Raw genomic sequence first — 72,089 nt, forward strand, 5'->3', positions numbered from 1 at the left:
TTCAGCAGGTTTTAACATTCCAACATTTATTTTTCATTTACACTCACACTATTTCATTTTAAATATAATTCTTTTGGGGGGAGTGAAAAAATGTAGACTGTATGTTATTATTTCTAAGTGCCTGTCTTCACTTAAATCCAATGTAAAATAGCTAACATTTTTAAAGTCACTCTTGTTTATAGAATGCTTTCACAAATGTTAATTTGACTCATTTTTATGTAACAAAAATTTAAAATATTCAAGGAATTGATGAAGACCTGAGTTTAGAATTGCCTGGTTAAAGAAAGAGGTGATAAAGAGGTGTAAGGAGTTCACTGTTCCTTCTTGGATGTTTGAACTGATAGGAGTGTTACACAAATTGAAATCAAAAGAGTTATAATTTTGACAAAAACTGAACTGAAAAATATGTCTTAGTATCGAGACACAAGGGGAGATCTTAACACTTCACTACTGGTCAGTGTCCAGATGTTTCCCAGAATCACTGGCATAGCCTAAACTCAGCTGTCCCTGTCAGTGTAGGCCAGGGCCCCATCTTGGAAGAGAGAGTACTAGTACATGAATCCACAGAACAGGCCACTCCAAAGAGTGAGGACATAGAAAATCTTCAATGCTGTACGCTATAGACTGAATGTTTTTGTCCCCCAAAAGTCATGTGTTGAAACCTAATCCCCAGTGTGATGCTATTAGATGGTGGGGTCTTGGGAAGTGGTTAGGTCAAGAGGGCAGAGGCCTCGGCAGTGGCATTAGTGCCCTTATAAACAGACCTCTGAGAACTCCTCACCCCTTCTGCCATGTGAGATCATAGGGAAAAGGTGGCAGTCCATAAACTAGCAGGCAGGCCCCACTAGACTCTGAATCTTCCAGTGCAGTGCCTTGATATTGGACTTCCCAGGTTCCTAAACTGTGGGAAATAAATTTCTGTTGTTTATAAGCCACACAGTCTGTTATACCAGCCTAAATGGACTAAGACAGAAATATAAGAACCATTTTTCCCCACAGCTCATCAATTAGCTAATTGCCCTCTGGTGGGAAGGTATTAGAGGATATACAGAGGAAAAGAGCTGAAGGGTCTTGTAGTGCTTTCCCTACAGTGGAGTAGTAGTGTCCTATCTTCTAAGGAGACATGATGAGTGTATTCACACTTTTCAGTGTTTATGTCTATAGAGTCTCAAAGCAAATGACCTGAGCTTCCATGAAGCTGCAAAAGGAAGACAAGATTTCTCTTCTACTTGAAGACTGAATATTTTAAATGTGTTATTGTGACAATTAAGTAATCTTTATATCAAGCAATTAGCACATAAAATGTTTCCTAGGAAATGACAATTATCTTTGAAGAGGCAGTGTGACCTTGGGGGCAAAACATTCTTTACAGTAGACAGAGATAGATTATTAATTCTGGATCTTCTATTTACTATTTGACCATGAAAAAAATTACAGGATTTTTTTTTTCATTTGTAAAACTGGGAAATAGTCTGCAGAGTCCATGTAAAAATGTATTTTGAAAACATACAGAATATATATGTAAATAATTCAAGCTGCAACATGACATATTCTCATTAAATGATAACAATTATTTTAAGCTTTAATTTTACCTATTATAGATCCAGCTTTCCCCCCAACTCTCCCTAAAAATAACTTTAAAAGTAAATTGTCACCTTATACAATACCTCAGTGCAGCTCACTTTAGATTTCTATATTTCACAGATCTTTCAGATTAAATAACAATTATTTTTTGTGATTGTGTTCAAATTTGGAATTCTGCTTGTAGAGTCAGATATCATTTGTTTGTTCATTTAGCATATTTTTAAAATATATTTTAGGTCAATTACTATACAAGAAGCATGATTCTAAGCTTTGAGGTACGTTAGGGAAATAAACATTAAAAGATCACAGCCCTGGTAGAATTCAGATGATAGTAAGATTGATTTCATTGTTAGGTGTCATAAATATTAAAAATAGAAATATGCAAAAGATCTAATTCCATTCTTTATACAAAAAAATCAAGATCACTCTGGGGTAATTTTACATGAATGGTTGACTTTCTTTTTCTCAAATACGTACCAAAGAGGAGATATCACGCTCTCTCTCTCTCTCTCTCTCTCTCTCTTTTTCTTTCTCACACATACACACACACACACACACACACACACACACACACACAAACACACACACACTTGAAGAGTAAAGAAAGAGAAAACATGACACTATGACTCTCCTTATTTGCTTTTGGTAGAGGTAGGTAGCTTTTGAAACAAAACCAAAACATAAAAAGAGGGAGTTTTCATGTGTCTGGCTAAGACTCAAGTTAAGAAATCTACACTAATAAAAGAGAAAAATGCTAATTGACCATACCTCCACTATGCACACAGCCAATCAGGAGTGATATGCAAATTAAGCCAACAAAGATGGGGGGTAAATTTGCATATGCAGGAGGGGCAGGCTGCACCTGATGCCACCTGCGGGGTCCAGGCTGCCATCGGGGTCTGGCAGGCTGGGCTGGCCGCACCTGAAGCCACCCGCTGGGTCCAGCCCGCCATCGGTAACCGGGCAGGCCAGGCAGACAGCGCCTGACGCTGCCCGTGGGGTCCAGGCAGCCATTGGGGTCGGGCAGGCATGGTGGACGGGAGACTGACACCATCTGTGGGGTCCAGGCTGCCATCTGGGTTGGGAAAGCCTGGCTGGCAGTACCTGATGCCACCCGCGGGGTCCAGGCCACCATCGCAGACTGGGCAGTTCTGGCGGGCAGCTCTTGATGCTGCCCATGGGGTCCAGGCAGCCATTGGTAACCGGGAAGGACTGGCAGGCTGCGCCAGATGCTGCCATAGGATCCAGGCAGCCATCAGTAACCGAGCAGGTCTGGGGGCAATGCCTGACGCAGCCCGCAGGGTCCAGGCAGCCATCAGTAACTGGGCAGGCCAGGCGGACAGCGCCTGACACTACCTATGGGGTCCAGGCCACCATCGGGGACCAGGCAGGCCAGGAGGACAGTGCCTGATGCTGCCCTCTGGGTCCAGGCAGCCATCGGGGATCTGGGTAGGCTGGGGTGGCCAGAGTCTCTGGGATCACTGTCTGCTCCTGGGCCACCTGTGGACACAGGTGGAGCAGGCTGTGGTTGAACATTTTAATGAAAATTGGATGCCTGTTCCCCAGGCCACCGCGCCCTGTCCCTGGCGAGGAGAGGGCAGTGGGCAGTTAGCAGGCACCAGGGCTTGGAAGAGACTGGGAGCAACCTGCAGGCGAGCCACCAGGAAGAGGTGCTAAACCATGATGACACAGAGGACTGGCTGATAGAGGTGCGCAAAGGTGCAGATGAGGTGGCTCTTGCTGGTGCTGAGCTTGAAAAGCGCATCGACAGCCTGATGGACTAAATCACCTTTCTGAAGAAGGTGCATGAAGAGGAGATCACCGAGCTGCAGGCGCAGATCAAGTATGCTCAGATCTCCGTGGAGATGGACATGTTCTCCAAGTCCGACCTCTCTGCCGCGCTCAAGGACATCGGCTCCCAGTAGGAGAAGCTGGCTGTCAAGAACATACAGAATGCAGAAGAATGGTACAAGAGCTGCTCACCATGCTGACCAAGAGAACTGCCAAGAACACATACGGGGTGCACGCTGCCAAGGATGAGGTGTCTGAAAGCCGCTGCCTGCTCAAGGCCAAGACCCTGGAGATCAAAGCAAGCTGGGGCATGAACGAAGCTCTGGGTAAGCAGCTGCCAGAGCTGGAGGATAAGAAGAACTCCAATGTTAGTGCTATGCAGGACACAATCAACAAATCAAAAATTGAGTTGAGAACTACAGAGAGTGAAATGGCATGATATTTAAAAGAATACCAGGACCTCCTCAATGTGGCTTTGGACATTGACATTGCAGCTTACAGGAAACTCTTGGAAGGTGAGGAGACCCAGCTCAGTTTCACCAGCATGGAAAGCATAGCCAGTGGCTACTCCCAGAGTTCCTAGATCTTTGGTTGATCTGCCTAAGGTGGTTTACAGACTAGCTCCTACTTGATGTCCGCTCGCTCCTTCCCTTCTTAATATACCAGCCACATCCAGGAGGAGCAGATCGAGGTGGAGGAGACCATTAGGAAGCTAAGGATGAACCCCCCGCCCCCGAAGGAGAAGCTGAAGAGGAGGAAAAGGAGAAGGAAAAGGCTGAGGAAGAGGAAGGAGAGGAAGAGGAAGAAGGTGCCAAGGAAGAATTTGAGGACACAAAGGAGGAAGAAGGAGGTGAAGGTGAAGAAGATGCCCAAGAAGCTGAGGATGAGAGAAAGATGAAGGTGCTGGGGAGGAGCAAGCAACCAAGAAAAGATTGAGCCCCCCTTTCCTTAATTATTTCAGGAATAATCTTCCTGAAACCAGGTCAACCCCGTCACCAACCAAGCAGTTGAGTTTCCGATATATATAACATTCTAAGGTGACTCAGGTTGAACATTAAATGTTGTGCTATGACTTTTCTCCTCATGCAGAGTATCTGTTTGCTTGCAGAGTGGCTTCCTGGATTGCTGCCAGCCTGTGCATGGTCCACGCTTATGAGTTCAGGATCTATGACAATGTGAATAATTCAGGTGTTACAATAAAAACACATGAATTCACTGATGTTAATGTTAAACTTCATGGAAAAATAGTCCTTTGAATCTTTGGTGGTTAGAAATTAAAGACCTCAAATCATGTGCAATAAACAGTAAATAAAGTTACACTGAATGACAAAAAAAATAAAATACACTAGGGGCCAGGAAATGTTCAAAGAACTGGGGAACCATTCCCAAATCAGGAAGGGAAGTCACAGGGTGTACATTATTGCTACGAATACAGTATTTCCTACTAATTACAACAAATAAAATGTAATGTATTATATGCCTTCCTATCGCATGAAGTATGTATTCTCATAGAGTAATACTGGTATATATGTTATAGTTATGGCAGTATGTCATATCCTATCTATATTAATAAAAGGGTAATATGCTAATTAGACCATAAGACCTTCCAGAAGTCCTTCTGGACAAAGCCATGGTGGCGGGGCCGAGGCAGAGGCGGTTAGTGGTGATCAGGTCAGGAGGGGAAGGCAGTTGGGGGTGATCAGGCCAGGCGGGGAGGGCAGTTAGGGGTGATCAGGCTGGCGGGGGGGGGGGCAGTTGGGGGCGAGCAGGCTGGCAGAGGGGACCAGTTGGGGGTGAGCAGGCCAGCAGGGGGGTGTAGTTGGGGCAATCAGGCCAGAAGGCAGAGTGGTTAGGGATGATCAAGCAGGCAGGCAGGTGAGCGGTTAGGAGCCAGCAGTCCCAGATTGTGAGGGGGTTGTCCGACTGCCAGTTTAGGCCCGATCCCACAGGGGTCTCATATTGGAGAGGATGCAGGCTGGGCTGAGAGACACCACCCTCCCACCCCACCCCTGTGCATGAATTTCGTGCACCGGGCCACTAGTGTATGTATAACCAGACTCCACACACATAGTGGAGTGAAAGATCTCCCTCACCAAGAGAAGTAAATTTACAGAAATGAAATGAGATCAAGGAAATAGATTGAACAACAAATGCCTGTTGGAAATGCAAATGTTTGTCAGCAGATGGTATCTAAAGTTCCAGAACATAGGGCTAACACAGGGAGGCACATCACTAGGCAGAGAAAAGCCAACATGGTAGTAAAGCAAGTATGAGGCTACAGACATCACAGCATTTTAAGATAGCAGCATATAGTCTCCATTCTCTTAGCTATGTACAATGCACAGGCATCTGTTTATATACTGTATCTTGTGTTTTTATCATTTTATCAAGTTTAGTAGAGGCCAGATGCACGAAATCTGTGCAAGGGGCTCGGCCCCTACTGCCACGGAAGCCTCTGCCGCCTCTGCCTCGGCCCCTACCGCCACAGCTTCGTCCCGAAGGTCATCCAGAAGGATGTCCGGAAGGACATCCAGTCTAATTAGCATATTATGCTCTTATTATTATAGATAATAATAAGGTCAAGAGCTTCTTGATAGTTTTGGCTCTGTAATATGAGATTCTGTCTTTAGGAAATGCATTAAAATTTATAAATTTCTTTTTATACAGATCTTGTACTTTTTTTGCTAAATGCATTCTTGATAACTATATAAATTTTATCAAGACACGTTTGTTTTGTCATTTTTGTTTTAGTTGGTTATTGTTGGTGTAACTGGCTAAGAATATTCAGGGAGTTTTAATGAAAAGTAAACTATACTATTTTTATTCTCATTTATTTTTACATTAAAATGATGGCATTTTCTTTTCACCTCTTAACAAGCTGCAAACCTTATTTCTGTCTTCAAGAAAAAGAAAAACTGTAAGTTTTTATTCATTAATGATTTAAGATGATTGTTTTAATAAGCCATCAAGGTGTGTAAAAAATATACTTTAGCAGAAGATAAAAATAGAGAATGGGTATTTAGTGAGTGAGGCAGTGGAAAAAAAAATCTGAGAGAAAATCTGACTACTGAGGAGAAGAAAAAGAAGTGAACTACATTAATAGCAGTATTTCCCAACTGGGGGAACCTTGCTGTTAATACAGAAGTTGCCCAAGAAAGAGGGCCAGTTGCCAGGTAAGTAAATACAAAAGGACTCTTTCTAGGAAAGTGGTCCATATGACCATTAGCCCTGAGAGCCAAAACTTCATTCACTAATGCATTGATACTCACTTGACTGATAATTTCTAACTACCTGTTTCAAGAACCTTTGCCAGGTGACTTCCTATCAATGTCCAATGGTGACTCCCCTCCAATTTCATCCATTAACTTGCTTACTTCCTGTCTATCAGATAGGAGTTGCATCTCTATCACACTTACATTGTTTGGTCTTTCTCTTTTTTTTTCTTTTTTTTAAAATATAACCCACGTGGACTCTACCTTTCTTATGCCAAGAACAGCCAAAAGCTTCAGGAAGAGATAGAATCCTATGTACCAAGTAGGATAGATTGTGGAGATAAGATGAACAAAGCAAATTAAGGGATACCCAGTGTATTAACACTTAAAAGCAAACAGTAGTTATAGAGCATCCAAGCATCTTACCAATATATTGACAGTTGTAAACATAATCTGGTTGAAGTTATTCGGTTTTCTAAATTTGACTGTAAAACGAGATTCCACAGAATAAAATGGTACCTAATATCAGCTCCAGCACCACACATTCTTAATTTTGAAGTTCAATGAAACCTGATTGGCCTGATTTTGGTGACATGCAAAACACTTAGCCAGCCATCATGGCTAAGGTTAGGTATAGGCTACATGCTCTATTCCTGGAGCCTGGAAAAAAGTCAAATTTATGACAACTACATACACTGAAAATGCAAAATGTAGATACCCATAGTGACATTATTAAATTTAATTATAAATAAAAATTATAACAAATGGTAAATAAACCATTCTCCAAGAGTTCAAAGTTTAGTATCATTAAAATACCAAGTGGATTAATGATATATTAAATTTATCACATTTTAACTGGATTAAATGTTTCAATGAATTATATAGAGAATAAATGTAAATAAGAAAATTTTGTTAAATGGAATACTGAGTGAAAATTTGTGATGCTTGACTAAAAGTTATTATAAGTACCATAATAAAAATAGTGTAGTATCTGTGGAAGGATAGGCAAATATCTATTTTTAGACTCTTGGAACAGAGTCTAAAAATAGATCCAATTAAGATATAAATAAGGGAGGTAATATGACAATTAAAGGAAGGGCTCACTTATACAGGAAAATGAAAAGTGCCAACAGGTTATTCAGTTGCAAGAATATACATTATATCCCTGCTTTCCACAGAATTCCAAAATAAATTCAATATAAATTAAATATTTTAATATAAGAATAATTAATATTATGACTATAACTAATAATCATTGTGTTTATATTTTTCCAGGTGCTGTTGTAAAGCACTGTTTCAATTGAGCCAAGTAATTTTTCAACCATCTTTAGTTTATATATAATGGAACTAAGATACAGAAAAACTAAATACTTGCTGGTAAGAATGAAGCTAAATTTTGAAACAACAGATATTTTGTATTTAACAATTATTTTTTATTACAAACCTATAAAAATAATAATGGTATGAATATTTTAATATCTTTAATGTAGTAGAAATAGTTATTATTTTGAATATTAGGATTCAAGGAATGCTGAAATTCCTAATTTTTATAAGACAAATTTAATATTCAGAGTGCTAGGAAATCCAATGTCAGTGATTAGAGGGAAGAAATAAGCCTCTTTCTTGCCAGGATCTTAAAAGTAAGGATCTCTCTAATACTGTGTTTGGAGCTTGGGGTGCTAGTCCAAGCTCAGCCAGGTTGTTGACTCATTCAATTGCTCGTGACTGTAAAACTAAGGTCCCAACTTTCTTGACATCTTCAGATGCTCGCCCATGTGGCCTTCAGAGAAAAGCAGTATTGACAGTTTTTTAATGCCAACAGGATAATTCCTCACAGTCCTGCAAGATAGTATCTTATTTAACATAATGTTAGCACATATTTTTTTCTCACATTGGTCCCAACAGAATTTTAATGAGGTTGATTCCTGGGCACTAGGCAGTTTTATCTCTTGGTTCTATAATTTAAAGCTCACACATATGAAGTAAAAAAAAATGTAAAAGTTCAGCTACCATCTTGAGATGACAAAGGAATAGTACCTCTTATTCTCTCTAGTTTTTCATAGAAATATAAACATTCATATATCAATAAATACTAGATTATCTTTCCAAGTAAATAGGACATATAACCAAAAACATAAATAAAAAGACTAAGGAACTGAATAAGTTAAAATGAAAGTGTTTATTTGGTAAAAGACATAATAAACATTATTGAAACAAAAATAACAGACCACTGGGATAAATATTATTAGTGTACTTGATAGAGAACTACAAATAACAATTTTAATTTAACGCAAACAACTCCTATCCTATCTAATAATAGCGTACCATGTAAATTACCATCACTCCGCTACGCCCACGATTGGGCGGCGGAGGCTGGGGGGCGGGACTCAGGGTGGCCTATCCGGCCATTGAGAGGCACGGATCCGCTGCCACTGAGCGGGGCTGCGCTGCTGTTGAGAGGCTCAGGGGGCGGGACTCCCGCCCCCTGTGCCTCTCAACGGCCAGATCCGGCCGCTGAGGGGGTCCCACCCCCTGCGCCTCTCAACAGCAGGGGAGACCCCCTCAGCGGCCGCGGATCATCAAAAGTGGGGGAGCGAGCTCTGGCCTCAGTCAGCGAGCCACGGAAACCACGGAAACCCGGCAGAGGATGGAGAGCAGCGACGAGGAAGACATGGAGAAGCACCGCATCCACCTACGCCCCGTCACTCTGCGCACACGCTGCACCTCCTGCCCTGTGAAGTGCGGGTTAACCGGCCCGCCCCTGTGGGGCGCTTTTTCACCCCGGCCATCCGTCAGGGTCCCGATGGACTCAAAGTGTCCTTTCGGGGCCGCAGTCTGAGGGGTGAGGAGGTGGAGGTGCTGCCTGGCCTGCTGGGATACGTGATGGTGATGAAGAGCAGTCGGTGGGGAAGCAGGACTTTTCAGCGGGATCCGACAAGGAGGAGCAGGAGCTGGTGGAACCCCCGGAGGCGCTGGAGCGGGACTTCAACCGCTTTATTCGTGCCTCTGCCAGTTTCAGCCGCTTCATCCTGTGGGGCCTGGAGAGCATCCCTGGCCCGGATGCCAAAGTGCATGCGGCCCTGACCTGGCCCAGCCTCGCTGAAGCGATCCATAAACAGGTGCCGCAGGACTGAGAACCAGCGCTTGAAACTGGAAGCCACCGATCCCTTCACCAGCTCTCCACTTTGGATCCACTGAGTCCACCACCCCAATAAATGAGCTCTTTCACAGCAAAAAGAAAAACAAAAACAAAAAAAAACAAAAGTGGGGGACCTGGGTGCCTGTCTGCTCCGGCACCAGGCCTTTCAGAAGCCTCCACCGAGCCGGAGGCTTCTGAAAGGCCTGGTGCACGAGTGGACAGGCACCCAGCTCCACTGTGAAAAGCGAAAGCGTGTAGGGGACCCTACACGTGCATGATTCAATCATGCACTGGGCCTCTAGTACATTAATAAGTAAAATAACTCAATTAAAAATATTAAATGTTCCAATAATTCACAGAATAGAAATGCAAAAGGACTATTAACATTCTGTAAGATATCTCACATTACTAGAAGCCAGGAAAATGTAAATTGAACTAAAAATTAGATATCATATTTTACTGTCACCCTGAAAGGTATAGAAGAATAAATATTCTTACACATTGTTGGTACAACTGTAAATTACAGAAATTTTAGTAAATTATAGTATTTATTAAAATTTAAAATATATGTGCATTTAAAAACAGCCTTTTTCTTTGGTGTAATTTCTCTACAGATATGGAAGTATCAATAATTGAGAAATTGGCATGAATACAATTAGAAAAATTCAGTAACAGTGTGGATTCCCAAGTAAAGAATAATGGTTGAATATTGATTGATAGAAACTATAAACTATTAAAAGACTAGAAGCCTGATGCATGAAGATTCGTGCTAGAATGGGCTTTCCTTTCCCTGGCTGCCGGCACCGCCTTTCCACTCCGGCCCAGCCCCTTTCCACTCAGGTCCCGGAGCCGTCTCTTTCAGCTCTGGGAGCCACCTCTTTCCACTCCAGCCCCGCCTTCCCATGCTACCCAGAGGCCCTGAGAAACCTGGGGTGGGACAGAATGCCTTCATCGTTGCCATGGCAACGACGCAGGCGTCCCTCCCCTTCACTCGGCACCTGTGTATGCAAATTAACCGCCATTCTTGTTGGGTTACTTTGCATATCACTCTTGATTGGCTGGTGGCGTAGCGGAGGTACGGTCAATTTACATGTTTGTCTATTATTAGGTAAGATGACAAGTGTAATGTATATTAAATAAACATGTATTTTATCAATTTGGAAGGATATCCATATTTTAAGTGGAAAAAGGTAGAAATGTTTTAAATATAATCTTATATATTTTAAATGAAACAAATCAAACAAAAGAAAAATTTTAATATGTATGTATTTGAACAAAGGTACTATTATGGAAAGATATGCTGTATACCAAATCTTTAATAAATTTTAATTCTCTATATTCAATCAATATACATGCTTTTAGTTTTTTGCAGGATTATATTATTACCACTGAAATGTCATGTATCAGTAGGTCAATCTGACCTTAACCTAGAGTAATGTTTCGCACTATTTATATTTTAGTCTTTAGCATACTTGCTTTTGTGATTCTAACTCTAATACTATTTTGCTTTTGCCTTCTCCTGCACAAAACAGCTATCTGACCACAATGCTATTGGCTCTTAAGTCAGTACCTAAAACTATTTCTGCATTTCCAACTCTCTCTATATATATTACTTTTGTTTGTTTATTGCTTTCTCTAAGTAAGTACTGACTATTTCATAGAATATTTTTTAAATGTAAACAAAATATATTAGAAAAGGAAGATGAGACCACTACATACTAAATACTTGTTTTGTGTCACACAACTTGCTACTTGTATTCAGTGTCTATAAACTTGACACTTATTTGTAAAAATCTTATTTGGAGAGAAATGAGCAGAATCTTACTAATAGTACATACACACAAGAAAAATACTGGTATAAATGGGGACAAAAGAACAGAGTGAATGAATTTGATTCAAAATAGAGTTAAGGAAGATATCCAGAAGCAACATAAAGGGACCAAAAACTGTGTTTATTTTTCCATATCTTAAACTGTTCATGTTCTAGCAGGCTGTGTCTGTCTCACCTTCTCCAGTATGTTAGACATGTGGTGTAGAGCAAGGATGATAGACCAGGTACAGAAACTCACAAGGGCAGAAAACCCCGGATGCCTAGCAAGGAGCAAACTTGGGCAAACAAGAACCTCATTCTCAAGATAACCTTTCCCTCCCTAGCATATCACTGGTCATGCAGTTTGGACCCCTGATCTTTCATATTGCTGGTCTGGCAGTTTAGACACCACCACCCTCCCCGCCCTCCCCTTGATGTTTTCCTCCCTAAAGATAACATTTAGGCCTCAGTTGTATTTCAGCTCCAGGCCAGAAAAACAGCAAAACCAGACAAATGACGCTATGGCTGCATCAGGACCAGCTATGTTGATTAATGACCTCCTTCCCTAACACCAACCAATCAGTGGAGACCAGGACCCTGAAAGAGCACACCTAGAAAGCTGATGAATATTCTATTAAGACTCTCCCAGAGACCTCCTCCAAGATTTCTACCTGAAAGAGAGAGAGAGAAATACACTCAGGACAAAGGACCCAAGTGGGCTCTCCCTCCAAAGAGCATACCTGTGTCATTCCCCCATAGGAATGTTTCCCTAACCTCTAAGGAACCCCATGAGACATGCAACCAGGGGAGCAATGGGCAGTGGCAGCTCATCCCAGGCTATCCCCATGATCCTGTCTCCAAGCCCCCTTTTCTCTGACTTCCCAGTGAGCTAAAGTAGCCCAGCCTAAGCTCTCCGGTTGTTTCTCCTATGCCCTTCCTTGTTTCACTTTCCTAAGTATATTTTTGTTGAGGTCAATACATCCTTGTATTCTTTACCTTAACACTTTGCACTCGCTAGCTTTTTTCTCGATTCCTTTATTCTACTCAGGATTTAATTTTTTAAATACCCCAGATTTTACAAAGCGCGGCAGTAGAATAAAAAACTGGAGTTTCTTTTCATACAAACTTATTTATTTGGATTTTTTAATATTTCAAATTATTGATACATTCAAAGAGTAATTTTAATCTCTATGCTAACCGTATCGAGTCACACTCGACATCCGAGTGCAAAAGGTTAAATTTTGTTGACCTTAAAATCTTTTCTGCAGGGATGAGAAGAACTGAAGTCCCAGCTGGTAACCCCAATCGGTAAAAAGTAGGCCTGAAATAAGATCTGATCATGACACCATTGCAATTCAAAGGCAGGGTAAAGGATAGTCATTTAGAGAAACAAATAAATAAAGTTCTGTATTTTCAGGCTTTGTTTTACACAATTATCCAAAAATGTTTATTTTTTCAAGACATATTTTACTATCAATGGCAAGATTCTCATTAAGCTATAAAGCTTTCAACACCACATTATATAATCAACTATAGGCCCAGTGCACGAAATTCATGCACGGGGGGGTGGGGGGGTTGTCCTTCAGCCCAGCCTGCACCCTCTCCAATCTGGGACATCCCTCTCACAATCCAGGACTGCTGGCTCCCAACTGCTCACCTGCCTACCTTCCTGATTGCCCCTAACAGCTTCTGCCTGACAGCCTGATCACCCCCTAACCACTCCCCTGCCAGCCTGATTGATATCTAACTGCTCCCCTGCCAGGCTGTTTGCCCCTAACTGCCTTCCCTTGCAGGCCTGGTCACCCCTAACTGCCCTCCCCTGCAGGCCTGGGCCCCTCCCAACTGTTCCTCCCTGCAGGCCTGGTTGCTCCCAACTTCTCTCCTCTGCCGGCTTGGTCACCCTTAAGTGCCCTCCTCTGCAGGCTTGATTGCTCCCAACTGCCCTCCCTTACAGGCCTGGTCTCTCCCAACTGCCCTCCCCTGCTGTCCTGATCGCTCACAACTGCCCTCCCTTGCAGGCCTGGTCCCTCGCAACTGCCCTCCCCTGCTGGCATCTTGTGGCGGCCATCTTGTGTCCACATGGGGGCAGCCATCTTGTGTGTTGGAGTGATGGTCAATCTGCATATTACTCTTTTATTAGATAGGATAGAGGCCTGGTGCATGGGTGGGGGCCAGTGGGGGTTCTCTTGGGGTGTGGGGAGGCCTGAGAGAGGGGCCTGTGGTGGTTTGCAGGCCTGCCACGCCCCCCAGTGACCGAATTGGAGGCTCTGGTATCTGGGATTTATTTATCTTCTACAATTGAAACTTTGTAGCCTGGAGCGGAGACAAGCCTCCTGCTTGTTCCGTGGTGGCAGCCATTTCTGTTGGAATGTATTTATCTTCTATAATTGAAACTTTGTAGCCTGGAATGGAGGCCTAGGCCAGCCAGGGCAGGTGGAAAGCTTGGCTTCCTCCATTGCCTGGGAAACCCAAACCTCCCTCCTGCTCTCTGTGGCCGTAGCATTCTTGGTTGGGTTTATTTGCATATTCACTCCTGATTGGCTGATGGGCATGGCTTGTGGCATGGCTTGTGGGTGTAGTGGAGTGATGGTTAATTTGCATATTACTCTTTTATTAGATAGGATGTGAAGTTGACAAGAGTCATATCATTTTTTCTTTTTTTTCATGCTTAGTCTGCACTGGCTTCCATAACATAATATCATATATTGGATGGCTTAAACAACAGGAATTTATTTTCTCACAGTTTTGAAAGTTGGGAGGTCTAAAGTCAAGGTTGCAGGATGTTTGGTTTTGGGTGAGACCTCTTTTCCTATCTTGTAGATGGTCACCTTCTCCCTGTTTCTTCAGATGGCCTTTATTTCCTGCATGTGCATGGAGAGATCTCTCTCTCTCTCTTTTCCTTATAAATCACCAATGCTTTCAGATTAGGAACCCACCCTTATGACCTCATTTTAACCTTAATTATTTCCTAAAAGCTTGATTTGCAAATATAGTGAGCAAGGCTTCAAAGTATGGATTTTGGGAGAACACAATTAAATAAAAATATGCTGATGTTTATTACTTTAGTTACTTATTTCAAAGTGATTTCTGAATATCTATTATAAACAGGGAAATAGAGGATACAATGGTGTGTAAAATTAATTATAATGGAGGTAATATATGTAAACTTATGTATTTATTCATTATCTTATTCTTCCAGTAAACATTTTCAAAAGCCTATTCTAGGTACTATGAAACATAAATGGCCAAAATATGAGGTAAATAATTTTAATCCTTGAAATTTGGGGAAAATGTGAAATGTTTCTGTTGTCATATCAAATAATCAGTCACTAATATTTTTGAACACCTGCTCTATCCCCAACATTTTAGAATCTATTTTGGGAAATAAAAATGGCAGCATATAGCATAGACATTTTGCATAGACCCTTATATTTTGGAGTGATTTTATGATTGATGTTTGTTCATCCTCTTCTTCTCAAACATACCCCTGACTGTAAGCTTCTTTAGAACAGAAGTCTGTTTTGCTCATAATTGTATGTGTCTACCCAGTCTCTACACACATAAACCATCATAAATTTCACTAACTGGATATATAAATCACTATAAGCATATTTAAGCTTCCAAGATTAGTAGTAACAACAACAACAACAACTACAAAAACACCTCTTAAAATATGGGCTTTTAAAGCCTGATTGCATTGTATCAATATTTAGGACCTAGTAAATATCCATCTCGGTGTGCTTCCCAGCCCAATTTCCTGAGTCACTGAATGAAGAAGGTTGTCCCTGAGAATCATATTGGGCATTTAATAACTCACATATAAATCTTGTTGCATTAAGCCACTGAAAGCTGGAGGTTTATTTGTTACTGAATCATAGTCTCTCCCATTTTGAAAAATACAGATGTTAAGATGCATAAATTTATTAACTAGCTATTAATAGATAAGAAATGCGTAAAATTATATTTGTAACTTCTTTTTAAAGAAATACAATATCTAGGTTTATTTTAGATTTTATTTAAAGTCTCTATTTAGAATTACTCATCTTTAAAGATTAAATTAATAATCTTTAAAGGAATACTAAAGGCTGCAAGCCTAAGTACATTTTCTCTGATTTGAATTAACAAACATTGCTATGATAATTATTACTCTGTTATTAAATCAACTTTGCTACAATACTATCTCTTCTCCTTATTTAACAAATTAACTTCTTACTCAAGTGTGCTTATGGAGAAAAATCTCATAAATGTCTCTTCTTTATTTTTTATAGATAGTACTTTAATATTTGGTAAAGAATCCATATCTAGGGAATATTATTTCTACCCAATAACAGCATATCTTTTCCCCTCTTGGTTACCATGGTTTTATAAAATACAAAAGGCTGCCTTCCATTGTATTCTTATGAAACACTCCAGTGTAATTTAAAGGTATGTAACTTGAAATTTCACTTCCCAACTTGAATCCCAGGATCTAGAGTTTAATCTCTTGTTCTATGGTTTGCTGTCATACCAACATGAAGCATGGTGATAGGGGAGCCAGAAGCAGAGTGCAGTCAGTTCCAAGGAAAAGTTGCATGTTGAGTGTTTGGCTGGAGGGAAATCACTTCTGATGTCCTTCCCTGTGGAAGTTCTTTTCTAGCATCTTAAAACATGATATTTTATCCAACTTGGGAACCAATAATTTAAAATTGGCTCACTAAGGCTTTATAATAATGTGTCAAACATATAAAAAAAAACACCTCTTTTGTAGAGCTAAATTTCATTTTATAATAAGTCAAACATCGCCCCAAGGAGCTTTGCTCAGTGGGTAGAGCATCGACCTGAGGACTGAAGGGTCCCCAGTTCAATACCAGTCAAGGGCATGTTCATACCTTGGTTGTGGGCTCCATCCCCGGCCCTAGTCAGGGTGGTGCAGGAGGGAACCAATCATGTGTGATACATCGATGTTTCTCTCTCTGTGTCTCTCCTTCTCCATTTCAGTCTCTAAAAATCAATGGAAAGGGAGCACTAAAATGGTGGTAAAGTGAGTAGAAGTTACACTGACACAGTCTGAGGACCAAACTGGAATTACAATGAAAAATCACCTGAATAATAACTGAAGACTAGCTGGAGAGAACCCTGATAACCAAGGACAGAAGGTGAAGACCACATAGAAGCTGATAGGAAGTATGGAGATGCAAAAGGCCTGGCTGTGTTCCCACACTCAGCAGCTGAAGTTCCAGAGAGATAGCTGAACTGTGGGGGTTCCACTGAGAACTCTGGGGTCTAAACCCCAAGCTGAGCTCCCCTGCCCAGAGCCCCAGAACTGAGAAAGGTGCCTACATAACATCTGGATGTGAAAAGCAACAGGGTTGCTGTCTGCATTGGAGAGATAGCTGGAAATACAGGCATCCTCTTAAAGAGCCTCTACACAAAATTTTGTGTGCAGCTACTCACCTGGGCTCCAGCAGGGAGAGGGCAGAGTGTGCTATTGCTGTGTGAGCAGAAGCCAGGTTTGGGACCTCTTGGGTTAGAGCTCAGAAGGCAACCACTGTGGTATCCTGTGCTCAGTCAGTTCCTCATACTGACCAAATCTTAAGGGATAGTGACCAATCAGAGGGGATATCAAGGCACAAAGATCTGAAGCCTTTATAACCTGTAGAGAAAAGGAACTCAGTGGGACTCTTTCCCCCTCCCCACGTGGGAGTCTGTGCTTGCTTCTCAATAAATTTCCCCGTTTTACTACACCACCTTTCATCCATGGTTTCATTATTCTACACCACCGGACAAGACTAGAACCATCCTGCCCAGGGAACACCACACGTTCCAGTCCAATTTTCCTGTTTCATTAGGAGTAACAGAAGGGGCAGAAAGTGAACAAGGGAAAGAGAATGTGTTTGAGGACATAATGGCAGAAAACTTCCCTAACTTGGTGAAGGAAAAGTCACACAAGTTCAGGATGCACAGAGAGTCCCAAGCAAGAAGAACCCTACAAAGGAGTTCCCATAAGGCTGACACCTGATTTCTCATCAGAAACTCTACAGGCCAGAAGGGAATGGCATGAAGTACTCAAGGAAATGAAAAGCAAGTTTCTAAAACCAAAATTACTATATCTAGCAATGCTATCAGACAAAAGTCTAAAGGGGTTTTTCACCATACAACCAGCACTGTAAGAAATGCTAAAAGGACTGCTATAATGAGAAGAAATATATATATAGAGAGAAACATAGGCATGTAGAATTAAAATGGCAATAAATTAGTACCTATCAATAATAACTTTAAATGTAAATGGATTAAATGCTCCAATAAAAAGATGTAGGGTAGCTGAATGAATACAAAAACATGACCCAACTATATGCTATCTACAGAGGATGAGAATGAAGAGATGGGAAAAGATTTTCCATGAAAATGGAAATGAAAAAAAAAGCTGGAATAACAATACTCGTATCTGACAAAATAGACTTCAAAATGAAGGTTATCATAAGAGACAATAAAGGTCTCTACATAATACTAAAGGGATCGATCCAACAAGAGGATATAACCCTGGTAAACATATTTGCACCCAATATAAATTTAAAAAAAAAACAACAAAAATTTGTGGAGGACTTTAAGAGAGCAATTGACAGTAATACAGTCCTAGTAGGGGATTTTAACACCTGGCTGACTTCACTGCTTAGATCTTACAGACAAAAAATTAACAAGGAAATAGTGACTCTAAGTGATACACTGGATCAGATGGATTTAATTGACATTTATAGGACATTTTATCCCAAAGCTACAGAATATATAATCTTCTCAAGTGCACATGGGCCATTGTCAAAGATAGACCACCTGGCCACCATGATTGCATAGATATATAGACAAATCTCTAGTTAAAAAGTCCTTTACTCATTAATTGCTTTCCTTTTCAAAGAAACACGTGGTTTCAAACTGGAGCCCTCCCAAAATAAGCCATTTATTTGCCCTGTTTATACTGTGGTCCTTTTAAGCCAAAGGAAAAAAACATACCAACTTCTAGGAAAGACACTAAGTGTAGACTGATCTTTATCATCAGCATAAAAATAACAATATCAGTACATAATTTGAAGTTTTGGGAGGAAATTAAATTTTTATATGTAGCTTTTTTCTGATTCGGGTCTTCAGAGCATAGAGATTTTTTCTAATGGTTGAGAATTCCCAGGCAAGTTCCAAAATAATAAAAAGGAAAACAATAGTAACAATAAGATAAAAACTAATTATAATTTTGGTTAGTTATGATCTGGTACTAATGTGCCAGAGACCCAGTTAAAAATGTGCATTATCACACTTCATTTTTACCCCAGTGCTATGAAAAGACATGTATTGCTATTGTCATCTCTAATTTATAGATGAGAATACTAATGGTTAATAATAAAAATATGTATCATAAAGACAACATTGTTTTCATGACAATGAGACAATATAAATTATTCATCATTGTTTTCTTTCATAATGACACATGATTAGGTATTTATTATATTGAAGTTTAGCAATGTACTTATTCATAACTCTTGAATTTGTTTTCCAAGTCTGTTTACTGATTGAAAAACAAAATTTTTTATTGTGATGTTTTTCTTTTTCAGTTTTATTGTTAAAAAGGTTTAATATTTGAAGTAAGTTTTCAGTTAAGCAGAGACTTTTTTTTTATCATACTTTAACCTTGCCTAGTTCTCCAATTATTGGCTTCGCAAACCTGTGTTTATCACCTTAAAATTTCTGTACCACAGGAATGCATTGCACAGTTGCAGAAAGGTGTAATTCACTGAGATCCTAATGACAGATGATATCTTATGAGATTAAAATACATATCCTTATGAAAATTAGCTGTTTTTACATAGTTCCCAAATTGTAACAAAATTATTCTAACTTTATTACATTCAACTTAAGAATAATTATGTTAAAAGATGGTCATAATTTAGTCTTATGTAATAAATGTCTCTGATAACTTCATTTTCAGACATATTTTAATGGATGCTAAATTATATTTTGAATCTTTGCTTCCTTAAGTGTGAGCTCTAGCAGTCTCAAACCAGGTTAAGCTTTCCCGAAATGGTTCTGTGTTACAAATAATCAGAGTAAAGTGGGCTTGGAATTGCTCTTTCAACATGAAAGTATTATTTCTCGAGCATTTTGCTTTGTTTTGGAAATTTCCTTTCCTGTCCCCTAAATGTTTTTTGTTTTGTTTTGTTTGTTTGTTTGTTTTCCTAAGCCAAGATATGAGGCAAATACACAATTGAATTTCAATGGGTTGGGAAAATATAATCTGTACCGTTATTTAACATAGTGACAACACAGCCCAATGAGTATTCCTTATAGTCAGAAGTCTTTGAGATAGTTAGCAAGTATTAATATAGTGATAATTACTGCCTCAAGTCTCTCCTACATATGTTTAAAGAGTCTTTATTCTTTTTTGGACCTCAAATTATAGTTCCTAAAATTATAGATAAGCATTACTTACTTATTAAAATTCTAAACATAAATAAGTAGAAATTTTATATCTATTAAGTTTTTCTTGATAGACTCAAGGATTTATTAAAAATATTCTAGAGTTTTCTGGGCTTAAATGGAAAAGTTTCTAATGTGGGCTGATGACTATAATAAACTGTAGAAATCTTAAACAATAGATAGAAATAAATCTTAAACAATAGAGAGTGCTAATCCTTAGTAGCTCTGAGGTAGAGTCCAGGAAGATTATGCATTTCAAAATGTTTCATAGAAGGGAGTTCCATTTATGGTAACGGAAGAATCTAAAATAATAAAAGTGCAATATACTAATTAGACCGGATGTCCTTCTAGATGACCTTTTAGACAAATCTGGGGCTGCGAGGGAAGCCCAGGTCCCAGGTGCCTGTTGGTGGCCGGAGGGAAGCCCGGGTTCTGGGTGCCAGAAGGAAACCGATTCCAGCAGCCGGGGGAAGGAAAGCCTACTCTTGCACGAATTTCGTGCATCAAGCCTCTAGTAAACTATAACAGACTTACCCACCTCCCAACCCCCCACAGATAAACATGAACATATCTGGAAACATCTATCAGCTGCCTCTTGTATGTTCCACACTGGGGATTAAGCCTGCCACTGGGCATGTGCCCTGACCAGGATCAAACTAGCAACCTCTCGGTGCATGGATTGACTCTCAACTACTGAGCCATAGTGGCCCATCTCAAGTAGATTTTTTATAAATTACATTGGATTCTCCATATGGGCAATGCTACTGTCTGTGGATAAATTCTATTGTCTGTGGATAAAGACAGTTTTACTTCTTGCTTTCAAATACATATATATATATATATATATATATATATATATATATATATACATACATATATATATATATATATATATAATCATCTTTGGACAAAATACTTTTAATAATACAACTTTTTAAATGCACTGGGCATGTGACCATAAGCAGACAGAAACTGGTAGTCTAACTTTTGAAAAGGTTAATAAGTTGGTTGCAATTAGTAATGATGTGCCTTTGGTCTGAGGGCACTCCCTAGTGGTTCTGTCCAGGAGAGTTGAAAAGCTATCAGAAAATAGTAATCTTACTGACTGGAGGGGTCAGAAGGTGGTGTTTGTGGGTTTCCAGCAGAATTGTGAGCATTAACAACAACAACAACAAAACTAAAGCCAATCTTACACAAAGCCTTTTAAAAATAAAGAATTAAAAAATAATACCTAATTACTTTATGAGGCCAGTATAATTTGGGAAAGAAAATGAGGCAAATATATTAGACAAAAAGAAAATATTAGACTTCTAAACCTATATGAAAATATTAATAAAAGCCCTCATTACAGGGGTACAGGGGAATACCAGAAGACCTGGTGTCATGTCATAAATATACTGACAGACCTTCTGGCAGGTTCACTAACATTATTGACTTACAAAGGAGTTTTTACTTACCTATGAATTTTTTAACAAGTTTTACATGGTCCAAGATTACTTCTGGTATAAAATAAAATAAATAAAATAAAGATAAGATAAGATAAGGTAAAATAAATAAAATAAAATAATAAAAAATATAATATGCAATATCAGGGGCAAAAATCACTTATCTGTGTAAGTTGAATATTCTAAAATAAAATAGTTTAATTATGTCACTGTATTTCAAGAAGATTAATTCTACCACAGAAGACCCAATAGCTAAAGCAATTTTGAGCAAGAAGGACAAAGCTGGGACATCACATATCCTGATTTCACACTATATTATAAAACTATAGTAATCAAAACAGTATAATACTGGCATAGAAACAAACACAGAGATCAATAAAATAGAACAACAAGCCAAGAAATAAATACACACATATATGTTTAATAAATTTTCAACAACAGTGCCAAGGATACAAAATGAGAAAAGGACAGTCTCATCAATAAGTGGTATTGGGAGAACTGGATAGCCACATACAAAAGAAGTTGAACACTTATACCACTCACAAAAATCAACTCAAAATGGGTTAAAGACTTAAATGTAAGACCTAAAACTGAAACTCCTAGGAGGAAACATAGGTGGGAAACTTCTTGACATTGGTTTTGGCAGAGATTTTTGGAAATGTCACCTAAAGCATAGGCAACAAAAGCAAAAATAAACTAGTAGGACTAAATCAATCTAAAATTTCTGCACAACAACAAAAAAAAATCAACAAACTGAAAAGGCAACCTTGGGTAGGAGAAAATATATAAAAACCATATATTCAATAAGAAGTTAATATCTAAAACATATAAAGAACTCACACAACTCAATAGCAAACAAACAAATAATCCAATACAATGGGCAAAGGACCTAAATGTACATTTCCTCTAAAAAGACATATAATTGGGCAACTTTTACATGAAAAGATGCTTAATACCAGGGAAAGCAAGTCAAAATACAATAGATATGCTACACCTGTTAGGATGGCTGTTATCTATAATAATAAAAGGGTAATATGCTAATTAGACCGGACATTGGATGTCATTCCGGAAGTTCTTCCTGATGAAGACAGGGTCGAAGGGAAGCCAGCAGGTGACCCAAGGGAAGCCAACCTGGGTCCTAGGTGCCTGCGGGTGGCCGGAGAAGGGAAGCAGCCCTGGTCCCGCATGTTGGAAGGAAGCCGGTGCCGGCAGCCAGGGTAAGGAAGGCCTACCCTTGCACAAATTTTCATGCATTGGGCCTCTAGTCATATATCTTACCAAATAATAGACAAACATGTAAATTAACCGTACCTTCGCTACACCCTTAGCCAATCAGAGTGAGGATGCAAATTAACCCCCAAAAAGTTGGCGCTTAATTTGCATACATAGGCGCCCAGTGCCTGTGTCCCAGGAACATCCTGGCACCCAGGTCACTGTGAGGTAAGGCTGTGTGGGCCCAGAGCAGCCTGGAAAAGGCCTGAGCCAGGGGGTTTCTGGGCAGCGCCAAGCCTGCAATCAGAACGAGGGGGCAGGAGCGGAGCCTGCAATTGCAGGGAGCTGGGGGTCCGCTCCTGCCCAAGGATGATCACAGGGAGCTGGGGGTCTACTCCTGCCCAAGGCCAATCGCAGGGAGCTGGGAGTCCGCTCCTGCCCAAGGCTGAAAGCCTGGGCCAGAGGCTTTTGGTCTAGGCAGGCCTGGACAGGGCGGAGCCTACGATCACAGGGAGCTGGGGATCCCCTGCCCTGGGCAGGAGTGGAGCCTGCGATTGCAGAGAGCTGGAGGGCCCCTGCCCAGGCCTAAAGCTTCAGCCAGAGGCTTTAGGCCTGGGCAGGGCCCAGCCCGCAATTGGTGTGAACTATAGAGGAAACACCTTTTCTGACTGTACATTGGCTAAGCTTCCTGTATGACACTGGTAATATTCTTAGTAACTTGGGTAATAAGAATCCAAAAAGGTGACCTAGGATTTTTTCCACCACACTTCTGGAGAAAAACATGAAGGTCTGCTGCTGGAGGGCTAAGAAATGTCATATCCTGCCCTAGCCGGTTTGGCTCAGTGGATAATGCCTCAGCCTGCCGACAGCAGGGTCTGGGTTCGATTCTGATCAAGGGCGTGTACCTAGGTTGCAGGCTCCTCCCTGGCCGGGCCCAGATCAGGGCTCATGCAGGAGGCAACCAATCAAAGTGTCCCTCTCACTTTGATGTTTCTCTCTGTCTTTCCCTTTGTCTTCCACATTCTCTAAAAGTCAATGGAAACATATCCTCAGGTGAAGATAAAAACAAAAAAAAGAAAGAAAGAAATGCATATCCTATGAAAGACACATCTTGAAAATGCCTAAAGAAAGTTGTCACAGGCAGTGGCTGCAGCAGCAGGGTGATGGGGTGGTGCCTTCTCCTGATCAGCCCGGTTGCCTCTCACAAAGGGAGGCCAGACTGCAGTAAGACATCCCCTGAGGGCTCCCAGTATGTGAGAGGGGGCAGGTTGGGCTGAGGGACCCCTCACCCCCCAGTGCACAAATTTCGTGCACCGGGCCCTTAGTATTTAAATAAGCTTACTTGATTTCAGGTAGAAAATATTCTGGGAGTGTATTTTTGTAGTACTCGGGTTTTTCATGATCAATTTAAAATTTCAACTTTGACATCTTTTTCCATATGATTTGGAATATTTTCAAGGTAGATTGAATTAAGGGTAGAGTGGAAAGAGTATATTTTCATAATGTTATTTGGTTATAATGTCTTATGATGATTTGTTGAGAGAAAGTGGTTGAATGTAATATTTTGTGTTTGGGATATGTTGAGATTTTCTTTTGGTCTAATAAATATTTTATAATGACTTGTTACAAATTTACTTTATTATTCGTATAAGTGTGTGTGTGTGTGTGTGTGTGTGTGTGTGTGTGTGTGTTGATATATATAGATTTTTTTCCTGAACATCCCTAAACTTAAATTTAAAATTATATAAGTTCACTTCTAAACAAAATTTTAGTCCACTGTTAAGATATTTTCTTCTATTATTTCAGCTATCTTTAAAAAAATTCCAATCATACTGATTATATGTTTTACATAGTAACTTATTGTTTTTAATAGTATTTTCTATATCCCTTCATCCATTTAAGAATATTTAGGTTGTTTCTGTATCTTGAAATATGCTGCAATAAACATGGGAGGACAATTATCTTTTTGAGATAGTGATTTTATATCCTTCGGATATATATCTCAAAATGGGAATGCTAAATCATAAGGTAGTTTTATTTTTAATTTTTTGAACCTCCATACTGTTTCCATAATTCCTGTACCAAATTACATTCTCACCAACAGTGTTTTCCACATCCTTGTCAGCACTTATTATATTTTTACTAGGGGCCCAGTGCACAAAATTCATGCACTGGGGGTGGGGGGTCCCTCAGCCCAACCTGCCCCCTCTCACATACTGGGAGCCCTCAGGAGATGTCCTTTGTGGGAGGCAACCGGGCTGATCAGGGGAAGGCACCAGCCCCATCACCCCGCTGCTGCAGCCACTGCCAGTCACCACAGCCACCAAGGTGTTTCCATCAACACGGACTCCAGTCCCTTCACCAAGAAAAAATGACAACATTCTTTAAGCATTTTCAAGATGTGTCTTTCATAGGGTATGCATTTCTTTCTTTCTTTTTTTTTTCTTTATCCTCACCTGAGGATATGTTTCCATTGACTTTTAGAGAATGTGGAAGACAAAGGGAAAGACAGAGAGAAACATCAAAGTGAGAGGAACACTTTGATTGGTTGCCTCCTACATGAGCCCTGATCTGGGCCCTGGCCAGGGAGGAGCCTGCAACCTAGGTACATGCCCTTGATCAGAATTGAACCCAGACCCTGCTGTCGGCAGGCTGAGGCATTATCCACTGAATCAAACTGACTAGGGCAGGATATGACATTTCTTAGCCTTCCAGCAGCGGACCTTCATTTTTTTTCTCCAGAAGTGTGGTGGAAAAACCCTAGGTCACCTTTTTGGATTCTTATTACCCAAGTTACTAAGAATATTACCAGTGTCATACAGGAAGCTTAGCCAATGTACAGTCAGAAAAGGTGTTTCCTCTATAGTTCACACCAATTGCGGGCTGGGCCCTGCCCAGGCCTAAAGCCTCTGGCAGAGGCTTTCGGCCTTGGGCAGGGCATCCCCAGCTCTCTGTGATCGCAGGTTGTGCCCCTGTCCAGACCTGCCCAGCCCGAAAGCCTCTGGCCCAGGCTTTCTGCCTTGGGCAGGAGCGGACCCCCAGCTCCCTGCGATTGTCCTTGGACAGGAGTTGACCCCCAGCTCTCTGCAATTGCAGGCTCCGCTCCTTCCCCCTTGTTCTGATTGCAGGCTTGGCCCTGCCCAAGAGAACCCTGGCTCAGGCCCTTCCCAGGCTGCTCTGGGCCCACGCGGCCTTACCTCACAGTGACCTGGGTGCCAGGATGTTCCTGGGACACAGGCGCTGGGCACCTATGTATGCAAATTAAGCACCATCTTTTTTGGGTTAATTTGCATCCTCACTCTTATTTGGCTAAGGGTGTAGCGAAGGTACGGACAATTTACATGTTTGTCTATTATTAGGTAAGATGAGAAGCAATTGAAAATAAAACTTAACTGAACAATACCAGTAATTTTTTTTATATATTTTATTGATTTTTTACAGAGAGGAAGAGAGAGAGATAGAGAGTTAGAAACATCAATGAGAGAGAAACATCGATCAGCTGCCTCCTGCACACCCCCTACTGGGGATGTACCCACAACCAAGGTACATGGCCTTGACTGGAATCGAACCTGGGACCTTTCAGTCTGCAGGTCGATGCTCTATCCACTGAGCCAAACCGGTTTCGGCACCAGTAAATTTCTATATATTAAAGAAGTAAAACAAAAAATATAATATTACTAGAGGCCTGGTGCATGAAATTCATGCACTTGGGGGGTCCCTCAGTTGGCCTGCACCCTCTTGCAGTCCGGGAGCCTTCGGGGGATGTCCGACTGCAGGGAGCAGGACTAAGCCATCATTCAGATATCCTTAGCTCTGTTGTGGAGACCAGAGAGGCTCCCACCACCGCCGCTGCGCTCGCCAGTTGTGAACCCGGCTTCTGGCTGAGCATCTGCCCCCTAGTGGCCAGTGTGCATTATAGCGACTGGTGGTTCCACTGTCAGGCTGAAACTTGCTCTCCGACATCCCCTGAGGGGTCTCGCATTGCGAGAGGGTGTTGGCCAGGCCAAGGGACCCCACCAGTGCACTACTGGAGCCTAGGAAGGATCACAGGAGGGCTCGAGGGTGTGTCCAGCCCCTCTTGCTCAGTCCCGCTTGGCCGGACCTCAGCAGCAAGCTAACCTGCCGGTTGGAGCATTTACCACCTGGTGGTCAGTGCATATCATAGCAACTGGTTGAGCGGTTGACTGTCTGCCCCCTGGTGGTCAGTGCACATCATAGCAAATGGTTGAGCAGCCTTAGCATATCATTAACATATTACACTTTAATTGGTTGAACGGACGATCAGACACTTAGCATATTAGGCTTTTATTATATAGGATACAATAAGGAATTAATAAAATAGAGAAATTTTAAAAGCATAACTTTTAAATTATTATGAAATAAAAACCTGATTATTTAAAAAGTATAGTCTAGATCAAAATTGGCAGCCTATTCAAAAAAGAAAATTAGACAAGATAACGTAAGATGTTTTAGAAATTTGAAAGTGGAAAAATTTTGGATAATGAAGGCTTCTCTTTTTTTTTATATGTGAAGTTTTTTTTTTTTTTAATTTAAAGTTTTACATATGTCTCCTTTTTCCTCAATTGACCCTCCCCCACCCCACCGCCATTCCTACCTTGGGCAAGCCCCCACCACCCCAGTGTCTGTGTCCACTGGCTATGCTAATATGCATGCATACAAGTCCTTTGGTTGCTCTCTAAGATTTTTTTATAATGTTATAAATCAATATATACAGGGAGAATGGAGAAAACTGGTTGCATTTGATATTTAATTTGTGGTTTTTGTTTCTGTTTTGGAAACTGCCACACTGAGAATTGTCATGCTCATTGAACTCTCAGTGATTAACTGCAAGCCCCTCACTTTTTCTTCTGGTTTGAGATGATGGACACAAGGGCAAAATCCTAACACAGCGCAGATTCCTTTTCCTATAATATTGATTCTTCAGCTGATAGATACAAAGAAAATAGTTGGTTTTGAAGAGGCCATGCAGAAACTCTCAGGAGCTCCTGCAGCTAAGGTCTTGAGATCTATCTAAATGTATGTTTGTTCACTTTTAAGTTTTCAGTCACTCCTGTCACCTTCTCATAAAGTCCTTTTTTTCTCTTTTTTTTCACTCAAGTGAGCCAAGGTCAGTTGTTATTGCTAACAAACACAAAGAACCTGCTGCCAGAGATCTGTGTGAGATGAGAAAGGGTTAGATTGTTGCTTTTGATATTTCTAAACAACTCAAAATAATAGTATGACTATTTCCACTCTCAAAAGTTTACCTCAAGTAAAGAATAAAATGTAAAGCTTTCATGTGCTCCTGAAGGAATTTCTTACTGCTTATAGTCTTGGGGCTAAGACTGCCAAAAACCATTTCAGAAAATAAAACTTCAACACAATACACCGTCAGATAAATTCACAAAGGTTTTACTTCTCTCTCATGATGTTAGAACATTATTCTGGAAAGGATGGAAAACTGAGTGATGGTATAGATGATGTATAGGATCAGAAACTTTTGCAGTCCCATTCCTTTCCTCTATTAGTATTCTGAAATTATCACTGCAGCTCCACCTTAATGGAAAACAAGCAATTGGCTCCATTCTTCAATACTCATTTTCACTGGACTTTGATCAGAATTATAATTCAATATAGTACTCAGGGTGAAGTGAAATATTCAAAAGGAAGAAGAAGATGACATTCAAAAAGGATTTATAAGACTTTCCCAATTTACATGGGATTTTGCAAGTGCAATTTTGAAGTTCCTTAATAAAAGAGCATGCAATTTTTGGCTTATTTCATTGCTATAGGTATGCGTGCTTATACATATGTAGGTATATGTCCATCCTCACACACACTCAGATTCTGCATTTAACATAATAGCTCAAAAAGTCATGGTTCTTTCAGTTGGCTGAATTGAGTAAAGCGACTCTTTTCCAAAGTCTTACACATGCCATGTGGCTTTGGCTGTTGGAAAGAATATAATAGAGATGGCTAGCAAGACTGCAGAGATAGGGGTGCTTGATTTATTTTATCCTGTCTGGTCTTTCCACCCAGCCATTCTGTGTACTTTCCAAGTTCTCAGATTCTGAAAGTTCATCAGATAGATAGATGATAGATAGATAGATAGATAGATAGATAGATAGATAGATAGATAGATAGATATAGATAGATAGTTAATAGATAGATAGATATAGATAGATGGTAGTGAGATAGACATCCAAAATTTTAATGCCTTGAAGGAAATATGTTATGTATGCTATTCCTTTTTTTTTAAAGAGAACAAGGAATAAATTTTTTCTTTTAGTTCAGTTTACATAATAATTTGTATCTGTGAAAGAATTCAAATTTATTGAGTAAAAGGCTTTGCTTATGATTTATAAAGCAAACCGAAGAATAAGTTGTTGAATGGGTAGCATTTAGTGAATTAAATAATACGGTTCTGGGGATCTATAATTGATGTACATTTGATTGAAAAAACAAACAAACAACTATTAGGTTACCATGAATATTTATACAACAACCAATGTAGAAAAACACAAAAAAGTTCAATGTGATCCCAACAGAGTACCTTTTTCCTTGATCATAAGAGAACCAAATATTTTTTAGAATCTAAAGCTGTTAAGTTTACAGAAGTGCAAAACACCAAACAAAAACTCTTTCTCATTTTCTATTCTCGGCATAAATTTTAATTTTTTCCAGTAGAACCCAAACCTCCTGAGCCCCTTTCAGTGGCATCCAAAACTTGAACTTCCTCTATTCCTGGATAAAAAAATCCGTTCACAAATGAGCTGTGCCATTCGGTCACCCTTTTTCACTTCCAATTTTTCTTTGCCAGAATGAAACAGTACAACACCAAGATTTCCTCTGTAATCTTCAACCCCAACACCAGCTCCTACGTCTATGAAGTGTTTTGCAGCCACGCCGGAACGTGGAGCTACGCTTCCACAGCACCCAGAAGGAAGAGCCATCTGAATGTGGGTTTTCACAAGGGTTTCCTCCATGGGTGGTATTGTGTAATCAGAGGCACTGTGCAGGCCTCAGCCAGGGGCTGGCGCGGACCCCTTGGTGGGGGCGGGAGCGGGGGCGGGCTCCCAGAGCCTCAGGAAAGGAGCCCAAGGCCGCCCTCCTCCGCGGGCCGGGGCGCTTGCTGGGGGAGAAGTGAGTGTGTCTTCTGAGCACCTCATGGCTGGGTGAACGCGGGCAGAGGTGGGCGCAGGGGAACCAGAGGGAGCAGAATGAACCCAGCCGCCCGCAGCGCGCTCAAATTCTCTGTGTGCTATTCTATTCACTTTTTTTTTTTTAAATTCATGAAAGTCCTTGTGATTGTATGTTGCCAGGATTTAGTACAGCATTAACCCAGAGCAGTGTTTATAGCAATAAAATTCTATTTTGTTAAATTGCTAACCTATTCCCCAAGCTATGCAAAATTGCTTTTAAAAAACAAATTTAAAAGAATTCTAAAATTTTTTCAACATTTTTCTTATAATAAGCTATACCACTTTCAAATATACTAAACTAATAATTATGATCTATGTTGATCCTTTCCTTGCCATACAACTTAAGTTTTATGTCATCCTCTTATGTTCTTTTTACTAGAGAATTTATAGTAGCAACTTTTATTTATGTGTTTTGAATATTAAAGCCAACAGCTTTTATTTACTATATCCATAATTCCAACCTCAAGGAGGAAATGTTTACTGCTTTTTCTGGCATAGTGATTGATACCTACTTGATGCTCAGTTAATATTGTTAAATGTATGATTGCATGATGAGTGAATGGAAGTGCTCTTCTGAAAAGAAATTTGAGGTGCGTTTTCAAATGGTAAAAAATAGGGAACAGAAATAGAAAAAATAAGTGAATTTGCTTAATTCTTATTTTGTAATGAATGTTCTTACCGGTTTTGTGATTTTTAAAATAAAATTGTGAGTATTGAAATTATTGTAGTCATAAACCATAAAAAGTTACAACATAAGAGAATAAATTATTTCCTTATTGCATTTAATGAAATTTTCTTTGTGTTAAAAAGAAAATTATAACTAAACCTTAGAACTATTGCTAAAGATGTGTGTGAAAAAATAACTGAATAATTAATCCCTGCTTCTGATTGATTTCATTATACCTGTAGGAAAAACTAATTTACAGCTCATAATAGAAATAATAATTAAGAAGCCAATATTTTCTTAAAAGGAAAATGTGAGTTTTTCATTGAGTTTTTGATTCCTTGACTTCTAGAGAGTATGTAATGTACCATTTTTCCTGTTTTATTGTTTTGGCTCACTCATGTAAATTGGTTCTCTTGGGAAGAAGTCATAATTAAAATATATATCCTTTTCTCAATCTTAGAATAATTATCTTATATAATTAAATAACTGTTCACATGCAAGTGAACATTATCCTTAAATTGTATTAGAGCACTAGCTCTCTGCTTATTATTAAAAATTAAATATTTCCAATAGTTATCACTTTGAAAGCACAAAAAGCCTGGTAATTTTATATATGCCTTACAGATCATTGAAACTGTCTCTTGTCAATAATGTCAGCATGATTGTAACACATCCTAGAAACTTAACTTTGCTCCATCTGGAGCATAACCTATTTTCCACCTACACATTACAAAACTCATCAAGCAACTCTTAAAAATTTAAACTCTCTATCTTCTTGATTGTGTGTCAAGCTTACCACTAAAAGTACATATATTTAATAGCAGCTTATTTTAGTTCAAATTAATTTAAAGTTGAAGTTATAGTTTTTTTTTAGAGAACAACTAACATGTATATTAAAATGAGAAATACAGTATTCAGTAAGTTTTGCATCTTAAACTTTTTTTTTTAAATTTCTTTATTGATTAAGGTATTACATATGTGTCCTCATCTTCCCATTATCCCCCCAACCCCCCCACTCATACCCTCACCCCCCTGTTGTTTGTAAAAAGTTATAGTTTTCAAAGTCCTTTATCCCTCTGACCTCTGAAAAGCCAATTGTTCTGATCATAATGCTATTGATGAACCTCCAGTGTTACTGAGTTTAACTCCTTGAGATATAATCCCCCTTCTTTATGATTTTCCTCACTATACACTGATTTAGCTTGTGGAGGTATAGTTTCCCCACCCTGCTGATACACTGTGTATGAGGGATGTTTTATTCCCTCAATGCTTATCTAGAGACTAGTGGCCCCGTGCACAAAATTCATGCACATTAAAAGGGAATTAATTAGAGGAAATATTTTAATATTGCTATTTGCCTTTTCTCTATAATAGAAGAATTGATTTTTCCCCATCTGACACTGGCCTCCCATTTAAAGTCAAGTCCTGGGGGCAGGTATCTGGCTCCCTCCTCACTCCTGTCAGAGTCTGGGCCGGCGCCCGTGGGGACACAGCATCAAGTCCCACCAGCACCACAAGACCCAGAGTCAAGTCCTGGGTGCGGGTACCTGGCTTCCTCCTCCCTCCTGTCAGAGTCTGGGCCTGTGCCCATGGGGACGCAGTGTCAAGTCCCACCATTGCCGCGAGACTCAGAGTCAAGTCCCCGCCCACCCATGCCCTGCCCACCCACACGTGCCTAGCCTCGCACACAGCCCCACCCACCCACGCGCACCTGCTGCACATGCAGATCCAGACCTGCCAGCGCCCGCGGGGATGCATCAAGCTCCCGCTGGTGCCCACAGGGATGCAGCTGCATGCACAGCAGGTGCACATGGATGGGCAGGGGTTTTATGCTGCGTCCCCATGCGCACCTCGCCACACACGCAGCCCCGCCCACCCACACATGCCTGCTGCGCACGCAGCCCCTAGTGATCAGTCATTGCAGCGTGAGGGCGTCACAACCACATAGGCTTTTATTATATAGCATGAGCTCTAGAGAGACCATTGAGTTTCCTTGTCAGGAGCATAGAGCACATCCTCCAATCCTGCTACAGTAGTGAGCCTTAAAGGGGCTTCAATTGCTCTTTTTATTTTATTGTTATTTTAAAAAAATATATTTGTATTGATTTCAGAAAGGAAGGGAGAGGGAGAGAGAAGTAGAAACATCAGTGATGAGAGAGAATCATTGATCGGTTGTCTCCTGCACACCCCACACTGGGGATAGAGCCTGCAACCCAGGTATGTGCCCTGGCTGGGAATCAAACTGTGACCTCTTAGTTCATAAGTTGAAACCAACCACTGGGCCACGCTGGCCAGGCTCAATCCCTCTTTTTAAACCTTAAACCACAAAATATTTACTCTATGTTTTTCCACATCTGCCAATCAATTGAAATTATTTACATAATTTTTATCCATCACTTTAGAATATACCATATAAAAATTACTATATATTACTGCATCTTATAAATCCATGCAAACATCATCATAGAGTTGACATTATCATATAGAATAAAATAATAAGTAACATTAATTCAGCACCATTAGATATTAGATATTAGATATTTATTTTTATTTTCTTCACAACCCTATGTGGAAGATATTCTCATTATCTTTATAGGTAGATACACAAGGAAAATGGTGTTTAGAGAGGTTAACTAAGTTGCCTAAAGTTAAATAACTCTAACTCAGTAAAAGGTAGAATCAGTATTTGAATGTTAGTATGGATTTAAATCCCATCAGTTTTGTAGGGTGTTTGCTGTCAAAAGAACATGTGGCAGCTGTCATCCTGCCTGCTCTCTGATCACCAAACCAGAAGGTATGGTGCACAGCCTGTATCAGCCTGGAGAACAGTAGCCCTGGACATATGTTTCAAGATTGTCCCTTATAGAGTTAATATATAAAGTATATGAAGAACTCATACCAATTAACAAAAGGAAGGCAAAAAAGAAAAAAGGACAAATGATTTAAATAGACATTTCTCCAAAGGGGACATTTAGATGGCCAAGAGACATATGAAAAAAGGCTCAATGTCACTGAGCATCAGAGAGATGCAAATTAAAACAACTATGTAGTATCACCTCACACTTGTCAGAATGGCTATCATAAAAAAATCAACAAATGACAAGTGCTGGTGAGGATGTGGAGAAAAGGGAACCTTAGTACACGGCTGGTGGGAATGCAGACTGGTACAGCATTATGGAAAACAGCATGGAGTTTCCTCAGAAAATTAAATATGAAACTGCCATATGACCCAGTGATTCCACTTCTAGGGATATATCCTGAGACCCAACACTGCAATCAGAAAGAATGTATGCACTCCTATGTTCATAGCAGTGCAATTTATAATACCTAAGATCTGGAAACAGCCCAAGTGTCCATCAGTAGATGAGTGGGAAAAAAAGCTGTGGTATATTTACACCTGGAATACTATGCAGCAATAAAAAAGAGGTATATCTTACCCTTTGAGAAAGCATGGAGAGACCTGGAGAGTATTATGCTAAGCAAAATAAGCCAGTCAAAGAAAGAAAGGTATTACATGATTTCACTCATATGTGGAATCTAATGAACAAAATAAACTGATGCACAAAATAGATCCAGAGACATAGAAGCATGGAACAGATTCTGGAATCTCAGAGGAAAGGTGTGGTGGGTGGGTGGGTGGGTGGGTGGAAAGAGATCAGCTAAAGAACTTGTATGCATATGTGTATAACCCATGGACACAGACAATAGGGCGGTGAAAGCCTGGAACAGGGGGTGGGGGTGGGATAGAAGGGGTCAATGAAGGAAAAGAGGCAACATATGTAATACTTTTAACAATAAAGATTTAAAATAAAAAAGAAAAATAACCTTAAAAATAAAAAACTACAATGAGATACCTGTTACCGTGGCCATTATCAACTAGACAAGCAACAACAAGTGTTGGAGAGGTTGTGGGAAAAAAAGGACCCCCCATTCACTGCTGGTGGGAATATAGACTGGTACAACTACTATGGAAAGCTATCTGGCAATTCCTTAAAAATGGAGCTACCATAAGACCCAGTAATCCCTCTCTTGGGTATATACCTGAAAAACTCTAAGTCACGTTTTCACAAAGAAATATGCACCCCTATGTTCATTGCAGTATTATTCATGGAAGCCAAGACATGGCAACAACCAACATGTCCTGCGATAGAGGACTGGATAAAGAAGATGTGGTACATATGCACAATGGGACACTACAGAGCCATAAGGAAGGATGAAATAGTGCCATTTACAACAACATGGAAGGACCTTGGGAACATTATGCTAAGTGAAATAAGTCAGTCAGAAAACGCTAACAATCATGTGATTTCACTCATCTGAAACTTGTGAACATAAACAGCAGTTGCCAAAGGAAAGGGGGTGAGAAGAGAAGGGGGTCCTAATATATGGTGACAGGAGAAGATCTGACTTTGGGTGGTGGGCACATGGTGCTATATACTGATCTTGTAACAGAAACTCACACCTGAAACCTATATGATCATGTTGACCAATGTCACCCCAATCAATTTAATAACAAAAATAAAGAAACCAAAAAGAAGTATAAAGAAAAAGATTGTCCCTTATTAATACAGCATACAGAATTCATGCTTTTCTTCTCACTGGTCAGCATCTAACACTCTTCGGACTCCTCCTTAGCAGGCCCTGCCACATAATTAAAATCTCTTAAAAGAAAATGTAACCTGTGTTCTTAGCATAGTGCTTCAAGCTTGATATATATTAATTTGTTCTACAAACTTTATTTTAACAAATCCACAAATAAAACCTTTATTTCAACAAATCCACTGACTGCTCTAGCCCCAAAACTTGCTGTGTGGCCTGACTTATCATTTAGTGACTTTTCCATCAGAGTAAACCAAACATCTGAATTCACATTCATTTATTAAAACACTATAGGCCCGGTGCATGAAAATTCATGCACTGGAGGGAGGGTCCCTAAGCCCAGCCTGCCCCCTCTCACAGTCCGGGAGCCCTCAGGGGCGGGAGGCGACCCAGCAATCAGGGGAAGGCGATGCCCCATCACACCTCTGCTGCTGCCACTGCTGGCAGCGCAAGCCTCGGCCAACCTTGGTTACCTGAGCCTTGGGCGGCCCTGGGCGGCTGGGGGGCTGAGGTGACTTGGGGATTCCAGAGGCAGGCGCGGAAGTGGCCGGGCCCGCCTGGGGGTGGGCCCAGCCTTGCCGCGTGCCTGCTGCCACTATCTTGTGGCTGTGGGCACCACCATCTTTGAGGATGGGGCAGTAATTAGCATATTCCCAACTTATTGGCTATGGGTGACACCATCTTTGCGACGGCGTGAGGGTCAATGAGCATAGTCCCTCTTTATTAGATAGGATGAAAGAAACACATTTAAATTTCTTCTATTCAAATATTAGGTATATTGTAAAAAGGTGGCTTTTACAAGTGATATTCAGAAAAGGCAAAAAATATTTTATTCTTTATCAAACATATTGGTACTCAGCAATGCTTTTAATGTGTTTAACTCTCAAAAAACATTGATGATCTACTAATAAATTTGCATTAAAGACAATCTATTTGAACATCGGTGCTTTAAATTTACATGGTTTTGACCTCTGATATTAATTTTACTATGCCTCATTATCAAAACTACCGAATATGTGGAAAATTATATCAATTAAAAGAATGTATGTCTATTTTGAGGTATATATTTGTATATTTAGATGATATATTTTAAAAAGATTCACTATTTGCTCTAATTATTTTCATAAAATATAATTGACTTACATATCAATAAAAAAGTAAATCAGAAAGTATTAATTCAGAAAAAAGAAAGTAATGTCCTGTGTAAATCTAATGTCCTGATAATTTTTATTATTTTATTTTCATTTATGTACTGTATTATATTAATTAGTGCCCACTGTTACAAATCATTGTCTAATTATGTATATTACATAGTCAACTCAAATTTTTCTTTTAACACATTTTAAAAGTGTGGACGCAATTTATATGGATGTGAATGAACATTAACAACTTACTATCAGTTCACAGAGTAAATACTGACTATAAGTATATGTCATGGAACTCGCTCTATATTAGATACTTTATATACATTACCTCCAGGTGTAGCTAGAACTAGTGCCTATGTTTATCAGTGGAAAAATACTTTTTTTTTCTTTTGTGAATGTCAGTCTCTTAATATGGTAACTTATTCTTCATTTATTTCATATTTTTATCACTTTTTTGAAGGTTTTAAAATGTTTTTTTCTGCAATGTAATGCTAGTTATCAAGAATAATAAGCTGTTTTCTTTAAAACCACTGTGCATTATATATACTCATAATATTCTCTGTGCTTCTTTGCAAACAGACACAAAGGTAGTGGCAAATGTTTTGTTTCAAGGAATAAAATTTAGTTATCAGAGAGAGAAACAGCCTATTATAATTGAGATGCCTAGATTCTCTTGACGTAGATGAAATTCAATGGGTAACTCTTTACTTCATTAAACTATTGTAGACACACAGCCAGGCTTGGTGAAGAATTAAAAGTGATACACTTTGGGAAAGATTTTAAACAGGCACAACTTAATGTTATAAGTTGGTTTCATTTCATGGTACTGAAATATTTATATGTTGTTTCTGCTGTCAAGTAGCTTGCCACATGTGAGTGCTATTTAGACATATAATCATTGACATTTGGTCACTAAGTTATTGTGCAAGTAAGGAAAGTTGAAATCCTTTTCATTTATTTTCAGTTGAAGTTTATGGGCTTTGACTTGCAGATAATACTCTTACTGTGCTCCAATAAGGATAAACTTTAACTGGGCCTCCAGGGATCCACATCGATGTAATATACAAAGGGAAGAGGAATGCTTGAGATGTCACTCACAGAAGATGGTTGAGTTGCTGGCACACTCAAAAGAGGCTACTGATATTCTCCCATTGAAAGATGGGCAATGAGGAAGCAAAAGGAGAATTATAGTGGGAAGAAGGCTTAATGAAAAGATAAGAAATATAGGGGAAGGAATTCTACATTCATAATATCTTTATTATTTTACTTGACGTAGGCAGTGAATCCAGTAAAAATAAAATAAAATAACATTATGAGTCAGAAGCAAAATTATTGCAATTAGAATCATTATTAGGATAATAAGTGACTTACTAGGCAATGAGGAAATTATTGATTTTAAATGAAATGCTGCATTTCCACATCCATGTTGCCACTTATTGTGATCAAGCAAAAGTAGGAACAAATTGCAAAAAGGTAAAGCTCTCCAGTTTAATCTATTTCCAAAAAATACTTCATAATCTATTTTTTAAATAAAGTCAAGATTTTAAATGTTGATTTTTCATGAATAAAATAAATCATATTTTGATATGTTTCTTTTGAAGAACATAAAAACATTAATTGTTATTCCCTACTCCCTTTTTTTAATTAATGAATGTTAGTCTATAGGCTAAAGCTGCAAATAGAGAAAAAATCTATTCAGACTCAGTCATACTGCTCTATATATGAGGGGAACTCTGCAAAATTTAAACATTTATTTATGATTTAATCTATGTGCCAAGGACAATATATCATTATGAAGGACTGTACATCAAAAAAAATAATGAAGTAATTAACTAAAGAACAAAACTTTGTTTCTATTTGACATTAAATGAACCACTCTATAAAATATCAGGTTTATAGTAAAATGTTCTAAGTATTATTCCTCCCATGTAATACATTTATTTTTATTTATTTTTAACATTTTTGACATTTATTGCTAAAGGTTTTTGCACCCCTTTTATTTATACCAAGTTTGAAAGTGGTATTTGTTGCTAAAGTTGTTTTTTAATGTTGAAGTTTCCATGGTTAACATAATAACTTAAAAGTTTTGTCCTAATTAGTTAAAATAATTTTGATCATATTAACATACTAGAGGCCTGGTGCACAAAATTTGTGCATAGGGGGTGTCCCTCAGCCTGGCCTGCACCCTTTCCAATCTGGGACCCCTTGGGGGATGTCCGACTGCCAGTGTAGGCCTGAACTGGCAGTCAGACATCCCTCTCGCAATCCGGGATTGCTGGTTCCTAACCGCTCACCAGCCTGCCTGCCTGATCGCCCCTAACCACTCTGCCTGCCTGCCTGATGCCCATAACTGCTCTCCCCTGCCTGCCTGATTGCCCCTAACCGTCTCTGCCTCAGCCCCGCCACCATGGCTTTGTCTGGAAAGACGTCCAGAAAACTTCCAGTCTATCCAGTCTCATTAGCATATTACCTTTTTATTAGTATAGATGAATTTCAATTTCACACATTTTAGCTTTAAAAACTAACAGAGTGGTATCTCTGTAAGACCAAGCATAGAACCTACATCATGAATATTTTGAAGTAAGCTCTCTCAGTTTTTAACTTTCATTTATGGTTTCTCATAGAAATGCAATATCACTTTTTTTGAGCTACTAGTATGTAAAACTACCTTTCATGTAATCATAACAAAAAGCAAAAGTTTTCTATCTTCTAAAATCTCTATTTTCCTGCCTCATGTCTTAATTTCCTAAAGTACAAGCCTGCTCACTTGTGCTGCTGGGATTATGAATTATTCCTTTGTAGGAATACAGGATGTTATAGTAAAAGTATAGCACTTTATGGGATATGTTAATAGAACTCATTAAATCCTGACTCTTCCTTTTAAGAGCTGTGTGACCCTGGGCAAACAACTTGACTTCACTGATCCTTACTTTCCAGATGTGCAAATGGAGATAATTACACCTACCCCCAAGTGTTGTATCCAAGGTAAATGATGTGACATAATTAAAGTATCAGACAGAGAGCAAATCGGTAGTGAGCACTTCACAAATATGAATTTATTTAACACCTCCGTCCTATTACTGTATAACAAGTTCTCCTAAGATAAAGCAGGAGCTTTGCTAGTGAAAAAAATCAGTGTAGTGACATTTTGGGAAAATATTATTCATTCATTTCATATTCATCATTGTGCATATGGTAAAGATTTTTTGACAGGCCTTAGAAGTCAAAGTAATAAAATCAGACATTTAAATTCCATGTGTGTATTTGTTGCCTTAGGAAATTTTGATGTTATTTGACTCAGTGCATTGGTATGCAACTACAAATTTAAGTATGATAATTTTCCACAAAGTCTTTGGAATGTGACCTCTTAAGATACAATTTCCAAAGGCTGTCTATTGTTTGAGAGCATAAAAATAGAGCAATATATCTATTTAAAATTATTATTTAACTAACAAAGTACATGGACTTTAATAAGTAAGTCGAATGCCCAAGTACACATAATTATTCACCTGCAATATAATAGGCACTAACCCAACTGGTTTAGACATTCTCAAAATAAGTCAATAAGATATACATTTTTAACTTTTGTTAAATTAAAACAAATTTGGACTTCGAGAGACTTTCATTAGAAAAACTTCATATTTCAATAGAGAGATTGTTTTAATCTCAGATATCTATGAACACCTCAAATTCAAAGAGAGCAAGTTTTCTCTTATAGAGTAAAGCAGGGGCCAGCAGATATAAACAGGATCTTTGGTGGGGAAACTGGAAATGACCAGTGGAGTCTGATAGGAAAAAGGGTCTCCATCCAATCAGCTGGTTCCCAGGGGAAGCTGATATGGGGCATGCCTCCTTTTTGCTATACTTACTCTGATTGGGGGCAAGTAGATTTCAGGGGTCTGTAGGAAAAAGAGAAACCTGACTGAAGTTTAGAAAAGGCAAAGCAAAGGGTCAGCAATGGGCAATTCTGAACATGTGTTCACTTTCTAAAATTTCTTTTAAGATTGTTAGAATTGAATTGCATTCTCCCAAAATTTATGTGTTGAGACCTCAACCTTCACTGTGACTATTTAGAGACAGAGCCACAAAGAAGTAACTACACTTAAATAAGGTCATGGGGGTGGGACTGCTGTCCTTACAAGAAAAGAAAGGGTCTGGTGGGCATGGCTCAGCAGTAGCTGAGTGTCGACCTATTAACTAGGAAGCCATAGTTTGATTCCTGGTAGGGGCACATGCCCGGATTGCGGGCTCAATCACCAGTGTGGGGCTTGCAGGAGACAGCCAATCAATTATTCTCTGGCATTATTGATGTTTCTATCTTTCTCTCTCTCCCTTTCACTCTGAAATCAATAAAAATATATTTTTTTTTTAAAAAAGAAGAGGCAAATAAATGAGAGCTCTCTCTTGCATGACAGAGGAAAGGCCACATGAGGACACCGCAAGAAGGCGATGATCTCCAAGCAAGAAAGAGAGCCCTCACAAGGAATCGAATCAGGAATCGAATCAGCTGACACCTTGATCATGGACTTCAAGCTTCCAGAACAGTGAGAAAATAAATGTCTGTTGTTTAAACCACCCAATCTGTGGTATATTTTTTTTATGACGGCTCTAGCAAATAAAAACATATATGGAAAATTTCAGTTCCAAGAATTTAAGGATTTTGTCCCATTTCACAAATTAAGGGCATCAGATATCATCATGCCCAGATCTGTGTGATACTAATATCCATGACATACCACTTTGGCACATTGGCTTTGCAATTAGTGAATTATTTAAGTTATATTTTTGTTTATTAATACAGATTTCAAACTTTTATACCGCAGCTGCTTCAGTATGATATAATAAACAGTAGAGTCCCCTCCACCACAGTGCTCTGCTCAGAATATTAACCTGGCAGTCCTTGAAAAGGGCATCTTTGCCACCACTGTCCATTCCGTGGAGGTTCTATACTGTTTATGTGTGTGTGGGGAGGGGAGGGGGGGTTTAAAGCCTTCATTATTACTGAAAGGTCAGTGATAAGCATCATAGCAAGGTTTCTTAGGGAGAGTATCTGCTTTTATTTCATCTTTGTTTATTTAGGATGGTTTTAGGGAAATCATTGGGAAACACTAAAAGCCCCCTCAATACCTTGGTACCCCCATGGACTCTCATTATTTCACTTTTCTTTACATTTTGGCAAAGGGAAAAATAAGTATTTTTAAAATTATATTAATTATATTAATACTCTTTACTTTCTGTTTTCATTTTGTCTATTGATTAACATAATCTTTTTTCTTACAAATATAAGATGTTGCTTCATGATGTTTCAAATAAATAATAATAATATTGAATTAAAGAATTTGTGTGTCTGTTTTACAGAGGCATTATTTACATATATTTGTTACTTTGAATAAGAAAACAATTTTCTGTGAGAATGAGATTAAACAGGGCACAAGATCATAATGGGGCATGTTCTGTTTAGAAAAATCAGCATTTACCTAAGACCTGTGGTTCGGGGTCATATGCACTTTGCCTCCCTTACTGAGTGGGCATTTTAATTTGTAGGTTTTCTTAAAGAGGAAAGTGAGTCATCAGATAATAGAAGTTTATTTTGCACAACAGAAACTGTATATCATGACAGCATAACCCCTACCAGGTTAGAGTAAGAAAAACAATAGCTCAAAAGAGGATCTGTCCACCTAGCTTTTAATTCTTTTGAGATTCCTTTGCCAAACCAATAAAAGCTATTTACCTTTTTCTAAGAAAGAACAGAGATGTAAAACTTTAACAGTATGCATAGAATTACACCACTGTCTCTTTGTTCTTCTCTTAAGTTCCTGAATGCTCCTTTTGCAGGCTCCTTTGATAGTTTAACCTTATCTTCTCAGCCTCAACATTGACATGCCACCTCTTTAAGTCTTAGTATCTCTTCCTTTCCCAGATAGACTCATTTTTTTTAGTATGGTCATCATATTCCCAACATCAACATCACTTGAGAACTTGCTAGAAAGGCAGATTTCTCAGGTCCACCCAAGATTTACAGAATCAGAATCTGGTGTGAGGCCCAGGAATCTGTGTTCCACAATCTCTCTGGGTGATTCTTATACATGCTGAAATTTGAGAAGCCCTGCCCTAGGTAAAAGCATACAGGCCTATTGCTGGAGACAGACTGGTGATTCTACCATTTAATACCTTTAGTGCCATCTTCTCTCTTAATGTCTTCAGATTAGAACATTTAACTGCCTAATTAAAAGTATAATTGGGATGATCCACAGGTTCCCTATAATTCACATGTCTAAAATTAATCCTAAATTCACCCAGGACTCTTCTAAATAGTTCCTCTCACTGTGCTCCTTAGTCATTTTTTTTTGTTTTGTTATTGTTGTTCTTTCCCTTTCTCAAGCCAAATCTTTTGGATCCATTGTGAGTTTCTCTCTTTCTTTCATATCCCACTAGCAAATCTATCAACCAGTCTTCTGAGCAATCCATTTTGCCATACAACCACACTCCCCTATCTTTGAAGGAATACATGCACTGGAGAATTAAGGAGATGACTTAATAAAGGCTATTACAATAAGGAGAATGCTCAAAGAAAAGGGTGGGTGATAGGGATTAGATAGAGGCCTTTAACCAAAGAGTCCTTGTTGAGTCTTATGGGAGCCCCAAGGAAGGCTTATGTGAGGGCAGGATGGGCCTTTGTAGTTATCCATTCCCAGGGAAATAGGCGTATGTTTGGATTGAGATGATTTCTTAACTGCTGTCACTTTTGGGGAGCACAAGGCTCAGATAAAACACAATATTTCAAAGACATCATTGTAGCTCTACCAGGTTATTGTAACAGCATACGTATTGACTCCATACTTCATCCCTGCTCCCATCTTGTGTACGATATACACAGAAGCTAGAGTGATTGTTTGAAAGCATAAGTAAACCATCCACTAATGGCTTTCCCTCTCACATGGAAAAATATCCAAGATTCTCACCAAGCCATAAACAACCACCTGCTGCCTGACCTGACCTTCTAGTACTTTCCCCTCAGTCACTCTGCTTCTTCATACTAAATTCTCCAGGCACTTTACAGTGCAGGATCTTTGCCCTTGGTGTTCATAAATAGCTGTATACCAATGGATACATACTTGTACTTAAAAGCATACCCAAAACTTTAAAATAAGAGTTAAATATAATTTATCTTTAATCTAAGCCTTTATCATTAGTTTTTCATATTCTGTGGTTCTTGATTTATATACAGCAAAGAAAAAAAGAGCAAATAGACAGCACTGAGGAAAAATAATGAGAAGCAAGGGGATACAAAATACACATAGACACCTACACATGGAAAAAGTGAAAATAGTTCAGTATCAATAACAGAACAAGAAATAATTGTTGAGCGCCTACTATATGCCAGTTCTTTCCTTCAAATAAACTAAAATCCATTGGGATTGGAGAATTCAAATAATAATCAGAAAATACGAAAAGTATCCTAAGTATAATGGAAATTCATGGTATGTATAAAAATATGAACCAAGATTCCAGCTTAATTAAATGACTAACTTTTCAGGCTGAAACACATTGCATGCCAAAGCAAAGCAATAGAAGTTTATATCTAGTACAATGTCTTACACATAGCAGAGGATTGTATTAAATTTTGATAAATTTTAGGGAAATACAATGGCTTTCTATCATATTCGAGGAACCATAGTGAATACAAGGTTTGTTGAAATATTGACACAATTCTAAATTGCACTATCAAAATGAAGGATTGTCTCATTCAGAAACAGTTCTTACTGGGAATCGGCAGATTTTCATTTAGAATAACAATCCCAATAAACCACTTTTTTCTTTTTAGTTATTAGACTGATGGCCTTTGGAGCACTACTGTACACATACACAAACACACACACACCACAAACACACACACTTATTCATTATGATTAACCCCTTTATGCTATTGTTACCTCTTGTATCTTAACCTGGAAAAATGTGATGGAATCTCTGTTCATGTTCATGATACCAAATTATAGAAACTTGAAGCATGTCAATGACAAAATAAATATATAAATTCCATCGAGATAGTGGATAAACTCTATATCTAAAGAGCATAAAATTCAATAGCAATGTGGCTTAAACTTAGAAAAATATAACACTGAATTTTATATTTATAAATTTACTATTTAGCACCTTTATTAAAAATGTAATATCAATGATAGCTTCAAAGAAACAAAAGCATAGCTAAAATGAATATGCAATGTACACTTAGCCAACATGCTGATGACAATAAAGCTAGCAAATACCTGCTAATAAGATAAAGTAGATCAAGTTTTAAGTGTATAGCAGCACACTAGACATAGCTTAAAACCGGTGACATTGATTTGTTAAAAAATTATATATTTATACTTTTGAAAACAGATTGAATAAATTGTATTCTACCCAGTCTGTTCTTTTTCCTTTGAATATTAACAAGAACACAATATATCAGTTACTTATTGGTACACTAATATCTTCATACTAGGAGCCCAGTGCATGAAATCGTGCACCTTGAAAGGAACTGTGGGCTGCAAGGCTGCAGTGGGCACAGAGGCTGGTCTCAACCCATCCTCCGCCCCCCCATCTAGCCCTTCCTGCCGCAGCCCCTGGTCCCCTATCTGCTGGAAGCCCTGCTCCTGCCGCCGCCACTCCCAAGCCCTGCTTGTATCCGCTGATGGTGCAGAGAGATTGGGGCCAGCGCCAGCAGGGGGTCTGAGCGCCAGGTGGGACTTTGGCATGTGGGAGCAAAGAATTTTCAGTAACCACGAGAGGCTCACCCCGATGACAGCAACTGGCGACCTGCCTTGGTCTAGTGCCCCCACTCACCTGCTCCACCATCCCACCACAGTCAACGCCCGCCATTTTCCATTTTCTGCCCCCTGCTGTCGATGCCTGCCATGTTCCACATGGTGCCCCCTGGTGGTCAGCACACGTCATAGCTACCAGTTGTTCAGTTGTTTGGTTGTTCTGCCATCCGGTCTATTTGCATATTAGGGATATATACACACACACACACACATATATATATATATATATATATATATATATATATATATATACACATATATATATAATATTTTAAAATGTAATCATGTATTTTTTAAATAATTACAATGTATAGTAGTGCCTTTCATCAAATATGTGGCTTTCTTCCTGAAATAACTACTGTACGAAAAGTTATTATAATAAAATATATGCACACCTACAAAGCACTACTAATTATTATTTTTAAGAAAAAATATACTGTAGAGGCTTTCTTTACTCCATTGTATGTTTTTGGTTCTTTCGTTGAAAATTATTTGCTCATTTGCGTGTGGGTTCATTTCTGGGCTCTCAATTCTGTTCCGTTGGTGTATCTCCTTTTTTTGTTTGTTTGTTTAAAATGCCATGCTGATTTGATTATTGTTGCTTTGTAATATAATTTGAATTCAGGGAGTATGATACCTCTGGCTTTTTTCAGAGGATTGCTTTTATTGATTTTCCCTGGTTCTGTCAAATCTCCATCGCTGTGCAATATTGTTGACAGCAATCTTAAGGCAGAAGTTCCTGATTTACTGTAATTATTCTTCATTCCAAGTAGCCATCACACCATCATCTTAATAATCTGAATTTTGACCAATGTCTCAGGAGAACTTCATCTGAAACCCAAAGCTTAGCTGTCTTGTTTCCTGGAACCTGATCATTTATGAGAAGAGCTTTCACAAAGTTGCTACCAAAGACTTCAAAGGAGCAGCAAATTGCTCAGGTGCAAGAACAATGCTACCAATAGTAACCAACGGGGTTATGAGATGTTCCAGGTTGCTTGGATCTAGGCTCTTATGCAGAAGTTAAAATACCTGTGCAAACTGTGTCTCTTTACTAGAAAACATTGCATGGCTATAATGACTAGCATTATTTGGCTTGATGGAGTGGGGGGGGATCCTTTTTAAGATTTGTGATGTATAATAATAAGCAGAGCTCATCAGTTGATCAGAGCTCCAGTTTCATTCCTTTGCAACAAGCTGGGCTCTAATATGTCCCCTACCAACAGTCCACCATCCACAGTACATGGCCTCCCAGGGCCTGGCTGGGGCCTGACTATGTGAGGACGGGCTGCTGGTGGGGCTGGCAGCCAGTTTCAACCAGGTTGGGTTAAGTTTGTAACTGGCACTCACGGAAGGCAGGTCTGAAGGCAGAACTGGTAGGCAGTAGGTGATGACATCAATTTTTATACAAAATGTGAACTATGGTTTAGAAATACTAGTATGCATTTGAATTATAATCCTGGTGTAAAAGTCCAGCGTATGTAAGGATACTATTAGATGAGAAGTACCTAAAGCCTTAAATATTTTAGTCTTCTTTTTGAATTTTTACATCCCCTTTGAAATATACCACAATATTTTTTACAGAATAGGTATTCCTTAAATATTAATTGTAAAAAAAAAAAGCCATAGTAAGAGATTTAGAACCCAGATCAAATAACATGCTAGCCCTAGATGGTTTGGCTCAGTGAATAGAGTGTTGGCCTGCAGACTAAAGGGTCCCCGGTTCAATTCCAGTCAAGGGCACATGCCCGGGTTGCGGGCTTGACCCCTAGTAGGGGGTGTGCAGGAGGCAGCTGATCAATGATTCTCTCTCATCATTGATGTTTCTATCTCTCTCGTCCTCTCCCTTCCTTTCTGAAATCAATAAAAATATATTTTTAAAAAAAGAACATGTTAATATCCAGGATGAGTAAACATTTCGATGCCACATTTAATAATGATGATAAACTGAAGTTTATAAAGAAAATGAGTGCCAACATTATGAAGATTGTGAAAATAATGTATTTTTAAAAACCCTAAAAGGAAGAAGTAACCTTTAGACTGGAAACACACAAAAAACAAAAACAACAAAATAAAACACATAAACAAACAAAAAAACCTGTCATGTGGGAGAGAGATTAAATTTATTTTTTTTCCTTTCAAATGGTAAAATATGTCTAATTTCTGACCATTAGAATGACCCTACACAGAATCGTCTGCTTTTTAATGTAGGAAGCCATATCACTGGAAAAAAATCAAAAACAAACAATTATATTCTGTCATTGTAAAGAGGCTATTCCATTAGGTTGGGGATTGTGCTAGATGACCTGCAAAATTATTTTTAATTTTATTATTTTATAACTAGAAGCCCAGTGCACGACATTTGTGCACTGCAGGGGGTGGTCCCTCAGCCTGGCTTGTACCCTCTTGCAGTCTGGGACCCCTCAGTGGTCAACCCCCGAGGAGTCTTTAGCCCTGCTGTGGTGGCAGGAGCAGAGTTGGGAGAGGCTCCCCTACCGCTGCTGCACTCGCTAGCCCTGTGAGCCCGGCTTCTGGCTGAGCAGTGCTCATCATGTGGGAGCACACTGACGACCAGGGAGTAGCTTCTGAGTTGAGTGTCTGCTCCCTGGTGGTCAGTGTGTGTCATAGCAATCAGTCGTTCCACAGTTCAGTCGATTTGCATGTTAGGGTTTTATTATATAGGACTAGAGGCCTGGTGCACGAAATTTGTGCACAGGGGGGGTGTCCTTCTGCCCAACCTGCACCCTCTCCAATCTGGGACCCCTTGGGGGATGTCCAACTGCCTGTTTAGGCCTGATCCCACAGCTTCTGCCTGCCTGCCTGATCACTCCCTAATCACTCCCCTGCCAGCCTGATCGACGCCTAACTGTTCCCCTGCCAGCCCGATTGTTCCCACCGGCCCTCCCCTGATAGCCCAGTCACCCCCAAATGCTCTCCTCTGCATATTCCCTCTTTATTAGATAGGTTTTCTTCTTTAACATATTGGACAGTGTACCAGCCATGGTTTTTACAAACCAGTAAAAATGTAAACCCAAACTAAAAGTGTCATAAAATAAACTCCTTAAACAGGAATTTCATGAGACCTTGGAAAGATGATATCATGTGTTTGTTTCTTCCCTTTTTCCTTCATCTTTTGTCCTTTCTTTCTTTTCTCCTTTTATTCCTTTTCTGTCCTCTCTTTCTCTTAACTTTTCCATTGGTAGAATCCTCAGTACTTGAATCTGTCTTGCTTCCAGAAGACGAAGAAGAGGGAAACACACCGTCATCTGAAGAAAAAGATGATCTATGTTGGGATCGGTGGTGTTTCTGGTTTTGCTCTTTTCCTGGTTTGTTTGTCATTTCTGCTGGCCCCGGCATCTTCAGGACTTGTGTGTGGGCACTTCTTATTCATGTCTACAAAACCTCCCTGCCTTGGTGAAAACTGTAGGGGAAAAGGCCTTCCTGGGTGGGCTCAAGCCCTGCCCAAGGTGCTGAGGAACCAGGGCGGGGATCACCCACCACTGCCCTTGCAGAGCCAACCTCCAGACCTCAGGGTACTCTCCAGTAATGTAACTGCAATGTCCCCGTTTGCCCTCAGAAATTAGTTGTAAGTTACTTCCGATGTGAAACCTTACCTCAGACATTTCCTTTGAGGTTTGTAAAGATTTTTATATATATATATATATTTTATTGATTGTTTTACAGAGAGGAAGGGAGAGGGATAGAGAGTTAGAAACATCCATCAGCTGCCTCCTGCACATCCCCCAGTGGGAATGTGCCTGCAACCAAGGTACGTGCCCTTGACCGGAATCGAACCTGGGACCTTACAGTCTGCAGGCTGACGCTCTATCCACTGAGCCAAACCGGTTTCGGCAGGTTTGTAAAGATTTTAAACAAAACCCATTTACCTCCCTAACCTGGTCAGAAGTTTCTACCCAATGGGAGAGGTTTGCTGGGCAGTGTTGCCCAGATACCCCCACCCCCATCTCCAATCACTCTGCTGGGGGCAACGGAAGTTCCAAGGCCATAGGTGTATGTGTGGGGGATCACTCCATGGGAGCGCAGGTCTTTTGGAGGCTGACACCCCAGGCTGCCGCTGGGAGGGGATCGCTCTGGGGGGCGCGGCTGCCTCCCAGGCCCACAGCCCTGACCGCGGCTGGGAGCGGATCGTGCCGGGGGAGGAGCAGATCGCTCCGTGGCTGGGAGAAGATCGTGCCAGCAGGGGAGCAGCTTGCGCCCGGCGGGGAGCGGATCGTGGCTGCCTCCCAGGTTGACAGCCCGGGCCACTGCTGGGAGCGGATTGCGCCAGGGGGCACGGCCGCCTCCCAGGCCAACAGCCTGGGTCGCACACTGCCAGCTCTCATCAGCAGCCCTCCCTGGGACTGGGGGACTCTGGCGGGCCTGAGAGGACTGGGTGCCACCATCTTGTGTCTATGGGCGCCGCCATTTCGTCGCAGAGTGACGGTTAATTTGCATACTACTCTTTTATTAGATAGGGTTATATTATTCTTAATTGTTGAGGAACTAAAGTATTAACGCTTTGCACTCGCTTGCTTTTTTCGATTCCTTTATTCTACTGCTAACTGTGTCGAGTCACACTCGACATCTGAGTGCAAAGGGTTAATGCACTGAGAAAGGAGACTCTTGAAGCTCTTTGGATCTTAGAAGCTTCTATAATAATTTTTAATCTTGGTATTTTCACCTACAATATAATTAACCCATTTATTCTAATGTTACCACTTATCTTTTATTACCTTGGAAACCCCGGAAAACCTAGTGGAGTGGGAAGGAATACCTCTATTCATGTTCTTGGGAACAGATCATAGGAACTTGAATTATGGCAATGATATATTAATAAAAATTCTACTAATAATATATGTGCATTACATTTTAATTGTTAGTATGTCTTCACTTAAAAAAAATACCCTTCTATATAGCAGTGGTAATACTGTATTGTAGCATACTAACTTCACATATTAATTGTTCCTGGATTCATTTTTACCCCTTTTTCTTTTGTATAATGAACTATAATATATGCTCTCAGAAGACCTAAAATCCTCCTACACTTTCTTTGATGAGAATAGAAGAGAAAAACTGCTAATTTGCTTTGAAGTTAATTTTTGTTTCACCCCTAGATGTTAAAGCAAACTGCTGAGATATTTTGAAGATTTTCCAAGTTATGCTATGAATATTTTACAAAGTAACAATTGGAAGTTCAAAATTAAAACCATTTGGGAGGGAAAAGATTAGCAGTTTGACTTCAGTGAAACTGCTTAGAATCACAATTGGCAGTTATAAAGATGTTTAATATAATTATTAATCTTTGCAAACAATATGGCTTAAGTTTTTCTATCTTCTGCTTCAGGAAATATATTTATAAACTAACTAAACTTCTGTAATAATTTATTTATAGAACAGTAGTCATTCATTCATTCATTCATTCAATTTATCCTGAGTGCTGCTTTATGCCAATGATTGCTTTGGCATTGGGGGTAAAACTATGAACAGTATATTAGGAATAATAGAATATGAAAAGATCCAAATGCAAATGCATAGAACATTTGATGAAACCAATAAGGTCAATTTGGTTGGAGCACAGAATGTGGGTTGGAGGCAGGTGTTAGAAATTAGACTGGTGCAGTGAGCCGGGACAAAATTATGAGAAAAATAGCAAGCTATAAAGTTTAGAGATGAAAGGGTTTTAATCAACAGTGTAATATGATTTCCATGTAAGAAAGGTCACTGTATAAAATAAATCAAATTGGAAACTTGCATGTGCTACGCGATAAGGAGTTTGATGATCTCAACTCTATGAAGGAGGAAATGTAGAGAGATGAAGGAAAGAATACATTGATGTGTGTGAGGCAGAGAAAAAATAAGAGGCCGGAATCGAAATCCAGGGTAAAGATAATGCCCTCCTGTTTAGGAGAGGGAAACCTTTCTTTCCTTCTAGAGTCTTTAGCTGACTGAATAATTAAATTGACACAAGACAGATTAATAGCTAAAAACAAATTTAATATCATATGTACAGGAGCTCCTGAAAAAAAATATTAAACTACAAAGCAGTCAGGAAATTGAGGCTTATATATTCCAGCCTGAGCTAAGAAGAAGGGGGTAGGGCTTCAAAGGGAAGGAAGTTAATTCATAGCAAGATGAGAAAAGCAAATGTTCACTAAATAAATGCTTCCTATGCCATGCAGATAAGTCTTCTGCTATAAAAATTTATCTCTGGTAATAGCTCTCTTCCTGGTTCAGGCCTTCTTTCCAAATTCTTTTAAGCAATTAAGAAAGAGGTTAAAAGCTTTTCCTGCATGACCGGGTTGGAGCGCTGTGCTAATATGCCAGGGTTGTGGGTTCAATCTCTGCTCAGGGCACATACAAGAATCAACCAATGAGTGCATGAATAAGTGGAATAACAGATCTCTCTCTCTCTCTCTCTCTCTCTCTCTCTCTCTCTCTCTCTTTCTATAAAGTCAGTAAGAAATAGAAAAGTGGTTTAAAAAAATAAAAATAAAATAAAAGAGTTTCCTAAGTCGGCTGTGTTTTAATTGCCTGTAATTTAAAACAATCAATATGCCCAAGTGACACATTTGGGTGGAGGGCATCTTTTGCTCCCCCTCACCTGGATCAGGGAATGAAGTAGAAGAGAAAGAGGTAGTGGAGATAAGTCAGTGATTTAGAACAGCATAATTCAATGGAAATATGATGCAAGTTGTTTAAGTAATTTTACATTTTCTTGTAGCTACATTAAAAATTGAAAAATAAGCCCTATCTGGTTTGGCTCAGTGGGTAGAGCATCAGCCTGTGGACTGAAGGGTCCCAGGTTTGATTTCGGTCAAGGACACATGTCCAGACTGTGGGCTCGATCCCCAGTAGGGGACATGCAGGAGGAAGCCAATCAATTATTCTCTCTCATCATTGATGTTTCTATCTCTCTCTTCCTCTACTTTTCTCCCTCAAATCAATAAAAAATATATTAAAAAAAAACAAAACAAAAAACAAATGGTATTCCAGGAGTAATCCTTGAATGTTTGGGGACTCTACTAATATTGCAGCCCCCAATGGATATCTCAGGCTTATGCTAGTTTAAACTCAGCCTCTAGCTCATCAAAATTACCTTTTAAATGTTCCTACCAGTTGATGCTTCCTGTGGCATTTGCCACCTAAACAGATCTTGGCTGTGTTCCTGTGGATGCACCTGTCTCTCCAGATTTCAGAAAGACATTTGCCCTGTGACTTCAGTTTCGATGGGCCTATAATAAGTTGTGTGGCTTTTTTTTCAGTTTGTCAAACTATTTTTTGTTATAAATATGGGCGTTACACATTCCACACTCTTGACATGTTGGAACTGAAACCAGTACTCCTGTTCATTCAGTTTTTATTTGTCCCGTTTAATTCAACTGTTTCCTAAAGTTACTCTTTCTATATGGTCATTTAGAGTTGGGTTTAGCAGTAGGCTTTGTATTTCCATATACACTATCTGTTTAGTATTTTTACTTTCTTTACAGTATTTCTATCAAAACCCCATATCTATATCCAAAGCATGCACTGTCTAAAGTTTAGTATCTAGTGTCCTCTTATTCTGACTATAATTTGCTGAGAAATCAGCCTTTATTCCCTAAATTCCTGTTTCTGTTGAAATTTCTTGTTTTTGCTGCTTCATGTCTCACTGCCTATAAATCTAATCTTACCAGTAACTTAGGTAAGCACCTAATTTGACCAAGTCATTATTTATTTAAAATAAACTCAATTAGATCAATAAGTTTAAAATCATATATGCTTGTATGTTCTACATTCATTGCACATTCTAATGGCTTTTAAACAATATAATGATGAGTATTTAAATTCCAGTTTCTAATTCAACAAATTCTCATCTCTGTACTCTAGGAAACATAAATCCAAACATGTTGGAAAATTGTATAAATTGTCTAAAAGAGAGGATAGGTAAAATCTTATTTGTTAATTTCAGTCTTTTGAAGATTAAGATTATTATTTGAGCCAATTTCCTTCTGATAATTTAAGAAATATCTTGTAGTTATATAATATTCAAAGGCATTGTTTGTTACCTTTTTATGTGAAAAATTTTAGATTAATTTTGCTGACTTAATCCATGAACATGAGCATACTTGCTAATATTTGGCTGCTTCTTTGTATTCTGTAGTCTTCAAATAACTTTCAACATTTTGTTAGTGTTGGTGACTTCTGTGCCAATGAGGATTGTTTTCCTACCCTCTGGTCTCGCTAAATGTGGTTGTATAATATGTGGGAGTAAGTTGCAATTTTGAGTTCACAGTTTATGCAAAACACCCCATGTAGATAGCTGAGTTAACTAGCATAGTTATTCCAATTATTTCTTAGTTTGGATATCTCAAGCAGCTGCCCAACTGACTCACCCTGCTCTCAGATGATGGTCAACAAAGCTATCTGGAATGCAAATTACTCAACATTAAAGTTCTTTATGAGAGAAATTAGAGCATAGTTATTTCTTTCTTTTAAACATTAAGGATAATCAACATTTTAATTTATACTTTTTAGTGTTTTAGATGTATGTGGTTGCTGTGTTTTACTGTTGATATACACTGGCTTTATACGTGCATGATCTCTCCATTGTACAGAATGAGCAATCATTTTCTACCCCAAACTTTGAAGTATGCTAAATTTTTTCTGCCCTCACATCACTATTCAAATTTCAGATAAAATAAATGTAAACTGCTATTTTTATTGTATTAATATAATTTCATAAAAGTTGTTACATGACAATGAATGAATGAGGACAAGCAGATATCAACGTGGTTTCATATATAGTAGAAACTACCTTTAAACAATTTGATAAAACCAAAGCACAAGACCTACTTTCATTTTCAGTAAAGGAGTTTATTATTTTCTACTTAAATACACAGGCATCATTAAAATTAAACAACAGACAGGCAGGGCAGCCTATGGAAATATTTTGAGCTCTGGAACCCAGTAAGTTACCACAGTGCTAGGTTATTGGCAACTAAATCATGTCAAGAAAGTTAAATCCCACTTGCACTTAAATGTCAAATGGCTGTTTATTTAAAGTTTTACCTGTCTGCTCTGCTACAACTAACAGGAAGGGTAGAACTCTTCTCTTTGGTAGTCAAGCACAATCAATTTGCATTTCATTTTTAAAGAATTTGCAGTTGCTTTATGACAAAATATTGGAAAAAAAAGAGGCTGGAAAGATTATGTCAAAATACCTTTATTTTTACAGATGAAAGAACATAGCAATAAGGAGGTGGTAATGATTGCCCCACATTTATTCAATTAATATAAACATTCTGATACCCAGTTGGTCTGAATCCTTATACGGTTTTCCCGCTATATCTTATCACCTCCTCATACAAAGACAAGTTCCAAGTCAAATCTACCTTGGTAATCAGAATAAATAAAAACTGTCAATTACCTGGTATTTATATTGAATGTTCCCAAATGCAAATATAGAGGACTATTCTGGAGATCTTTTTTCTTTTTTTAAGTCTTTCCTACACTAACAAAAATATTAGCTCTTTTTTATATTTCCTATGTTTAATACTAAGCATTTTTGTAATTAATGAATATATATATATATATATATATATATATATATATATATATATAATGAAAACTACATATACACAGTGATGCACAGTGACATGAGGTTAACTAAAATATTAAAATCTTTCAAGAGAAATAAAATGTGATTACCTACTATCCTTAGGATTAACTCAGACAATTTGATCTCTGAGACTTTATCCAACATACTTGGACAATAGTTAAGAGAAAAAACATAGAATTTGAAATGATGAGGAATGTTGAATGTCACTTCAGTTAATTTATCATCTTTTTAAAATATATATTTTTTATTGATTTCAGAGAGGAAGAGAGATATAAATGTCAATGGTGAGAGAGAGTCATTGATCAGCTGCTTCTCACAGGCCCCCTACCAGTGATTGAGCCCAAAAACCGGGAATGTGCCCTGACAGGGAATTGAACCTTGACCTCCTAGTTCAGAGGTCGACACTCAACCACTGAGCCATGGTTGCCAGGCAGTTAATTTATCATATTTAACTGCACTAACTTTGTTCCTCCATAGATATAATTTTTCAATGGTATCAGCAGACCATCAATCAAAATCAGTAGAGGAGCAACTTCTTTAATAAAAAAAAAAAAAAGAGAGACAGAATCTGGATCTGTGGACTGCCACAGTATTTTTTAATTTTATTTTACTTGATCATTCTGTTACTCTGTCTTCATAGGATGAACACTCAATCCAACTGATAATCATTCATCCAGTCAATTATTGGAATCTTCCAAAAAACTTCGTATTGTGCAAAGGGAGATATGTTCTCATCACTTTATACTCCCTATTCTGGGCACAAATCATGATACTTAGCCTGCACTCCATCAGTAGTAGACAGCTGTCTTAGAACCTGGTATAGAAACCAGTTTTGTAGTCCTTACTCTGACAATTACAATCTCTGTGATTAAACATACATCTTAAATTATTTGAATTTCAACTTTATTAGCTGTAAATGGATCTCTCAAATATATTTAAAGCCTGATGATTTAATATTCTATCAGTTTTCATTTCAATTTGTACCCATGCAGAAATGATTCCATTCATCACCAATACTATATGCTACTTACAATGTGACATTTTTTAAAATGTGTGGCCAAGGTTTGTCTTTGATTAATGAAACTATATTATTATATTTCTAGAGATATGAAAGGACACTAATACAGAATAATTTTTGTTGATGTTACCGGGTTCCAAATAATTTAAGAGCATTTTATTTTTTTAAGCTCTAGGTAATAAGGAATAATTAAAATGTTAGCTAAATTATTAACATCTATAAATATTCCTTCTGCAATTCCAGGAAATTTAATCATGATACCTAGAAAGAAAAGGGAAAGCATTCATTTTCTGGTTGTAAGCACTTAAATTAGCCCATTTTGCATTTATTATAATTTGGTAATATGATTTAGTGCCTTAAAATAAATGAAACATCTGGACTACACTTTCACAGATAGTAAGATCACATTAAGATATAGCAGCAATTGAATTTTCATAAAATATTTCCTTTTTGCTGCTTATTTGTTTTATTTATTTAAAAAGCTTTTAAACTAAAATTTTGTTTAGTGTCTTTCTTTGGTTTTGTTTCAGGGGACACGTTGGCTCTTGATATTTCTATCTTATTATTTTCCTATGTACATTACACTAGTTACCACATGTGTGTTAATGTTTATAAGACTATTAAAAGTTGGTGGGAATACAGCATATTTTAATGCCAAACATGACTTCTATCAATTTTTCTCCAGCTGTGATTTTATTTATTTATTTAAAATTTTTAAAATATTGTTATTGATTTTAGAGAGAAAGGGAGAGAGAGAGAGAGATAGAAAAATCAATGATGAGAATCATTGATTGGTTGCCTCCTGCCCACTATTGGGGATTGAGCCTGCAACCCAGGCAAGTGCTCTTGACTGGAATTAAACATGGGACCCTTCAGTCTGCAAGCTGACACTCTATCCACTGAGCCAAACCAGCTAGGGCTCCAGGTGTGATTTAAGACCACCTAGAATGAGATTCTAGGTATGTCCTTAATTGGCCATACCTGGTGCTTCAATGTATTTATCTGTACACTTTTACTAATAACCAATACTGCTGTATTATTTATTGAGTATTAAATGAGTCAAAATATATACATTTAGTAGTAAAATCTAATTTGACGAGTGCTTAAAGCCTGAACCATGAATAAAAAGTACCAAAACTACTTCAATAGAATAGTGTGAAAAGCTTTTAAACTATTATTTATTAGCCTTTTCTTATACTCTTGAGTCCTAAGGTTTTGTGTTGGATACATCATCCTGTATCATGTACAGAACACAAAAGAAAAATAATAGCTTGTCCTAAAACTGTAGTAAAGACTTTCCTAGGTAGAACATTGCTATGATATGAATCTTGTGTCCCTACAAAATCCATGTTAAATGTTAACGTTCAATGTGATGGTATTAGAAGGGCCTTTGGAAGGTGATCAGGTCATGAGAGAGGGACCCCCATAAATTGGATTAGTGATTTTTGAAAGAGACTTCAGAGAGATCCCTTGCCCCTTCCACCACATGAGGATACAAGGAGAAGTCGGCAAGCCAAAATAGGGCCCTCGTCTAACCAAACTGGCACTCTGAGCTTGCACTTCCAACTACCAGAATTGTCAGAAATTAAGGTCTGTTGTTTATAAGCCACTCGGTCTGTGGTATTTTGTTATAGCAGCCCAATTGGACTAAAACAAAATTGCTTAATTTGGGCTCTTAACACTCTGCTGGAGATTGGGCAGCCTTTCCCCACCATAAGGAAATTATGAATGCTGGGATAAATGACAGAGAGGTACCAGTGGATCAGAAATAAAGTGTATTACTCATTTAGTAAACAGCAAAATAATTCTGCAAGCATTCTACGTGGGGCTCAGTTTCCATGCGGGGTAAAACAGGAAGAAGAGAGAGCTGTTGGGTTTCCTGGGCTTCATTTGTGTTTATGGGTTGGGACTAGATCAGGATTCATGTGCAAGCCAATATTTATACACTTCCCCTGATGTGGGGCAAAAGAGAAGTGAAAACTGTCTGCAGGAAAACATCAAAAATGCAGTCCCCCTCCTAGATACAGAGAACCAACTGAGGGTTGCCAGTTGGGAGGCAGGTGGAGGGTGGGTGAAAAATGTGAAGAGATTAAAAAGTTCAAATAGCGCTGAAACCGGTTTGGCTCAGTGGATAGAGCGTCGGTCTGCGGACTGAAGGGTCCCAGGTTCGATTCCGGTCAGGGGCATGTACATTGGTTGCGGGCACATCCCCGGTAGGGGGTGTGCAAGAGGCAGCTGGTCGATGTTTCTCTCTCATCGATGTTTCTAGCTCTCTGTCCCTCTCCTTTCCTCTCTGTAAAAATTCAATAAAATATATTAAAAAAAAAAAGTTCAAATAGGTAGTTACAGAATAGTCACAGGGATATAAAGTACAGCATAGGGAATATAATCTATAATATTGTAGTAACCATACGGTACAGGCAGGTACTAGAATTATGACAGGGGATCATTTCGTAAAGTATATAATTGTCTAACTTCTATGCTGTACACCTGAAACTAATATAAAAAAATATTGACTGTCAACTGAAATTGAAAAAAAAAAATTGAGAAAGAATCAAATCTGACTCTATTCCAAACCAGCACCAAGATATTTTGTACTTTATTTGGAAAAAGAAAATAAGGGGTGGGTCCTAGGCAACAAGGAGAAGTGGAGAAGCTGCGGTTAGAAAGAGTGTAAGGTGATTCTTCAGAAAGTGGATCCATAATAAACAAAGACACGGGTATTCATAAAGTTAATTAAATAAATGTAAACGACAAATATTTTCCACCTAGCAGACAGGCCAAGAAAAATTAATCATACAAAGAAAAATACAAGGTCCCATATTGTTTGTGGTGAGGTAAAGAAAACCTAATTGATAAAATTGTTATTGAGTTTTCTCTTAATTGCAGTAACCACTTTTAAATGAAAAGAAAAACCTAAAATCCTATTAACAATAGTAGCAGAAACTAAAATACAAATTTAACAAAAGGTACATATTTTATTATCATTAAATCAACATACAGAACCTCTGGACAAATGGTGAGACTTTTCATGTTTATGGATGAAAATATTTAAATAATAACAATATAGACTATCTCAGAATTATATAAATATATAAATATGCTTTAATAAAAATATGCTAAAGCTATGAAAATAACTCAAAAATTGGCAAAATCCATTACAACTAAAGCACAAGTGAAGTAAAAGCAATCCCTCATTTGGTATTTTATCATATAAAAAAAACAATAAAAATAATAAAGTAATCATACAATAAAATGAAAATAATATCATCAAGGCTATATAGCAATAATTTGAAATAGTATGAATAATTGAAAATAGTATGAATACCCGCTGTGGAAGGAGGGGTGGATAGAGAATGGTAAACTCACATTGGAGTATTAAGCAGTTGTCTAACAGAATAGTTAGAGCCTGGGGGGGTTTGTGTACAATGTGCATTTTATTTAATTTATTTTTTAAAAACTTTATTGTTGACAGAAACCAAGATGGCAGCATAGGTAAACACCTAAACTGCTGCCTCGCACAACAATTTCAAAACTACATCTAAAAGACAAAACGGACATCATCCAGAACCACAGGAAGGCTGGCTGAGTGGGAATTCTACAACTAGAAGGAAAGAGAAAAACACACTGAGACTCAGAGGAGCTGCAGAAGGCAGAGGTACCAAGGCGTGCGCGCGGAGAGGACTGGCAACAGAGAACACGGCTGGCTTTCTCAACCGGGAGGGAGACAAAAGCTCCCATCAGCTCAGAACTCCAGTTCCGGGCAAAACTCTGGGGACCCAGACTCATTCGGGCAGAAACTGGACTGTCTGGCAGCAGGCGAAATTCGAGGGCGCTTTCTCTCAGAGGTGCTTTCAGTGATTACCACAGGACACTGAGACCCAGGGGCCTCTTAGGGCAGGGCTGACAGGAAGCCATTGCTGTCTGCTCCGCCCTGAGACTCCGCCCCATCCAAGCTGAGCACAGAGGCTTTTTCAAGTCTTGTCTCATAAGAATGTCTCCAGCACAGAAGTTCTCCCAGCGTAGACACAGCTGATCCTCACAGCCAATTGGCCTGGAGGTCAATTCCTCCCAGTGATACCAACAACAATCAAGACTTAACTACAACAAGACTGTGCACACAGCCCACAAAGGGGTGCACCAAGAGTGTCCACCTCATGTAACTTGGGAGGCTGAGCCACTGGGTCTTATAGGACACCTAGCACACAAAGCCACTCTATCAACTCAGGAAAGCAGCCAGAATGCAGAGATAAAGAAACAGGTCACAAATGAAAGAAATGGAGGAGAGCAAATGACTGGATATAGAGTTCAAAACCACAGTTATAAGGTTTTTCAAATTTTCTAGAAAAGGCCGATAAATTTAGCAAGACCCTCGAGGATATGAAAAAGGACCAACTAGAAATTAAGCATACACTGACTAAAATAATAATATACAGAGATCCAACAGCAGACAAGAGGATCACAAGAATCAAGTCAAAGATTTGAAATACAAAGAAGCAAAAAACACCCAACCAGAAAAGCAAAAAGAAAAAAGAATCCAAAAATATGAAGATAGTGTAAGGAGCCTCTTGGACAACTTCAAGCATATCAATATACGAATTATGGGAGTGCCAGAAGAAGAGAGAGAGCAAGATACTGAAAACCTATTTGAAGAAATAATGACTGAAAACTTCCTCCACCTGGTGAAAGAAATAGACTTACAAGTCCAGGAAGTGCAGAGAACCCCAAACAAAAGGAATCCAAAGAGGACCACACCAAGACACATCATAATTAAAATGCCAAGAGCAAAAGACAAAGGGAGAATATTAAAACCAGCAAGAGAAAAACAGTTAGTTATTTACAAGGGAGCACCCATACGATTGTCAGCTGATTTCTCAACAGAAACTATGCAGGCCAGACAGGAGTGGCAAGAAATATTCAAAGTGATGAATAGCAAGAACCTACAACCAAGATTACTCTACCCAGCAAAGCTATCATTCAGAATTGAAGGTCAGGTAAAGAGCTTCACAGATAAGAAAAAGCTAAAGGAGTTCATCACCACCAAACCAGTATTATATGAAATGCTGAAAGGTATTCTTTAAGAAGAGGAAGAAGAAGGAAAAGGTAAAGATAAAAATTATGAACAACAAATACACATCTATTAACAAGTGAATCTAAAAATCAAGTGAATAAAAAATATGATGAACAGAATAAACTGGTGAATATAATAGAATCAGGGGCATAGAAAGGGAGTGGACTGACAATTCTCAGGGGGAAAGGGTTGTAGGGAATATGAGAAGAGACTGGACAAAAATCATACACCTATGGATAAGGAGAGTGGGAGGGGGGGTTAAGGGCAGAGAGTGGGGTGGGAATCAGGTAGAGGAGAGCTATGGGTGGGGGGGGGGAAGAGGAACAATTGTAATAATCTGAACAATAAAGATTTATTAAAAAATACAATAAAAAACTTTATTGTTGAATGTATTACATATGTTCCCTTTCCCCCCCCCCCCAATTGACCCTTTCTAGCCTGCCCCACTCTCCGACCCGGCCTTCACCACCCTATTGTCAGTGTCCATGGGTTATGCATAAATGCACACAAGTTCTTTGGTTGATCTATTCTCACCCACCTACCCTCCCTTGCCTTCCCTCTGAAGTTCAGTAGTTTGTTCCATGCTTCTGAGTCTCTGGATCTATTTTGTCCATCAGTTTACTTTTTTCATTAGATTCCACATATGAGTGAGATCATGTGATACTTGTCTTTATCTGACTGGCTTATTTTGCTTAGCATAATTCTCTCCAGGTCCTTCCATGCTGTTGCAAATGATAAGAGTTCTTCTTTTTTACAGCTGTACAATGTGCATTCTAAATAAGAAACATTAAGTTAAAAGGTAGTGTTTATAATGTTATGTCATAGTTTTAAATAAATAAGGACAAAATTTATACATAATTTTGAATTTTTCTAAACATGGAAAATGTAAGTTGCCACCCTTTGTAACAGCTATCCACTTAATGAATAGATTCTTCATATGTTCTTCAAAATGAGCAAATAAACATCAAAATAGAGGTAAAGTTGGGAGTATTAAAATTTACATTAAACTACTGTTGGTGTTGGTTTAACTACCAAAAGGAGTTACTCTCAGCCTTTTTAACTATTTAGGTTCCTGACAGTCATACTCTCTTAATGAAAATAAAAGTACAACTTTTCATCACTGAGAGCCTTTAAATCATTTCAAAATGTAATTGTCAAGATGGGGTTAAGCAAAAATTCTCCCTTTTAGCTACAGAAAAATAAACTTATTAATGTAAATGAAGTAATTATAATGATTTGAAGCTTAAACTGAAGGGAGTAACACAGACTAATCTACTTTACATTTTTATAAAAGTCCTATATACTTTTAATATAGAATAAAAACCAAGCCTATTATTTCTCTTTTACTACCCAATTAGACTAAGAAAGGTAAAAAATAAAGACTGATTTGGAGGTTTTTGTCAAAATAAATCTTAGCAATTTACACAGCAGCCTCAGAATCACATAATAAAGAGTATTCCAAATTTTGTTCTCCCAAATTTTTACTTGAAAAATATCAGATGTTAGAGCATAATTTGTGCCTAATTTTGACATATGTACTTATATCATCTTGTCAGAAAGGTTCAGGATTAGAAATTTGAATTGAGTAAAGAAATTTCAGTGTCTGGCCACTACAATTTTTCACGAAATATTGTGTAATTTCCTATTGTACATTACAAGTCATTTGCCAAGCTTGTACATTGATGCAGCATCTCATTAGGTAAACTGCCAGTACTAATATTCTCTATTTATTTGTTATAAATTTTTGCATAATAATAGATTGTAACTCTATTGGTTTTTGTGTTTAAAGATTTAGCAGATGAAATAAAATTAATAGGTATGTTATCTGATATCAAATTTAGTGTTTATCATAAATTCAGGAAGATGTTAAATATGTTGACAACTTTGAGAGTTTTATTAATTTACTAGAGGCCTGGTGCACAAAATTTGTGCACAAAGGGGGGATTCCCTGAACTCAGCCTCCACCCTCTCCAATTGGGGACCCTTTGCAGGATGTCCAACTGCCATTTTAGGCCTGATCCCAGGGATTGGGCCTAAAAGAGTCAGACATCCCTTTCACAATCTGGGACCACTGGCTCCTAACTGCTCATCTGCCTGCCTGATTGCTTCTAACTACCTCTGCCTGCCATCCTGATCACTCCTAACTTCCCTCCCCTGCAGGCCTAATGTTGCCCGCAACTGCCCTCCTCTGCTGGCCAACTTGGTTCTGATTGGTCAGTTCCTATGCCAGTCAACGTCAAAAGCTCTGCATCCTAGACAGCCATTGGCTCCCCACAGCACCCAGATTTGGTTCTCATTGGTTGGTTCCTAAGCCAGTCAATATCAAAAGCCCCACCTTCTAGACAGCCATTGGCTCATCATAGCACCCACCTTTGGTTCTGATTGGTCGGGTCTTATGCCAGTCAGCATCAAAAGCTCTGCCTTCTAGGCAGCCATTGGCTCCCCATAGCACCCCCTTTGCTTCTCATTGGTCAGTTCCTATGCCAGTCAGTGTCAGAAGCTCCGCCTCCTAGGCAGCCATTGGTTCCCCAGAGCACCCACCTTTGGTTCTGATTGGTTGGTTCCTATGCCAGTTAGCATCTCCAGGCCTATCTCTGGGCCTGATCAAAGAGTCATGGCCTAACAGCAGCCCCCTCAGAGTTGGAGAGCGAAAGAAAAGCCTGGCTGCTGGCAAAGATCAGAAAGAAAGAGGGAGAGAAAGAGAGAGGTAAATACACTGATCAAGAGCTTCCACTGAGGCTGAAGATCAGACCCTGACTCACTCTCTGGGTCTCAGCCACCTGGCCAGTCAGTGTTGGGTCGCCATGCTGCAGCTGGGCAACCCAGCACTGACTTCTGGATGGTCTGCTTGGGAAGCGCCCCGCTCTGCCCCTCTGATCACAGGCTAGGGGGAGGCTTTAGGCTTGAGAAGGGTGTCCCACCCTCTGATGGCCAGCTGGGAGTGACCTGGGTGCCGAGGAGGTTCCCAGGACCCAGATTTGTATGCAAATTAACTGTCATCTTTGTTGGGTTAATTTGCATACTCATTCTGATTGGCTGTGGGCATAGCAGAGGTACGGTCAATTTACATGTTTCTCTATTATTAGGTAAGATAGCACAATGATTATATTGCTCTTCAATTTATCTTTTTTTAAGGTACACCTTTGATGTCATTGGAAATTAAAGATATTCTCCCTTTCAAATACAAGTTGAGCAAAAAGAAATTAAATGTTTTTGGTATACATGGCCTCTCATTACATACTATTGCCTCATTTCCATACTATTTTTAGTTAGAAGTTATGCTGAAAAAGCACATCAAATTTCAGAAATAGAAAATCAACTCTTTATGCAAGATCATTTTTGTCTTATAGTAGTATATGTAATTTATATCTCATCATTTGCTTAGAATTGAAATATTTGAAAATGTAGATAATGGAAATAATTTCTTACGAGTTCCTTTTATAAGTATTTAATGGATATATGAGTCAAGGTTTGAAGAACTTTTTTTAAAACATATTTTTACTAGAGGCCTGGTGCATGACATTTCGTGGTGTACTGGAGGGAATCCCTCAACCCTGCCTGCCCCCTTTCACAGTCCAGGAGCACTAAAGGGATGTCCTACTGACAGGAGGCGACCGGGCCGATCAGGGGAAGGCACTGCCCCTATCACCCTGCCGCGGCAGCTGCTGCCGGCTGCCGTGGCTGCCTGCACTTGGCCCTCACAGCCACAGCTTTGTCTGGAAGGACATTGGGAAGGATGTTCGGCTGTCCAGTCTAATTAGCATATTATGTTTTTATTATTATAGATTGATTTCAGAGAGGAAGGGAGAGAAATAGAGTGATAGAAACATCAATGATGAGAGAGAATCATTTATTGGCTGCCTCCTGCTGGCCCCACCCTGGGGATTGAGCCCCCCACTGGGGAACAAACCCACAACCCAAACAGGTGCCCTTGGCCCCAATCGAACCGGAACCCTTCAGTCCACAGACTGACGCTGTGTCCACGGGGCCAAACCAGCTAGGGCAAGGCTTGATGAACTTTTAATTATCTGTATATTAGAATGCACAAAGGAAGGAGATCATTTTTAAAAAGATAATACCTTTAAATATCATGGGTGGTGGGGGTTAGGAAAGATTAAGGAAGATCAATTATATGGTCGTGGAGGATGATTTGACTTTGAGTGGTGGGATGCAATACCAGGCTCATGTATTGCAGAGGTATACACTTAAAACCTATATAATCTTTTTAACCATTGTCACTCCAATAAATTTAATAAAAATAAAAATAAACTGATGAAAGTTTCAAAAGAAAAGTTTCCAAGATATCAAGTTCTAAGCAATTATTTTATAATCTAAAAGTAAAATATTGATGAATTTTTTCTCATAGACTCTTATTATTGTGGTTTCTTTTCAACCTAATCTTTGTTAAAAACATGCTTGCATAAAATGAAATTGACAAAGATCACATTATTGAAATATAAGTTAACAATAACCAAAAGAATTAATAAATGAAAATAAATAAATATCATAATTTTCTATTATCAAAATATAATTCAAATGTTTACAAAACTGAGCAAAATTTTCAGTGTTCTTTAAGATGATCATACTAATAGTTATAATTAATAAAAAATTTTCTAAATGCCTCCAAGTATAAGAATATTTACACATCATCATAACAATCAAATCCACAAACTATTACTTTTTAATTTTACCTTATACAAAGTAACATAACCTTAGATACTTTGCCTATGTCTAACAGTATAGTGTACATGTATGTGGACCTACATTGAAATATCATATGCTTTATAACAAATTAATAACTTGTTCTTTTTTTAAAATTCTAAGATAAAAAATAATCTTTAGCATTTTTCATAGTTTTGATACAAAGTACTTCAAAACTATATTTTAGTTGTATAGTAAAAATATACTAAGACACTATTGTATTGACTTGCTTAAAAAACAAAACAAAACAAAAAACCAAAAAACAGCCCTGGCCTGTGTGGCTCAATTAGCTGGGCATTGTCCCATGCACTGAAAGGTTATCAGTTAGATTCCCAGTCAGGGCACATGTCCAGGTTGCAGGCTCAGTTCCTGGTAAGGGTGCATGCAGGAGGCAACCAATAGATGTTTTTCTCTCATCAATTTTTTTTTTCCTCTCTCTCTCTCAAATCAATACAAACATTTTTTTTTTTAATGAAAACAACAATGACAAAAACAACAACCACTATTCTCTTTGAAGTTCCCTTTGAGCTCATTCTATTCTCTATCTTGTCACAGGAAACCTTACTCTCAAAATCTTCTTCTATGAACTTTATTTTCTTCATAGTCTCCCTACATATGTTTGTATCTATACATAATCAATTGTTTTATTTTGCTTACTTTTTTAAAAAAAATATTTCTTTTTTTTTTAAAATATATTTTATTGATTTTTTACAGAGAGGAAGAGAGAGGGATAGAGAGTTAGAAACATCGATGATAGAGAAACATCGATCAGCTGCCTCTTGCACACCCCCTACTGGGGATGTGCCCGCAACCAAGGTACATGCCCTTGACCAGAATCGAACCTGGGACCCTTGAGTCCACAGGCCGACGCTCTATCCACTGAGCCAAACCGGTTTCGGCTAAAAAAAAAAATATTTCTTTATTGATTTCAGAGAGGAAGGGAGAGGGAGAGAGAGATAGAAACATCAATGATAGAAGAGGATCATTGACTGGCTGCCTCCTGCACACCTCCTACTGGGGATCGAGCCCAAAACACAGGCATGTGCCCTTGGCCAGAATCGAACCTAGGACCCTCCAGTCTGCAGGCCAACGCTCTATGCACTGAGCCAAACCAGCTAGGGCTATTTTGCTTACTTAAAAAAAAATTATCTAAATTATCTACAATGTAGTCCTATATTTTCCACAACTTTGTTTTTCCCTCACTTTTTATAATCATTAAATCCATCAACTGATGTTGCAGATAAGAGATTGATTAATTTACTACTATTCCAAGCTGTATTTTTAGAATATTATTTTATAGGATTAATTAATGCTTTTTAATTTAGTTTTTCATTCTTCTGTTTATGCATATTGGATTGTTTCCATAGTTTTCTTTTTATCCCTATACCTGGGGTACATGTGCAAGATTTTCTCTAGATTACTAACTACAGGTGAAAATGGCATATATATATATTTAACCTAATAATTTTTCCAAATAATTATAGCAAAAAGCAGCCCTTTAGAGGTGTTTCCTTTTTTTCTCCTTTAACTAATACTTGATAATGTCAAACTTTTATATTTGCCAGACTTACATGTATAAATAGTTTCTCACTATGAATGTGTTTTTAATTTCCTTGATTATTAATATAAATTATAATATTAATCTAAGTTATTGCATTTCCTTGATTATTAATGTAAATCTAAATACATATGACATACGACAAATGTAAATGATAGAATTATAACCACAAACAACTCTGGTTGCCTCTTTTCTGAAGAATGTCCTCATGTCTGTTAATCCTTTTTGATTTATTTTTTACAATTTAATTTAGGTTTTATTTTGTTTTACTTATAGAAATTATTTATATATTTTAAATACAAATTATCTTCTTTTTAAAATACATCTTATTGATTTTTTACAGAGAGGGAGGGAGAGGGATAAAGAGTTAGAAACATCGATGAGAGAGAAACATCGATCAGCTGCCTCCTGCACACCCCCTATTGGAATCGAACCTGGGACCCTTGACTGGAATCAAACCTGGGACCCTTCAGGCCCCAGGCTGATGCTCTATCCACTGAGCCAAACGGTTTGGGCAATACAAATTCTCTTCTTGTTGTTTGTGGTACAAATATTGTTTGTCAATTTGTAGTTTATTTTTAAAATTTTATTTAATAAAACCTATTGAGATTTTATATATCTGTCTAGGTGCATTTGAATTACAATGATTTTGTTCTAGGAATTTATCTTTTTTGAAGGTTTTAAAGTTTATTATGAAAAAGTTGAACATAATGTCTTATAGTTTTTTTTTTTTTTAATGCTTATAGTATTTCACTTCTGTTTCCTTTGTCATTCTTTTTATTTATTTGTGACTTCCTTTGGAATGTTAATCAAGTCTCTGTACCTGTGTTCCTTTATTTCTCAAGATGCTTTATTTCTCAGTATGGCTCTTTGTGTTTTGATGTGCGTGTGTGTGTGTGTGTGTGTGTGTGTCTATACTGAGTTTGTTCATAGCTTTTGGGAACTGAATATGTGGGACTGACCAAGCCTGATTGTGTTGGTTTCTTTTTGTTTTTCTGCCAGGGGAGAGCATGCACGCAGTCCCCTCACCACCATAAATTATGCAGCCAAGTTCCCCATATTTTGGGAAGTAGCAGGGGTCAAGCACATTCTGAGGAAATATATAAACCTCATCCTGGGAAAACCACCTTCCTGATCATGTTATTTCCCCTGTCAGGTAAGAGTGTGTAGTGGGATCATCTATGGTTGATTTTCAATAGATTTTAATCTATTCCTGGGGGCCCCACCAGACTGCTTGAGTGATATCAGAGCACTCAAACAGTGTTAACATGTGTCCAGTGTTAGGACTTAACATATTATGAAATGTGGTAAATTATAGCATGTGATCATTTGCTGGATAAATCATAAAATGTGTATAAAAATATTGGACTCTATGAGGATTGGCCATTAAACGTGCTTAGTCAGAACTTGTTTTTAGATGTCCTTCAACCTTGCTAGAATACAACTCTTGGATCTACACAGAGTGAAATGAGGAACCTATTATTACAGTGCAAACTAGGTCTTCAAAATTCACTTAACTCACAAACCCTACTTTAAAAATAATTAATCCACAAAAAAATTACAAGCTATTCAAGCCAATTCTTCTTTAAGTGACTTCTTATTATTGGCACAAATGAGAGAGAGATGCCACTGTTTTACATGATTCATGCTTAAAAGCAGTTTGTCTTGACTCAATGTGACAGGCATTTCTGTTGTCACATAATGGGAAACATGTTGATATTCATACTTGTTAATATATGACTACAATAGATGGGAAAATATAAGCATTATTATGGCTTACAGATTTGGATGCATGCGAGAAATGGCATTGCATGTTATTATTTTCTATTTTATTTTATTCAACATTTCCATTCTTTTATTAACTCAACATTCTCTAGACCTTGCTTATGCTATTTTCCTTCAAACACCATACACAGGGACAAATTTCAGTGGAAAACACTATTTAAAAATATTTTAGAACGATATTAGCAGTCACTAAGTTAGCTCTTAATATAAGATTTTGAAGGTAACTTTTAACCTTTTCATCTTCTAAATTGTAGCTTGTCTTATTAAAAGCACTGTCTCTCCTTTTTCTTTTCCTATTAAAGTTCTTGTTTTTATGAAAAACAAGAAAATGTATCAAACAATCCAGAGGTCCTCATTCTGTATATTCAGTGTGTGACAGGGAAAATGACATCACAAACGGTGACTGTGTATGGTTGTTTATTATGCAAAATGACCCAGATGATCTGTTTCTTGTCGAAAATTGTAAAAGGAGAAAAGGTTCAGAATGTCATAAAAGTGAAAAAAAAAAGTATTTTCATGAATTCATTGACCTTTCCATTGATATCATAACAGAGTATAATCACCGAGGCTTTTTGAATTAGCAAGGTAGCTCAATACAGAGGGTAGGCTTGAGAAATCTCAAGGGCTTATGTTGCCAGAACAAGATCCTGACACTGAAAGTAAAAGGGTAAATGAGAACCATGTTTAGTGATGACCTTTAGGTCCCACAGCTGCTTATCACATATCTTGTCTTTTGGCCTTACTGTTGCACTTTAGCTTATTAGAATGGATTGTGTTCTACTTTAGACGTTAATTTTTTTTTTTTTTTAGTTCATAATCCTCACTAATGAATGAATAGTAACTTTTTCTTTCTTTCTGTCGTTCTTGATGTCTGATGATAATCGTACTAATTATGTGATTTAAGTGATTTACTAAGTAAAAAAGATCTTGTATTTTTTTAAAAATTAAATGATAAGAATTGAAAAAGTCACAAAAGTTCAAATAAGGAAGGAATTTTTAAGTAATAAAAAGAAAAGTAAGTAAACTAGGATTATATAATAAATATATTTCTTATAATGGGTATTTAAATGTATTTTGTATATCCAAACTATTTTTTCTATTATATATACCATATACCAGAGAAAAAATCATTGCTCATTCTAATTGACAATATTATTGGAAATACTTCAATAGTTTTTCTCATTTTTTCTCTACCCATAAGCAAGTAGGTAGTCATTGGGAAGTAAATTATTAAACCTCCAGTATAAATTAATAATATGTTCATCCTTTGTAAGGGGAATTATTAGCAATTAACTTGTCTTGTCAGATGAAGCTTTGTTAGTTAGCACATATATTTCTGTAATGTTTTAATTAAATGAGCTAATATAGAACATTTTTTAAAAGACAAAACTTGTCAATATATTACAACTATTGGTCTGAGCTCTTTGACTTTTGTATTCTCTGTGTGCATGTGTGTGTACATATAAATACATACACATGCAAACTGTGTGCTCTTCATATAAGCAATGCATGGTTATTTAATTCTCTCAACATCTATACGAGTTAGGCATCATTTTTATGTTTGCTTTATAAATGAAGTAACTTGAATAAGAAAAACCTGTGCCAAGGAAAGATGCTTACTTTGATGTGGAGGGACATATAATTTTCCTTCCAGATCAGGACACTTTTGAGAGAGAAAGTGGATTTAAAATAGGAAAAAAAAATGTTCTGCAAGCATAATCCCTCTGTTCTAGGACACCCAGGTGCATAGGAACATTACAATAAGTACATGGCAAAACTGGAACCGAAACCCAAACTTCCTGACAGCATAACTACACTCTTAAATTCTATTCTAATTGCCTCCAAACTGATGTCATTAGCTTATGAATCACACACCTTGTGTTCTGTTCCATCCAGTAGACAATGTGTACCTGTTACCAATGCCAGGAGAGGACTTTGTGTACATGGAGGAGCAAAGATGATCACTATGGCAACTACCAAGAATAGAAGTCCAGACACTTTTGCCACTGCATCTTGGTAACAGAGTCACCAAGAAAACACAAGTCAAGCCCTGGATGAAGCAATGCTTGACTTGCATAGAGAAAGGACAGAGCAAGATCAGCTTCAGTAGTGGGTAACAGTCCACCAGAGCCAATGAGTCCCCTACAGCAGCTTATGCAGGCAATGCCTACACGCATCCCTCTCATACGTCAGTAGAAGAACCCCATCCCTCCTCACAGAGTCCAAGTTATGAGACGGGTTTAAAATGCTGGTAAGGGGCAAGAATAAAAATTTTAAACATTGTTCTGGGTGGGCCTTATTGTGATTTGAATAAAACCTTAAAACTGGATTGGGAGAAAGCCATATTGATATTCGGAGACGGGCTGGAGAGAGCATTCCAGGCAATAAAAAATGCCAGTGCAAAATATTTCAAATGGGAGGAAATATGTTGTATTTTGAGACAAGCAAAGAAGCCTGTATTTCCACAGTGGAAGGGGCAAAACATAATAAGAGCTCAGAAGGTGATGAGAGAAGGAAGGATGAGGAAGAGCAGATCATGTAGAGCTTTGTAAGCAATTAAAAAGGCTTAGGCTTTTACTTTGATTGACATGGAGCTCTATTAGCAAGGTTAGAGGAGAGAAGTAGAATTATTTGATTTACATTTTTAAAAGGTTACGCTGACTGCTGCTAAAGGGAGGAGATGGAGCAGGAGACCAGTTAGGAAGCTATTTTAATAATCCACTTGAGAATCTGATTTCAATAAAAAAATATTATGCACAGTTCAATATTTAATGGGACTTGAAAAATAGTATCAACAGTATTTTGTCTGAAATAAATGTAGAGTATAAGAAAAAGGTAGAAGTGTAGGTTTATAGGTTGAAAACTGAAAAAATAGAGTTTCCACTAACATGGCTGCATTAGACTGTGTGTGAAAAAAACAGGAGTTCAGGTTTGGGCATGTCAATTTTGAGATATTTATTAGACATTCCAGGGAAATGCTAATTATAAGATATTTACTATCTCAGGTAAGTATAAAATAAGCTGGTGGGTTTATAAATTAAGGTGATTGCTTCTGAGTAGATAAATAAATCTGAGAGTTGATAGCATGCGAATGGTATTGAAAGCTACACAATGAATCATATATATCTCTAAGGGAGTGATTTCAGATAGAGAATAAAAGAAGATCCTGGGCACTCCAAAATGAAGGAGAAGAGCTCAGCAAAGGGAATTGAAAGGAGTGACCTGTGAGGTAAGGAGGAAATCAAAGGAAAGTAGAATCATAGAAGAAATTTTAAGGTAATATCTCACCAAGGATGTAAAAAGCAG

At 38.4% G+C, this 72,089-nt stretch overlaps 2 pseudogenes across 2 annotated transcripts; one reads left to right on the forward strand and one right to left on the reverse strand.

The window, feature by feature from the left end:
• Positions 1-9,164: 9,164 nt before the first annotated feature.
• On the forward strand, positions 9,165-9,721 carry LOC307104364 (ribonuclease H2 subunit C-like; annotated as a pseudogene). Its single transcript has one exon. The product of its transcript is annotated as a ribonuclease H2 subunit C-like (transcript).
• A 19,581-nt stretch (positions 9,722-29,302) lies between these two features.
• On the reverse strand, positions 29,303-32,118 carry LOC307104046 (deoxyuridine 5'-triphosphate nucleotidohydrolase-like; annotated as a pseudogene). The gene is made up of 2 exons: positions 31,907-32,118; positions 29,303-29,803 (listed from the first exon to the last, which is right to left on the reverse strand). The product of its transcript is annotated as a deoxyuridine 5'-triphosphate nucleotidohydrolase-like (transcript).
• Positions 32,119-72,089: the final 39,971 nt, after the last annotated feature.

Source organism: Cnephaeus nilssonii (genome assembly GCF_951640355.1).
Source record: "Cnephaeus nilssonii genome assembly, chromosome: 8".
NCBI classification, from domain to species: domain Eukaryota; kingdom Metazoa; phylum Chordata; class Mammalia; order Chiroptera; family Vespertilionidae; genus Cnephaeus; species Cnephaeus nilssonii.